Consider the following 60,948-nt stretch of genomic DNA (forward strand, 5'->3'; position numbering starts at 1 on the left):
GGTACCGGTCAATCGTGCCGTTTTTGCAGAAGAGACCCTCTGTTTTTCCAATATCAACCCGCAGTACATAGATGTTCAAAAATAATTGCGAATCAGCCCTTTATTTTATGTTTTAGTCCCCTGTTTCTTCAGCCTAGGCCCTTTTCTTTTTAAATCTTTCGCGGATAAGCCCCTAAAACCCTGTTGTAGCCATAACTTTCTCGTTTTAACTTCATTTTCATCGATTCTTGCGCTCACGCGATCCTTGCAGTATGAGCAGTAGTTTTATCACCTTGTTGTCCTTTATGAGCACAAATTTCCGTATTTTGCAAACTTTTTTCCGCTAGCTTTTAACTCTTTGGTTAATAGCGGCTAGATCGTAGAATCACCGTTTAGCTCATAGAATCGTCGTTTTAGATTTGTTTTTCTTTGTGTCTTGCAAAAGTTATAGAAACCCCCTAGGTCTATTAGATCCTTTCAAACCAGCCCAACCCTGATCTTTTTCAGATCCAACCCTAACCTTTTGCTGATCTAACCCTAGCTTTTGGCTGTTTCGCGAGCTCTGTTTTCTGTGCCTTGCGAAAATCAGCAGCTAGCCCCTGAAATCTATAGTTATTTGCGACTAGGTCCCTACAACCTTGTTTCTTCCGTAGTTTCCACGTTTTACCTCCGTTTTGACCTATTTTTGTTGCATTAGTCTTGTTTTAGCGTAAGCTATCGTTTAGTATCGTTGTTGTGTCATAATTCCGGTTTTTAAAATTAAATTTAATTTGATTAATGTTCTCTTATCTATTGTTTTCAATTAAAATCCATTTAGGCCTTTACTCCGGTTTTCATAATTAATGTTAACATGATTAATATCAAATCAAATGTGTTGGTGGTTTAATTTGTCCAGTTCAACATGAATCATATAAAGTTGCGCGGTTAGATGCTTTCATAATTTTTTGTTCTCTAATTAATTGCTTAATTAGTTTAATTTGTACATAGACAATTATAAATAAAATTTGAGTAAGTTCTACCTCGCTTTTATAAATGCTTTATATATGTTTTCTAATGAAAATAAATGAAGCTTATAGTTCTTTTGTTTTGTTTTATAATTCAAATCTTCCGATAGCTGGTTCTTTTTAACGTTAGATCCATTCTTAGCATTTCTTGCGTTCCCGTAATCCATAGAATCGAGCCTTATCCGTTAGTGCGCTATTTTAAAGCCTTTCTTTTGTTTTGATGTATTTGTTCTTAGTTGTGCTTGTTGTTTGCTTTGTATGTTTGCCCGATGATTGCTTCGAGTAGAAGGATCGCTGTTCGAAGTTTGATGATCAAGTTTTCCAAGCGAGAAAGAGCTGAAGATCAGTAAGAGTAGCTTTTCGTTGGAACAAAGCCAAGTGACCCTAACCATCCTTCTATCTGTGCTTATTTATAAGAATACTATGAATTAATTGGAACAAGGAGAACCACCCAAGAAAATAGTGCAACCACAATACCATAATGGGCTCTGGTCTTGGCTAAGTAACTGGATGAACTATATGTTATGTTGGGGTGTGTCACACCCGGTTTTAAGGACAAAACCGAATGCATATCTATATGTATGCCAGGATCAAGTTTCATATATATAGAGACATTATAAGTGAATTAATCAGTACAGTATCACGAAAGGCGAAAAACAACAACTAAAAGACTATCAGAGTTTACAGCTTATCCTGGAAACGATGGCTTCAAACTTCACAGGCAACCGACTGGGGGTTGTGCACGCCTAGAACTCAGCATCATCTTCAAAATACTTCTCAGCAATTTTCCCTTCTGAGCAGCAGTAAGCAAGGGTGAGTACACTTATGGTTGGTACTCAGCAAGGCCACAAGAAATAACCAGAATGTGATTTATATCCATCTTTAAGTTTATTAATCATGTGAGGGTCCAAGCCGCTCTTGACCGTGAGCATGGCTGATATATCAGTTTTACACTCTGCAGAGGTTGTACACTTTCACCACAATTCGCGTAAAAGTTCCGAAGAACTTTGAACCCAACCACGCAATGTGCTAGCTAGGCACAATACCACACTTCCGAGGTGTGATTGCATAGGGACACTACGAGGCCTTTATAAAGATTCCCTAATCTATGACAATCCGCTAAGGTTTCAAGTCAAAGCGGACATAACACTGTCCTAATGAGGTGGTACCTTGCCAAAGGACCATTAAACAATACCAATTGCCCCAAGAGGACCGAGCTATACCCCGTCGATGCATCCCCTCTTGCCCTTACCAATCCGCTAAGAACAATACACCAAAACAAAAGAAAGGCTTTAAAAGAGCATACTAAAGGATAGAGCTCACTGCTACGGTTACGAGAGCGCAAGAAATACGGAAAACGGAGCTAGGACGTGGAAACTATGGGATAAACAATGAGTAAGGATTTAGTCGCGATTAACCAAAGGGTTGAGGACTAATGGAAAAAAAATATTTGTGAGACACAACAAAGTGTGCTCACAGAGGATAAAAAGGTTATAAATCTATTGTACATGTCACAAGGATCATGTGAGTGCAAGAATCGATGAAAACGGAGCTAAAACGAAGAAGTTATAGCTAAAACAAGGTTCTAAGGACTTATTTGTAAGAGAACAGAGCTTCTAGGGGCTAGATCTGAAGAAATCAAGGACTAAAACAAGATTAAACCTAAACTACAGGGGTTAGCATGCAAAACTCTATCTCCTGGACGGCGGGTTCTATTTCAAAAAAGTCCAAGGGCCTAAACATAAAACCAAGGGCTATTTTGTAATTATTTTTGAAATGGAGGGGATCGCGGGTTGATTTCCTATAAACTGTGGGGCTTCTTTGCAAAACTGACTATGGTTGACCAGTATTGACTTGGGTTAGATCTGATTTGATCCATCGGATCACGATCCGACGGCGTATAGGCAGGCGGGCGGCTTAGCTCGTCTCGCACGCCTTGCAGCTGGCGGCTCGGGTCGGCTCAAGCGGTGCGGGCGGCGCTGGGAGTCGCCGGCGGCGAACAGAGCGGCAGCGTGGGCGCCAGCGGCGAGAAGACCCTGGTGGGGGGCTCGCCGGCGTTTCGCGATAACGCGATTCCGTCTCGGTTCAACGCGGGTTTTGCACGGGGAGGTAGCGCGCGACGCCAGGAACATGATTGCGGCCTCTACACGGCGGATTGGCGGCGGTGAGGCGGCTCTGTGGTGAGCGGCGGCAGAGAAGAGCCGGTGGGCGCGGGCGCGCGCAGGAGCGAGAAGGGGAGGGAAAAAAAGGTCGGAGAGCTCCCTTGCTACCTTGCGAAACTCTGGGGTGGTGAACTTGTCCAGGAGAAGGCACGGGGTCGACGGCGAAATGGCGATGACTCGCGAGAAGGAAGACACCACAACGAAGAGGACGACGAGCTAAGCACTAGGGTGGTGTCGGATTTCACCGGAGATGCACGGATGCGGAGGCTGGTGGGATTCTGGGGAAAAGATTATTTTAGGGATTCCCAAACAAGGAGCCTCCCTATGGGTAGTCTATATTTTTGTGTGGAGTTGCTATGAGAGGTTGGTTTAATATATAGGAAGAAAAGTCTCACCATCCCACATCAACTAGCAATGTGGTACTAAACCTCCCTCCTATGCTAATGGGCTTTACGTGCCTTTAGCCCATTAGGGAACACATGAATGGGCCCTTGAGGGGCATTACGATTTATGTACTTTTTATATACTTAGCCCATTTAAAATTCGGAATTAATTATTTTCGAAATTAAAATAATTCTAGAAAAATATAGAATTCATATTTAAAGTCCGAAAAATATTCCAAATGGCCCACAAATTCTAGGAAAAATCCTAGAAATATATTGGGACCTAACGAACTCAAATAAAATATTTGGAGCTCAAGAGAAGATTTGGAAGAGCCTCTAAAAATTAGAGTTTGCTCTAGGGAAAATGGGAAAAGAATCCAGAAAAAATCCAGAAAATTCCCAGGAAGAATTTTTGATGATAGAACACGTTTTGAAAGGTTTTCACACTCAACAACACTATGCATGTGCCATGAATGCATCACCAGAAGAACAACATCATTTAATTTGAAAAACAACCAATATTTATTTTCTTTTACACTAAAATCTCCGTGAAGAAAAATAAATGTTGAGAAAATTTTAAAATTGTGAGAAAATTGTTGTTTTATTTTTAATTTTAATCACATCCTGAAATTCAAAAATTTCAGGGTGTGATAGGGTGCTAGTTTGGTGGTTATGAGTTTGTGTCTGGAGGAGCGGGTGAAGAAAGCTGCGTCCTCTGAGGGACCGCAGAAAATAGGGACCAACACATACATAAAGGAATTTCTTGGAAAGGCCTTGTAGCGTTCCTATGCAATCACACCTCGGAAGTGTGGTATTGTGCCTGATCAGCACAGCGTGGTTGGGTTCAAAGTTCTTTTGGAACTTTTATGCGAATTGTGGGTAAAGTGTAAACTGATATATCAGCCGTGCTCATGGTCATGAGCGGGTTGGACCCTCACATGATTAATTGAATTTAAAGATGGACTTAAATCACATTCTGGTTATTTCTTGCGGCCTTACTGAGTATCAACCATAAGTGCACTCACCCTTTCTTACTGCTGCTCAGAAGAGAAAGTCAAAGTGAAGTATTTTGAAGATGATGCTGAGTACTAGGCGTGCGCAACCCCAGTTGATTGGCTGTGAAGATTGAAGCCTTCGTTTTCAGGATAAGCTATATAACTCTGATAGTCTTATAGTTGTTTTAATTCTCTTTTCATGATACTATTACTGATTATTCACTTATAATGTCTCTATATGTATGAAACTTGATCCTGGCATACATATAGTTATGCATTCGGTTTTGTCCCTAAAACCGGGTGTGACAGAAGTGGTATCAGAGCTGTATCGACTGTAGGACGCAGAGCCTAGATAGCAATGGTCGTCTCCTAAGGTTTCTTTTGATATAAAAATATATTCCTGGTTATTCCTCGACCCCCCCTCTATTGAATATTCTTCCTACTTGACCATCTTCTTTTCTAAGCCTTTCTTGATAAGTTATTTTTTTCTCCTACTTGATCCCTTCTCATTTGCACTTTATTGTTTCGCAAATGTTAGACCCTCAATTCGGGTATATTTATTTCCCTCTCCAGGATCACTTCTTGATTTTGATTCTTCTTGATGTATGATTTCCCAAATTCATCCTTAAATTTCTTTTAACTTACCCTTCTTGGACCTATCTTTCCTTTGATTTGTTTACAATGTGCTCAGTTTCCCCATTGTGCCTCTCCTTTCTTTCCAAATTAATGTCACTTTGGAATCATCCTTTGATTTCTGATTCTAAAGTATCTCTCTTGATTCAAAAATATTTAGACGATCTATGCCATGTATCCTAATGTCTGTCCAAGTCGTCTGAAGAATGGAGCTTCTAGTTCACCAGGAGGCGTCAACGCTGAACAAGATGGAGGAGTTACATGCTATCCATGCTGAAGCAGGAAGAGATAACCATGCTTAGGATGACCCCTTCTAACTCTATTAACAACGTGTAGCATCGCTCTCTGGCTGTGTGTTGACTAGTGGAATTCTGTGTTTGCGTGATGATGCTTGTCTTTATAACCTTGTCTGTTTCGCTTCTTTGTAATGATTGTTGGTGTATCGTGGGTCTTCTACCTGCAATAACATCAGTTGCCTAGCTGGGTTCTTCTTTTATATCTCCCACACCCTTGTTCTTTTTCCTTTCTTTCTCCCTAAGTCACTAGAGGACGTCAAGAAGGAAGCTAAAGGTAACACCAACGCCAAAAAGAAGAAACTGTTGTCACCACCATCGTTTGGATTAAAACAAGTCAAAGAAAAAGAAGACCCTACTCTTATTTCTTTACCATCTTGCCCTTTGCTATTCTTCAGTCTACCTTGATCTGATGATGATCTCAACAACCAAGAAAGAAGTTTAAGGCAACACCAACAGCAACAGTAGAGGCCTACAAGCATCCGCAATGGTCGTTTTCTAAGTTCCATTTGGCCTGGAAGCTATTTTTTACCATATCCTTGACTTTCTTGATGTTTATTCTGATTCCTTCTTCATTTAACAAATCCTTGATGTTTTTTTGCTAATCTCTTTATCCTGACCTATTTCTCCCCTCCTTTTGATTACCTTTACCCTCATTTTCCTTGTTCACTTGTGGCCTATTGGACATTGATCATCTTACATCCATTGGTCCCAATTCATCTCCTCTTTTATTTCAAATACGGTCACTTTAAAAATTCCTTTGTGTTTTATTCCAAAGTGCTTTTCCTCCCTCTTCTTGTTACAAATGTTAGACTGTCCGACCTTGTGCCCCACACGAAGAATGGAAGTAATGCTCTACTATGAGCACTCAAGCCTGCGCAACAGAAGACCATATCAGACTCAAAGTCATTACAGCCAAGAAATTGATACGGTGCAAGACTGAAAGACGAGCTGAGAGACATCACATTAGAAAAGCTGAAGACAAGAGCACTCAAATTCTCCTTTGTTACCTCCATGCCATTTTCCCCTCCACCTTGATATATTTAAACAATCACGACCACCGAGAGTTGGTGAAGAGGACATCATAGGCCTTACCTTGTTATTCAATCTTTCTTTATCATTTGTTCTCTCTACTGACCTTATCCCTACCAAAAAACCAGATGGCGAGTCCCCACAGAAATCGTGAAGATAGAGTCAACAAAGGAGACCTCAACGTTCTAGCGCAAACTCAGGAACTACAAACAATGGCTCCAATCATGGTCAATACCCAACAGCATATTACAGAGCAAGCCTCACTCACTAGGGACCACAACCCTGATAACAGTGATAACCATCAGATCTCAACAAGTTCACCACCATTTGATAGAGAGAAGCTATTACCTACGCAAGCTCAAATCATATAAGGAAGGATGCAGCCTAATACAGTAGCACCTCATAGCATGAAGTTGACCAAAGGCCCAGTGAAGAGGCTAGTCGCGGAAACATGGAACCATCAAAAGAATGAGAGGAATCGTGGAATGCCAAAGCTGAAGATGGAGAGACAATATAAGGATATTAAGAGACCAGGAATGTGTCGATGCTGCGAGCATTATGGTCTTCTGTGTCTCCAGGGAGATAGCTTACTAACAGCGGAAGCAAGAGAATGTTACCATTCAGATATCAATGGGAAGTTATCTATGCAAGTTCTAAACATAGCAGGAGATACTAAAGCTAAAGATAGCAGTCAGACTATAAACCATGAGGATTGGACTATCACTTTCAAGAGAAGGTGGAGTTACCACAACCATTGGCAGATAGCAGTACTCAACCCTGTTCCAACCCATCACAAGCTAAAGTTGCTCAACATCCAGATAACAACTTGATTAAGAGGAATCCGGGTGCATAAGTCATTCCACCAAGATCTATGGTGAAGCATAAAGGAAGCCGGAATGGATCTGTTAAAATAGTGTGCTTTAAATGTGGCGAAGAAGGCCACTATGTCAATAGATGCCCAGCAAGACGAAAGAGGACTAGGTCCCGTGACCTTGGATTATATTGCCTCAAGTGCGGAGAAGATGGACATCTTGCCCGTTGGTGTGAAAAAGAGTAATCGACCCAATGACCGAAGTTCCAATAGCCCTGCATTCGGTCAGATGTCATCAGTTGGCCTCATTGTCAGGATAGATGATCAGGACACCTCAGCCAGATAAGAATGCCATCAATCTACAATGCCTAGTTCTCCTACCACATCAAGTCACCAAAGTACTGAAACAAGGAAAACATGTTTCTACAATACAGCAGATGCCTAGGAATGTTTGGGGAAGATCGAAAATTTTATAGTGGGCTTATGTTTGTCACTTGACTTGAAGCTTAAGGAATGTGTATGAGGACTCGAGAGGTGATACAAGATACTCAAGCCAGAGAAAAGTAGTCTAGCTCTATTCAAATCACTTTACCAAGGTACCGAGGAAGTTATTCAGATGGGCCAAAGAAGCTAAAAAAATTGATAGTTAAAGGTGGAGATAGACTGAGTACCCATGGAGTGTGTTATGTGTGTTACCGAGAATCAAGAAGTATGTTTGAGGAGATTTTTGTAAGAAGGAATGATCGGGAAGAAAGTTAAGTTGTGTTGGGTGTTCCCTACCTAAACCTTTATCTCTTGCTAGCCTTGTGAATCTCGGGGCGAGATTCCTTTTAAGGGGGTAGTTCTGTCACACCCTGAAATTTTTAAATTTCAGGATGTGATTAAAAGTAAAAAATAAAACAATAATTTTTCTCATAATTTTAAAATTTTCGCAATGTTTATTTCCTTCACAGGGAATTTAGTAAAAATAAATAATAATTGGTTGCTTTTCTAAAATTAAATGGGGTTGTTTTGTTTGTTGTGCATTCACGCTGCCTTTGCATCATTTCTTTGTTCGTGGTTCAATTTGAATTTGAATTCTTGAATTTGAGTTCAAATTGAATTTGTTTGAATCATTTTGCAAAAGAGAAGGAAAAAAAAAGAACGAAACCCAGCAGCAGCCCAACCCCTTTCTCCTTTCCAGCCCAGCCCGTTTTTCTTTTCTTTCTTCCCCGCACGGCCCAGCAACGCGCTCCCGGCCCATCCTCCAAGCGTCGGCCCGCTCAACCCCCTCCCTCTCCTTTCTTTCTCTGTCAAGTGGGCCCCGCCCGTCGGAACCTCCTTCCTCCCCGAGACGGACTCTGTTCCAGAGTCCGACCCGGCACCACTCCTCCGTGCCGGTTCTCTTGGCGCGCACACTAAAGCCACTCCGCGCTCCTATAAAAAGCGCCGCCTGTGCCCATTGAACCCAAATCTGCAACGCCATCGCCTCTCGCGCTAACCCTAACCCTAATCGAGTCGCCGCCATCGCTCACCTCTAGAGTTTCGGTCCGCCACCGCAGCGCCACCGCTCCGCCGCCGCCGCCCCCTATAAAAGGAGCCCCGCGACCCCCTAGATCCAAGCCACAGTCGCCCTCACCCTCACAAACCCTAGTGCCCACGCTGCCATCGGAGCCACCCGCTCGGAGTCGCTCGTGGCACCGCCATTCCGCCGCTTCCCCGCTCAGAACAGCTGCCCAGGGAGCTTCGCGTCATGGTAAGGACCGTCATCGGCCTGTTTTCCCCTTGTTTCCACCTCTGAGCCGCGAGAAATCGCTCGCCGGAGCGAGCTTTGACCATCGCGTCACCTTTCACCATCACGCGTCCCTGCTCGGCCCCCAACTCGCCTAACAAAGCCCGTAGTCGAGTTTGTCGTCGCGCGTTCTTGCTTTTCGTCCAGACCCGAGATAAAATGGAGCTCAGATGGCCATTTTCGGCAACGCCGGCGAGTCCGCCGCCGCCCTTCCTCACCGCCGTCCCTTCAGCGCCGCCGCCGTCCTGCCCAGCCAACCGTAGCCATTCGATCTCAAACCGACGACCCAGATCCAATCCAGCCGGAGTCAAATAGATCGGATACCGGTCAACCGTGCCATTTTTGCAGAAGAGACCCTCTGTTTTTCCAATATCAACCCGCAGTACATAGATGTTCAAAAATAATTGCGAATCGGCCCTTTATTTTATGTTTTAGTCCCCGGTTTCTTCAGCCTAGGCCCTTTCCTTTTTAAATCTTTCACGGATAAGCCCCTAAAACCCTGTTTTAGCCATAACTTTCTCGTTTTAACTCCGTTTTCATCGATTTTTCGCTCACACGATCCTTGCAGTATGAGCAGTAGTTTTATCACCTTGTTATCCTCTTTGAGCACAAATTTCCGTATTTTGCAAACCTTTTTCTGCTAGCTTTTAACTCTTTGGTTAATAGCGGCTAGATTGTAGAATCACCGTTTAGCTTATAGAATCATCGTTTTTTATCTGTTTTTCATTGTGTCTTGCAAAAGTTATAGAAACCCCCTAGGTCTATTATATCCTTTCAAACCAGCCTAACCCTGATCTTTTTCAGATCCAACCCTAACCTTTTGCAGATCTAACCCTTGCTTTTGGCTGTTTCGCAAGCACTGTTTTCTGTGCCTTGCGAAAATCAGCAGCTAGCCCCTGAAGTGTATAGTTATTTGCGACTAGGTCCCTACAACCTTGTTTCTTCCGTAGTTTCCACGTTTTACCTCCGTTTTGACCCTTTTTGTTGCATTAGTCTTGTTTTAGCGTAAGCTATCATTTAGTAGCGTTGTTGTGTCATAATTCCTGTTTTTAAAATTAAATTTAATTTGATTAATGTTCTCTTATCTAGTGTTTTCAATTAAAATCCATTTAGGCCATTACTCCAGTTTTCATAATTAATGTTAACTTGATTAATATCAAATCAAATGTGTTGGTGATTTAATTTGTCCAGTTCAACATGAATCATATAAAGTTGCGCGTTTAGATGCTCTCACAATTTTTTGTTCTCTAATTAATTATTTAATTAGTTTAATTTGTACATAGAAAATTATAAATAAAATTTGAGTAACTTCTACCTCGCTTTTATAAATGCTTTATATATGTTTTCTAATGAAAATAAATGAAGCTTATAGTTCTTTTGTTTTGTTTTATAATTCAAATCTTCTGATAGCTAGTTCTTTTTAACGTTAGATCCGTTCTTAGCATTTCTTGCGTTCCCGTAATCCATAGAATCGAGCCTTATCCATTAGTACGCTCTTTTAAAGCCTTTCTTTTGTTTTGATGTATTGTTCTTAGTTGTGCTTGTTGTTTGCTTTGTATGTTTGCCCGATGATTGCTTCGAGTAGAAGGATCACTGTTCGAAGTTTGAAGATCAAGTTTTCCAAGCGAGAAAGAGCTGAAGAGTAGTAAGAGTATCTATGCTTATTTATAAGAATACTATGAATTAATCAGAACATGGAAAATCACCCAAGAAAACAGTGCAACCACAATACCATAATGGGCTCTGGTCTTGGCTAAGTAACTGGATGAACTATATGTTGTGTTGGGGTGCTAGTTTGGTGGTTAGGACTTATGAGTTTGTGTCTGGAGGAGCAGGTGAAGGAAGCTGTGTCCTCTGAGGGACCGCAGAAAACAGGGACCAACACATACATATAGGAATTTCTTGGAAAGGCATCATAGCGTCCCTATGCAATAACACCTCGAAAGTGTGGTATTGTGCCTGATCAGCACATCGTGGTTGGGTTCAAAGTTCTTTTCGAACTTTTACGCGAATTGTGGGTAATGTGTACAACCTCTGCAGAGTGTAAACTGATATATTAGCCATGCTCATGGCCACGAGCGGCTTGGACCCTCACAAGATTAATTGAATTTAAAGATGGACTTAAATCACATTCTGGTTATTTCTGGCGGCCTTGCTGAGTACCAATCATAAATGTACTCACCCTTGCTTACTGCTGCTCAGAAGAGAAAGTCGAAGTGAAGTATTTTGAAGATGATGCTGAGTACTAGGCGTCCGCAACCCTAGCCGATTGCCCTGTGAAGATTGAAGCCTTCGTTTTCAGGAGTTTTCTGAAGATTTTGAGGAGTTCTAGGCGTATGTCTCCCAATCAACTGCCTGTGAAGTTGAAGATCCGCTGCTACTCTATAAATGTTTATTTATTTGCTTAAGATTAAGACTGTCGGTCATGTAATAAAATTCTTAATACTCTTTTTCGTTATTGCAATGTTGTGATACTCACTTTATAAGTCTATCATATGTGTGGAACTTGATCCTAGCACACATATGAGATGTATTCGGTTATCCTTCTTAAACCGGATGGGACACACCATCAATTTGTTGGTTCTGTCCCCCCCCCCCTCCGTACGTCCTCCATCCTATGGTCAATATGAATATACCTAGTTGTAGTAATGATGAAAGGAAATGTAGTAACAAATAGAAAAAAGGACAAGACATAGAATATATACAAAAGGAAACAGTAGTGGAAGATTTCTTTGAAAGAAAAAGGATAGAAGAAAAAAATCAGCTCATGGACAAAAGCCCGTCCTAGCCACTTTCGGCATGCTAGAATGTTAGGTAGAATGAGCAACATATGTAAACTAATGGAACCAACTAAACGAGGGTGTGAACAGTGAACTTTGCAAAACCAGCTGCTGCATGGACAACTAAATTATAGTTTTGGTAAACTAGATTACGCGGGACTTATAGTTGATCCTGACCCCTTTTTCTTACAAATAATATGCTAGTGTGCTCCATAAAGGGAAACATGTACTATGATGACGACTCTTTTTGGTTGGGATGGGCCTTAATTTTGTTAACTCAAAGAACATGACCTAATCGGCCACTATGTTTTTATTTGTGTTCAATGGTCGTCACGAAGTACCCTGCTAGCTGCAATGTCTTCCTCCTTGGTCACACCCTTCACATGCATGTGAATAGAGAGGTCGACAAGGAACTCTGGCGGTCAATGGCGAGACTAGAGAGAATGAAGCTTATGGAGTTTTCTCTTATTAATTGGTCTCTATACTGAGTATGGGCTTAGACAGACAGACGATATGGTCGTCGATGGCGGATCCGGCCGCCACGATGGCCGGAGGAGGATTGAGGGGTAAGTGTTGCAGCACTGATGCTGGATATCTGAGATGGACGGCTTAGAGGTCGGCATTGGAAAATAATGAAATCTAATTTTCAAAAAAAAATAATGAAATCTCAGGCGTCTGAGACATAGCATTTCCCTAGCGAATTTGTTTTCATCCCGGCCGTAAGGAATAACTGCACGCTCCATGCCCAGCCAATGCAATAAACCGCGGGGATGCATATCAAGCAGATCGCCGAGTTGGTGAACATCCGATTTCTTTTTCTTGAAGGAAGTGAACATCGATTTTGTTTAGTCAGAGTGTGCTTCTCGTGACCAGCTGCAGATCAAACTACTTTCAAGTAGTAGTTAAGCGCAGCTGGTGGGTAGTGGCATGCATGCGCGTGGTTGGTGAGATCTGTCGTTCTCGGAACGCCCGTTGGTTGGCCGGGAACGCGGTGCTTGCCAGTGAACCCATCCATATATCTATGCCATCCATGTGCTCAGCTCGCACTCAGTTCACCAACTGTAGCACAATGGCAGGCAGCAGCTAGCTAGCCGGAGTCCGGAGAGCGCAGCTCATCAGGTGTGCTGTCCTGCTGCAGTTGCTAAGTCCACACACTTTGTAGCCAACAATGTCGCAAACCTCAGCAGCATCTGTGCCATTACCGGCGGCGGCGGCGGCGGCGGCACTGATGGTGGTGATGGCGGCGTTGCAGCTCCCGGCGGCCGCATCAGCAGCCCTGACGCCGCCACCGCAGACACCGGTGATGGGGAAGCCCAACTGCAGCACCACCTGCGGGAACGTGAGCGTACCGTACCCCTTCGGCTTCGGGCCCTCAGCAATGACGGCACCCTCCGGGTCACCGACATCTCCCTCCGCAACAGAACCGTGCGCGTCGTGCGTGCCGGCTTCATCCTAAACGCAACCGGCGACCTCATTTCCGACGCCTGGAACGTCCCGTTCGGCCGCGGCTTCACGGAGGGCGCGGCCTCGCCCTCCTCCCCTCATCCTCGCAGCGCCGATGGGAGGTGTAGGCGCGGATGGCGTCGCAGATCCGGAGGAGAATGGAATGGGATTGGTCACCTTCCAAATTGAATTGATTGATCGGCTGATTTTACGGAGGGATGGGAGGCGGTGTCAGGCGGGTACCTAAGCGGGTACGTGCGAGGATGACGTGAGAAAAGACAGCGATGTTTGGCGGAATCATTTTCTTTCTCCTGGTTTTTTCAGTCCATCTTACTGCTGTCAAACTTTCAATCTGACATGTGGACCTTCTTGTGAGGGGTATAGGTAGGTTAATATTGGTGAGAAATACTCTCAATTCTTTCATCCTTTATAGTATAGAAGACAGAAGATGTGTTCACTAGTACCACTATCATAGAGTGGTTTGTTTCTGGAGTACCCAAACAGCAATTTGCAAAGGAGAAGTCTTTCAGTGGCTTTTTTGTGCACTATAAGTTAGCACTTGACGGAAATTATAGCTGAATAAAGTTACCATGCTCCCAAACAAGCCCTTAATCAGCATACTTAGTAAGGAATTATAACATTATGTCATCGTTACATATAAGATACAGACGGAGAACATCAATCAAGATTATAGTTTTCAATTTGGAGTCATAGGCTACTATGGAGTTCTAGCAATGAAGAATGTGGAAGAAAAATGAGCTTTCTTTAACTGTTGAGAAATGAGAGAGGCAGGTAGAGACATGAGGGATGAGATCATACAAGTCATGATTAACAAGACTAACTAGCTGGGTCGAGAAAGTAGTAAGAGCTCAGAGCGTCCAATATTTTTGCTCTCGGATTGAACTTTTTCAAGTAAGTATCTCATATATATAATCAAAAGTCTTGGCTCTTGTTCTGAAGTGGACCAAGTACAGTTGCAATATTTCTATCATGAAAATTATCTCCTATTTATATTTAGTATCTAATCTAGTACTTTTTCATTATATTTAGGCTTTGTGGTGGCAAAATACAAATTATTGTTAGTAAGAGGCATACTTGCTAGTTTAATTTGGTCCAAACGGTAATCGTGACAGTGTTAGCCCTAGCTAGCTACATACATGGCATACAGTAGTGGCAGGTGGCTGATAGATAATTGGTAAGATTGGTTAGCCCTAGCTAGCTACATACATGGCACACGTGTGCACGAATCCACAACGAGGTTTCCTCCCTCCATGCTTCTCGCTTCATCATCAGGTGGTTAGCAGACAGCACTAGAGCAGCAACAGCTCACGGCTCACCTCAACTCTTGCTGCTTGTTTGCGGCCGGCGGTTCCTAGCTAAAAGGGTACTCCCTCCATCCAGCAATGTAGGACGGTTTAGCGTTTTAGAATAGACTCGATCATTTATCAAATTGGATCAATAAAAACTCGGTATTTTTTTCAGCAGCCTCTACCGGCCCGACTCGACCGCCGGACCGGATTTTCTGGTTTGAGCCCAACCCGACACATGGTCGAGTTGGATTACGTTTGATTTTTGGATAAAAACTCGGCATTTTTTCAGCATCCTCTATCAGTTCTTTCTTTTTTTTTACAAATTTCAGATAGGGTTAAGTTATGTTTAAAGTACAAAAATTCGGTCCATGCTCGGTTTGATTTTTGTGGCGGGTTCAAAATTTTGGACTGAGCTCGGATCACATATTGGTCAGGCCGGTTTTCGGATTTTTTTTCGAACGGGTCAGGTTGGATTTATCGAGCCCGGCAGTATACGTATGCCTATAGATGAGCGTACGGGCGGCCCGACCCAACACGGCCCGGGCCCGGCATCGGCCCGGCACGACTGGGCACGACGGGCCGTCGTGCCGGGCCTAAGCAGGCTTCGTGCCCGGGGATCGGCCCAAGGCACGTCCCGTGGGCCGATTTTCGTACTCGGGCTGGCCCGTCAACCACGGGACTGGACGCCGTGCCGGGCGGCCCAAAAGCCCGACACCAAAAAACATCTCAACAGATTTCAAAAAAATTCCAGATCTCAAATCTAGACATGAATTATTCACATTTCACATGTATTCAAAGCACAAAGGCAAACACCCCCAAATCCAAAAGGTCAAAACCCCCAAAACCACCAAGACAAACAGAGATAAGTTCAAATTATTAATGGAAGAGCTGTTTGTGCAATGCTGCCTCATTAAAAACCTTTCTATGTAAAACTCACCTTTGTGAAAAACCCTAGAAAGAAAAAAAGAGTACAGCCAGCTCAAGTTCAAGTTCAAAAGCCACCATACCAAATAGTTTTAGTGTCTTACAACAGCCACCAGGCTAAATGTCACTCACATCTCACTCTAACTCTCATCCCCAGCAGCAGCACCAGCATTGTCCTCATCAAGCCATAGGTTCTTGAACTTCTCCTCCAGCTCCAAGTCCTCCACAGAATGTTGTGCTCTCCTCGCAGCCAGCTCCCAGTCCTTGATGATGATCAGCTGCTTCACAGTCTCCAGGTTCAACCTTCTGCGCCGATCCTCTAGAATCCTGCCAGACTAACTGAAACAAGACTCTGAAGAAGTAGTTGAGACAGGAACCGACATAATATCCTTAGCCATGATAGAGAGAACTGTATAGGTTAGTTTATGATCATGCCACCAATTAAGGATATCAAATGAATCATCATATGCCACAACATTGTCACTGTCAAGATAGGCAGTGAGCTCACATGTACCAGCAATAGGAATGTTACTAGAAGGACCAGATGTACCAGATCCTCCTGGCCCTCCAAAGATCTTACCCCAAGCCTGCTTCCTTTTACCTGTCAAACCTGATGGATGGGCTGGCCTTGCTGGCCTTGCTGCAGCAAACTTGTTTTCATACTTGTTTTCTTACCCCAAGCCTTGATGCCTAAGCAGATGACCAGTGCCAGCAGCAGATTTAGCAGACAATCTATGGCGACAAAACTTGCAAACAACAGCAATACGCACGCGCTTATCATCCAAGATTTCATCAAAATTATCCCAGACAGGAGATCGACGCTTAGATCCACAGGACTGAGACTCACTTACCAGCGGCACAGGGGCTGCGACAGCCTCAGTGACGTTGCCAAGCCCGAGGAAGGCAGCAGCATAAGCGCCACCCGCGTCGTCGACGTTGTCGGGCACGTGACCATAGTCAACCAGATCTTCGTTGATGGTTGCAGGGTACACGGCCTCGTCGATGTCGTCCATGGCCACCGCCCCCCGCGGCTCGTCAGATCCCTGCTCTCGGCCCCGTTCCTCACGGCGAATGCGGCATCAGCTCATTGCCGACTTACTGTGAAGAAGAGGTAGCTAGGGTTAGGGTTAGGGTTAAACAGCTAGGGTTAGAGAGAGGGGTTGAGGTCTTGAGGAGGATGTACTTGCCTGCAAAGCCGGAGCCCGGCGCCGGAGAGATGGAAGAAGACAAACTCGACGGAGGACGGTGGCGAGGATGACGACGACGCGGTGGACAGAGATGAGCAAATGGGCGAGGACGAGGTGAGAGAGAAGGATAGAGGGGGGGAGGACGAGGTGGTGACGCGGCGGTGAAGGACGAGGTGGCGAGGCGAAGTCCAACGCGGCGACGCCCGACGGGCGACCGCTGAGTCGCTGCGGCGGCGAAGGGGATGGCAGGCGGGGGCGAGGGCGGGTGGGGATGGGGATTACGGTTAGGGTTGCAATGGGAAGGGGCGCCGCGCGGGGTTATATAATAGCCTGGGGCAGCACCGCAGTAGGCCGACCGTTGGGAATGGCCGGGCCGGCACCGGGCCGAGGTCTTTTGGCTGGGCCGTGCCATGCCGCCCGGCAAGCCGAATTGGCGGCCCAAGCACGGCCTGGTGCACGGGCCGTGCCTGGCCCGGGCCTGGTGACTTCGAGCCCGTGCCGTGCTTGGGCCGTGCCGGGTCGTCCGTGCTCGGGCCGGGCTAACGGGCCTCGGACCGTACGCTCATCTATACGTATGCCCATTTGCCAAAACGTGTATCAGGACCAGGCGACCAGCCGTGCAGAATCTCGCCGGTCCCAGCTCCGATCCCCGCCGACCGGCCGCCGGCGGCCCCCGCCATGCCATGTGCCGGCCGGTGCGCGCGGCGTGTACCGCAGAACGGGCTGGCCGGCCTGGCCCCGGCGGTTGGCGGCTCGGCGGCGAGGTCTCCGGCGCGCGCGCAGCGTGGCCGGAGTTCTTGGACGTCTCCGCTCAGCCCAGTGCCTTTCAATCCGCTCCCTGTCCGGTTCACAGTAACACAATCACCTTCCTGTTCGCGAACCTGCATGATTCGTGGATCGGAGGCTGTACGGACCAAGAGGTCAGGCGTCCCCACCGCTTGCGTCCCCACCGCTTACCTCTGGTGCCGAGGTCGGTCAAGACCAAGAGGGTGCCTCCCATCCTTCGTCAGCAGCACCAACCCAGACTGCCGAAGCGCAGCGAGTGCTTAGCAAACCATCCGCTGGCCAATGTCATGCCGCTTCCTCCAAGCACGCGGAGGTGGTGTTGATGCGCCACTTCAATGACATCCCAGAGGAGGCCGCCTCAAACTCAGACTCTGAAAAGGCCTCCAACTAATGTTAGGCACAATGTCAAACTATGTTGCGAGCAAATTAAGTCAGCCATACTTGTGGGAAGTTTGACAAGAAAGGGACTTTTTTTTTCTTATTTAGATTAGAAAAAAGATTTTGCTTTATTGAAAATGACCCTATACGGCTAATAATTTTCTGCGAGCCACGTTTGCGATGTGAACTAACTGTATACCTAGCCGGCAGAGGACGGCGAAACCGCGGCGCCGTCCAGGCTCGATCGATCCCGCCTCCGAAACTGCGCTCGTCTCCGATTCGATCTCACAAACCCCCCGACGCTTTAAATTTCCTCGGTCACCACCTCCACGAAATCCTGCCGCATCGATCAAGAGTCCCGAAAACTCTCCCGCCGTCGCCGATCGATCGATCCTGTCGGCGAGACGGCGACGACCATCGGAGGGCCGGCGTAGGCGCCGCGCGCGCAGCCACATCCACACATGGCGCCGGAGGAGCCGCCCCGCCGTCGCTCCAGACGGGACGCGCCGCCGCCGGTGCTGCCCCCGGACCTGGTGCGCGAGATCCTGCTGCGCCTCCCGGCGGCCGACGCGTGCCGCCTCCGCGCCGTCTGCCGGCCGTGGCGCGCGCTCCTCTCCGACCCGCTCTTCGCCGCCGCCCACGCGGCCCGGCACCACCCGGGCCCGCTCGTCGCCGTCGGCTACGACGCGTCGCTCGGCGCCGGCCGCGTCCTCCGCGACGTCGTCGACTGCCTCTCCGGCCGCGTCGCCAAGCGCGTCCGCTCCGGCACCGGCCGCGAGCGCGTCATGTGCGCGCACCGCGACCACCTCTGCGTCGCCAGGGGATCCAGCATGAGCTGCCACCTGCTCGACCTGACCACCGGCGCCGTGCGCGCCCTGCCCGACGGACTGGCCGCGGAGCACGCCAGGCACCGGCAGGCCTTCTCGGATTGCTGGGCGTCGACGGCGTTCGGGCTGGTCCCCTCGAACGGGCACTACAAGGTGCTCCGCGCGCTCCATTCCTTTCGCTACCACCCCATGGAGAAGCTGTACGAGGTCGTCACCATTGACGGCAGCAGCAGCAGCCAAGCTCGGTGGAGGGGGCAGCGGGCGCCTCCGTACCCTGTCGAGCTCGGCGACTGGTACAGCGTGGTGGTCAAGCACATTGTCTATTTCTTCCTGTCGGATCTGTTCTTGGCGATAAACAAGGCCTCGTAGCCTCGTTTGATCTCGAGACCGAAAAATGGGGCGCAAGCATTCCAGGACCCTTGAACACTCTTGCGGATGACGACGACGATGACGACGATTATTATTACGGTTTTCTCGCCAACCGTGTGAGTCGCTTTGACTTCAAGATCGCGGCTCTTGGTGAAAGCTTGGCCCTTGGCTGCCGCCGGCCTTCTTCCCCCGGGGCTTCTTCTCCCTCCATGGACCTGTGGCTTCTGAGCGACACTGGAAAGGGTTTCTGCTGGGTCAAGCAACACACCATACAAATCAGTGTGTTGCATTTTCCACATCTAGCGCAACCCTTGCTGGCGTTAAATGATGATGATGGGAGGATAGGAAATCACGTTGGGAATTGGGCGTTTCTGAAGGACTACAAGCAGGAGATCAAGGCTTCTCCAGACGTCCTAGAGGTGAAGCTTTGCGTTGCTGTTGGTTTGTATGAAGGGAACCTACTGAGCCTGCCAAACGGGACCAAATATAGCTAGTTAACGCGGACTGGATTAGAGTGTTGCACTTTCGTAGTATACCTCCATTCCAAATTGTAGTTTATTTAGCTTTTTTGACCCTAAGTTTGACCACTCATCTTATTCAAATAAATTGAGCAAACATTGTCAATTTTAAATCATTATTGAAGATCTTGTATTGATAAAGCAATCCACAACAAAAAAAAGTGATATTTTGCACAAAGTTCTTGAGTAGCTTCTGTAAACATTCTTAAGCTTGTTTCTTTTTCATATATTATAATCACTAGGGGGGCAACCCCCCTTGTTTCATCACAAAAAAGAAAAACTCTCCGGAGGATGTCGTTCGGAGTGGAGTCGATGTGGTCGAAGATCACCGCGTTATGTGCCTTCCAGATAAGTCAAAGGAGAAGCAGGACGACAGATCGACGCGCGCCTGTTCTGGAAAGTCCCCGTCAAGCCAAATTAGCCAAGGCTCGCGAACAGTGGCCGGGTCTGGAGCAAAGGCCGAGCGTACTCCAAATGCAGTGTGCCAGCCAAAGAAGAGATGAACGTCTGATTCAATGACACCGGGACAAGCGCTTACTATGGATTTTCTTTATGGTAGCGGGACATTAATTTTACCCGTTGCTACAAAAGTTGAATTTTTACGCAAAAAAAAACTAAGTATGATACCTATCAGTACATTGAGCTACATATCTATCCAATTAAAAAAAATAGGCTTTGCCTAATTAACGGTACCCCCATGAGGTCAATGTTTTTTCTTTGGCAAAATAGTCAACTTCATCCCTGAACTATGTGGTTTGGCTCAATTTGGTCCCTCAACTATAAAAACATCTAATTTAGTCCCTGAACTATCTTAATTGGACCAACTTCATCCTTGAATGTAACGTGGCATGCCACGTAGACTACTCCAGTCACCGTTCAGATAGTTTGGGGGTATAAAATGTCTTTTTTACCCTCCATCTATAGAGCAGGCTTAACACAGACAGCTTTCGATCTGCATCGAGCCGACCGATCCCTCCTTAGCAAGGTCGTCGCCCCTTCTAGGCAGCATAGGTCGTCAATGGTGGGAGGAGGGAGCGGCTCGATGCAGACTGAAAGCTGTCTATGTTAAGCTTGCTCTATAGATGGAGGGTAAAAAGGATATTTCGTACCATTGCGTTGCTGCACAGTGCACGCTTGAATGCTTTCATTTCGCAATTTCTATTTCCGAAAGATAATTTCCGTCGACCAGGCCCAAAGCTAATTCTTTCTGATCGCTCAAGCGGAACCTATGCTATGGGCCGGCCCGATTAAACTGCTGGCTAGTATAGCTAACCGGCCCATCCCTATACATCTTCTGGTAGATTTTACCTTCCAAATTTTTCGGTATTTGAGATTCGTGCAAACAATCGTAACTCTTAAATCTATCCCAAATCTTAGCTTTCTCTCTCTCGCCAACCTTCTCTCCTCCTCCTGGCTCATGCCGTCGATGCCCACCCCACTTTGCCCGCGCCCTGTGCCACCGCCACCCGCTCCGCCGCCCCACCGCTGCTGCCTGCACCGCCGCCACATCCCTACTTCCGCCGTGCCGTCACGCGCGTCTGCGCCATGCCTGCTGCGCCGCCGCCGCCTACTCCGCCTCCCGCAACCCTGTCTGCGCCGAGCCGGCGCATGCGCCTCGCGCCGTCATCGTCCGCGCCCCGCACCACCACCTCGCCGGTGAAGAAGTTGTCTGGTCATCGTTCAACATTTCAAATTCAACAATTTAATATTTCATGCTTCCAATTTCTACATTTCGTACAATTTCAACATTTTGATCGTCAAATGTTGAACTCATTTAATAAAAATGTTGAACATGCTTGCAGAAGGTTAGACAGAATAGTTATATTAAATGGGTTGTAAATATAGATGACTTATCTATTTTTTACCATATAGATATAGATAGGGAGCCCCCACCACCCACCCCACCACCCGCGTTCAGACAACGGCATGGTCATGAGCGCAACAGGCTGTAGCCGACAGGAACTAAGAAACATTCTGTTGGTACGTGGGGCATGTGTTTTTTTTCCGGACACAAAACATGATTGGCTGGCTACCAAAATGTGGAGATGCTATCCTATGGGTAAGCATATCAATTTTGGCACTCATTTGGTTGGATTCCGAAAAATCGCAGAACTAAGTGTTATTCTCGCATTACTAAGATTTTAGTAAACAAGATTAGCATGCTCACATTTTGGCATATCCATATTTTGACATGTCTATATTTTGGTAGCCAACCAAGCAGATCCATAGTGCTAATTTTATCTCGCAACTTGAAAACCTTGTGCAGTTGAGCTAGAATTTAGAAAAATCAAAATAACCAGTATTTTAGAATAGATGGAGTATTAGTTTAGTATAAGTCATGTTCATTTTTTTTTTTGCAGTGGCTTCCGGAAAGAACTTAGGTGAGGATCCTCTATTTATCCTACTGCGAAGCAGAACAACTTCCTACTCTGTTTCCCCCGAAACAGAGCCGGCGGCGCCAGCACATCTCGTGTTTTGAGCCACAAGCCCGTCGGGATGGTGGGCTTCGCCTCACATTTTTTGCCACTGTTGGCCCAAATTTGGCATGCTCGCCAATGGGCCTCACGTTTTCACGAGCCTGTAGCACTTAGGCCCAAATGGATCTGATGAGTTTTCACCTCAAGCCAACAATAATAGGCTATTGGAATAAGTCCATTTTATCCCCCTAAACTTGTCACTCAGTCTGAAAGAGACCCCCAACTCAAAAACCGGATGAAGTACCCTTTAACTCTCAAAAACCGGACAAACTACCTCCTAGATCATCTCAGGGTGGTTTTCCATGGTGGGACCCACATGTCATCCTCATCTCTCTCCTTTCTCTCTCTCTCCTGCGTGACTTTCCTCCGGCCGTCCTTGTGCCCACGCCGGCGATGGAGCATGCCCCTGCCTCGGTGATGAACGGGCAGCCGGAGTAGCAACCCCTGATTCGCCGCCGCCGCCATGCCTCGACCCATCGAGGCCACTTTAGAGCTCGGGCGGCGACCGGGACCTCGCCAGCGGCAGCAGGATAGGGGCGTGCTTCGGCGGGGAGGAGCCGGCGGCGGCGGGCCAGGGGCGTGTAGTGACGGGTAGGAACCAACGGCGGCGGTGGAGAGCACGGGCGGCTGGGAGGAATCAGCAGCGGCGAGGAGCTCGAGCGACGGGGAGAAATCTGTGGTGCCTACGGAGAGCTTGGGCGGTGCCGGAAGGAACTACGGTGGCGGCGTGTCGGGGAGGAACCAGCAGCAGAGGCGAGCTCGGGCGGTGGGGAGGAATCGGCGGCGGCGGCGGCGAGCTTGGCGGCGTGGTGGAACCGGAGGGCTGCGGCGGCGGAAACCGAGAGATGGAGAGAGAAAGAAAGAAAAAAAGAAAGGAGAGGTGAGGATGACATGTGGGTCCCACCATGGAAAACCACCCTGAGATGGTCAAAGGGGGTAGTTTGTCCGGTTTTGAGAGTTAAATGAGGTATTTTATCCGGTTTTTGAGTTGGGGGTGTTTTTCAGACTGGGTGACAAATTAGGGGGGTAAAATGGATTTATTCCTAAGCTATTTTTGCAGAATTTCTATCTCTCTCCCTGTTGTTTTTGTGCTTTGATTTGATTTCACTCGTTTTTGTACTCAAAGCAGAGCATGCGTTGGCGCATGAGTGTCAAGCGACATCGGGGGCATTCTTCTATCCGTGCAGTTGTGCCAATTCTCATAGATTGATCCCATCATCGGTTCCCAATAAATCTTAGGCTCATCGCTATCTATTAACAATATGTCACGCTGCCCATGATTAGGTGCGTAAACTTCGCAGTTGCACAATATGCTCTTGTGGTTGTCTGTGACGACAAGGATAAGTGCCTACAGCCAACATGACAACCTTACTGTAATGAGATCTATTCGGACTGAATGATAGTACTAGTACTAACGTAGCATTGAGCAGCTGAGGACTTGAGGTATTGCATTTGTCAGCTGATTTAGCATTACAAGTACATTATCTAAAATTTGTTCTTGAAGTACTGACTCTTGGTGCTCACTCAGATTCTTAAAAATCCAAACCCTATTGCCTTGAAGATGATGCAGCAAGATGAATGAGGTGATGAGTCAATGTGAGTAGTACTCTGAAACTATTGAGTATTGACAGGTTCTGAAATTCTGAACCATGTTTAATTTATTTGCCAACGTGATTGTTGTAATATACTAATACTTAAAACAATATCATATGGCTACACGGTCCACGTAGCACATTTGATCACAACACCATGAAAAAAATTGAATGATGCAACTAGCTTTTGAAATAGTGAAGTGAAACTGTGCATTGACAGGAGTTGTTTCGTGTCCCTAGCTTCACGTCTTGAAAACAGGGACACGAAACTTTTGATTGAGACTGACCAAATATCACTTAATTATTAATTAAAGGAGAAGATACGACTCACATCCATGCCTACACACACGTATGTATTATTAAATAGAGTACACCATCACTGGTATATACTAAAGAGAAACTTAGAAATAAAGGGTAATACACAACTGAAGTTCTTGAAGCACACTGGTATGTGAAATGAAGTGCATGAACAGCTAGACAGAGGGCGGCGGCAGTTTTGCGAGAATCTCGTTTGCTAGTTTGGTGATCACCTTGTGATCAGCACCTCCGCCGCCGTAATGTCGGATAATCCCCTCCAAGATGGGTTTCAGTCCCACTTCCTTGCAGAGCTGGATGCGGATCGCCTCAGAAGCGTTGTCCATGAGCAGGCCTGCCACTTCCAGCGATTCTTTGACCACGCCGCCGTCTACGCCGCGGCCGTGGTCTTTGCCCAGCGGCGATACGACCCTAACGAGAAGGTCTTTCGCGTGGAATTCGTCGTCGGAGTAGTACTTGTCCTTGGCGAACACCTTGAGGTACCCAAGGGCTTCCAGCATCTTTCTTGGGTCATTCTTTGCGTTCTCGTGCTTGTTTAGAGCCGCGCGGAATGATACCGGGACTTGATTTGCCTCAGCCGGTTTCACCCTGAACGGGTCTATGGAAGAAAACAATCGCCGCCCTTGTGCACGAGCAGAGTTGTGCAGCATCAGCATGTCCTTTCTTGCAGACGATGGGTGCTGCTGCCTGTGGCAACCAGCAGCTGTTGTGGCGGGCACCGGAAAGTATCGCGTCTGCGCTGAGACTGAACTTACCGAATTAGCCGCTGACGCCAAAAACCGGGAGCAACCCTGCCGTCCAGCCAGTAGTAAAGACATCAAAGGATTAGAGAAAACCAACTTTAATCACCACACACACACACACACACACACACACACACACACACACACACACACACACACACACACACACACAGAGTTTATCAAATGGCAAGTACTGAAAAATAAAGATTTCTTGAAACATATTAACACCCGGACGGCTCTGGAAAATTAAGACTGAACTGTATATCATCACAAGATCTCGAGAGGGGGGATAACCCCGGCCCGAAACTAATTCAGAAATTTGGCATTCAACTTCATTGAAAGTTGTGTGTAGACTTCACAGGAGGTAGGTAGACTAACCAAGTTATCCTGACGACGGCAATCACCGTGAGACGCCAGCAGTCCTCCTCTAGTATTGTGGCGGATCCACAGAGGTAGCTGATGAGGGGCTGGACGAGGATACACGCGGGATGAAAGCTCCATGAATCTGCTTGGGAGACCCATTTCGACGAGCTAGTCTTCTTCTCAATTGCGATCCATTTGTGGAGGTGGAAAGGGGGGCATTTTATAGGGGTCACCCAGCATCCCGCGTGGGCCCATGAATCTGCTTGGGGTTTGGCCCCTTGTAGGCTTCTTCGTGGCTTTTTCCATGAGGGCAGACAGCCGGTGAGGGTGAGGGCTAGCAGGCGGCCGGTGTTCGGAGGCAGGGTGTGGGCGACGTCGGGCGGACGAGTTTTTTCTTGCTTTCACAAGTGTCTAGTGCACTCATATTCCTTACGTGCATGCTGACCAGCATGGAGAGTGATTTCAGGGCCGGTCATGAGTTCTTGAAGACCCGGGGTGGTAACAAAATTTAGAGCCCATTATATTACATGAACCAAAATGAACTCAAATGAAAATACTTTTAGCTACAGAGTTTTAAACCTTGTCCAGCACTCCATCCGAGTTTGCTTGAAAAATTCAAAAGAATCTCAAAATATGTGAATTTAAAATAAATATTTGAGACTCTAAAAAACTTCAAATAAAAATTTATCGCCAGCAAATAGGTAGAGTATGGCGGACACTAAAAATTTGGTATTAACTATGTAAACATTACAGGTTGTTTAGAAAATTCTAAATTTTGAATTTCAAAATCTATAAACTTAGAACACATATTTGGGACTCTAAACAACTTCAAACAAAAAAACTTTTCAACTACAAACTTGTAGACTGTATTGAAAACTATAACTTTCATATAAACTGTGCTAACATCTGAAATTGTTTGATAATTTTAAATTGTAAGTTTTAAAATTTGTGAACTTACAAGAATAATTTTGAACCATAAACAGTTTTAATTCAAACTCTTGTTAACTAAAAACTTTTAGATCATGTAAAGAGCTACAATTTTCATGTAAAGTTTGTCTACATTCGAGTTCATCTAAAGAAGTTATAAATTTTTTTCTGACATAATTATTAATGGAGGCGGACATCTCTAAAAACAGATTTTACGAGATGGATACTTAGAATGACCATCTCTGAAAATCATCAATTAATAGTTGCGGTTGTATTAAGATGCCTACATCCAAAAATCTATTTACGGAGGTAGCCGTCTGCCGCCTCCGTTAATCCATGATTTTCGGAGGCAGGCATTTTCATGGTGCTCCGCTGACCATTAACGGAGGCGGTCACGAGATGTACCCGCCTTGTCTCTGTCTCGCAAAATCATTTTTGTAGTAGTGCAATTTCTAGAATTATCTGAAGTATAATTTCTTGTGAAAATTAATTAATGTCTAGTGTCTTGACACGTATATGTAGGAAAATAGTGGTGTGCTTTTAACGATTTAGTATTGCATGATGCAACTAATGAGCTAACACTACTACGAAAAGAGTTTGTAGGGGTGGGTAAAACCCCATCTCTAGGCTCACCCACTCTAAAAAAAGACTCATTTTTAGGGGCGGGTGAGGGGGTGACCCGCCCCTAAAAATGTAGGGAAGTTTTTTAGGGGCGGATCGCTTGGTACAGTAACCCCACTCCATTTTTAGTAATGGGTTTGACCCACCCTTGAAAAAAATTGGAACGTTCCTACAAGTTATTTTTGTAGTAGTGTAATTTCTTGATTTAAAACTGTTGGGTTGATTCAACTACTCTGATTCAGGAAATATTGTGTTTTATAGTTATCGATAGAGTTGTAGAGAGTCAGTCCAATATTGTTATTATGGAGACTTGCAATGGAGTAGTATAAAAATATATGTATGTATAGGAGTGCACTTCACTAAACCTTGCTAATTAATATAGATCGGGTGTGATGAGCGTTCATCAAGCAGACTTCACGTGCTGTAATTATATATTGTGCATGATTGATCTGAGTTGAGAGACCATCCAGTGCAAGTGTACATATATAAAGCTGATGATGCCGCCCCTTTGCTAGATATATATAGTTAGTCTAAGATTATTATTGTTAATGACGAGACTTTGCATTGGAGATCATATAAATACATAGGACTTCACTGCACTGCATTATTGCACTTGACTAATAACCTAACTAGCTAATTTGGGTGGTGATGAGCGTCCATCATGCAGAATTCACGCGTACATATGTCCCTACTTTATAACTGTTGTACAGCCGGCCGTATTTTTATCCGTCTCTATGCAAGCATGCCAGCACGGGTGGACGGGGCCGCGGACCGCCAACACGAGGACACACTTCCATTCACCACATGGTGGGGCCTACTTTGTTTTCCCCTTCGTCTTCTTGCTCCTCCAATTCATCCCCAATGCCTGCATCCGTTTCTTCCCTCTCCCATCCATGAGCTCTCTGTCGATGTTTTACTAGCAAGTCTACCTAGAGATACCCTAAGGTAGTAGATTATAGAAAATCACCGAGATCAGAAACACGATGGTGCAAGGAATAGATAGTTTAGATAGATTAAGGCCGCATGTTGCGTAATACCCTACGTTGATGGTGATTTGTATTGCCTAAGGGTTGTAGATTGTTTGGAGGGGTCCCTGTCTGCCCTTATATAGCATGAGGGGACAGAGTTATATGAAACTCTAGATCAGTATTAGCCTAAAAGTTGTTCACTAGTACTACTTGTGTAGTTTCCTTCTATACCGATTAGTCTTACTCGTATACGAGTATATTACATGATGTCAGATTATGGGATATGTCCCATCCCTTATTCCGTACAGATCTATGCAATGTCGGGTATCTTGTGGCCCCGGGCCTACCAAGTTCCTGTGCTCTTCGTAGCCAAGTAGTGCGGGCTCCGAGTACTTCTGAAGCCGTCTTCGAGTCCCTTGAACTTCGCCTAGAACATATCTTCCGAGTATTTCCTTGGTTGTACCGAGACTTCGTGGTGCTCCTGCACGAGTGGGTTTCCAGTCTTCAAAAATAATCTTCATATATGGGATACGATGAATTCTATATGAAGTAGCCCCCGAGTCTTAGGTTGAATTGATGAATCAGGCTGAGGGTCCATCTTGAATTTAAATCTTTATCTTCCAAATAAATTTGAAAAACAAACTACGTAGCCCCCGAGTCTTGAATCCAAATCCCGAATTTGGAGAAAAGTGTCCAAAATGTCGTGGCATACATCTAACTACTGTCATCAGTTTGTTTTGATGGTTAACTTGGGTTATTTGATTAGGAATTTGAAAGCCCCTTTTCTCGAGATAAAATCCCTAAAAAATGGTTAAACAAATAGCTTCTCGAAATAAAATCTGCAATTACCACTCAAAAACAAATCTTATCCCATAGAAAATGTTTCGACTTCCAGAAAATTGCCAAATTGCCCTCCTGGTGGTTATAATTAACCATGCAGTGACCTAGGGTAAATCCTATTTTCAGTATACAGTTGGTAAATCCTCCTCTGCTCTAGTGCCACCACATCAGCAAGTGCTAATCTGCATTGCTTTCGAACCCCAATCTCTCACCTTGCTCCTTCATCTATCTCCTCAACCTTCCCCAAAGCACCGAGCCTATGCGTTCAAAGCCGCTTGTGACATTCAGGATGTGCAAGACAAAGGCCATCGATCATGGCGAGAAGCGTAAGCGGGAGGATAAAGAGCCTGCAGAAAAATCTTCCTCTTGGACGTAAAGTAATTGCTCGGAATCTGATCTACAACATCTAGTTGATGAGGGCTTTCTGCAAAGGAGAGAAGTAGTCCACTGGCATCCAGCTAGAACGGAATTCGTCCCAAACGAGATGACCTTTGAAATTGTCTTTTTTTCGGGTCTTTCATCAAACACGGCTTGGCATGCCGGCCTGCAATTTTCTTCGGGGTCTGCTATATTATTAGGGAGTCCAAATCCAACACTTGGATCCCAATTCTGTTCTTCAAATATTTGTCTTTGTCTACTTTTGTGAAGCTTTTCTTGGCTTTGAACCCCACTTTGATCTGTTTCGACATCTGTTCCACTTGGTACCCTATGCGAGCAAAGTAGAGATTGATGTAGTTAGGGGTGCCAATATTCAGTTGAGATGAGGCAGGGAAGAAAGCTATAAAGAGTGCCTTTTCCCGAGTAGTTTGCCTAATTAGAAAGACCACTTGTTTTATATTAGAAACCAAGAGCCAGCACTGTGACACTGTCTGGGACACTTGATCAAGCTCCAGAGGCTGTACTCAAGTGGTATGAAGAGCCATCAGCTAGGCGGATCAAGTACTCGAGCTAGTCCAACTGATCCATTGTTTTAAGAACCTAAAGGTTATTGTTGCATCAGTAGTGCTCAATGGATGCAACGGAGGATCTAGCTGCTGCAGAGGAGAGAGATGTTTGGTTTCAAGTACTTAGGCACTGAAGATTCTTCCCGGTTGTCAGCAGAGCCGCTAGAATGATCAAAGCACTGAAGAGGACTCAATGGCTATTTCCAGATTTGTGCCCACCCAATACCGTGCTACCTCTCTAGGCTCGAACAGAGATGTGAGTGAGCGATAGTATATATGTGGAGAGGAACATGACAAAGAAATCAACATTACTACTTGGAATGTTTTCAGTGAAGGGCCTTTTAGGTCAATGGAGGCGGGCCAGGCGCCTGCCTAAGTCTAGCCGCTTGCGTTAATGGCCCTTATGGATGTGAGCGCCTTAACATGTCTGCCTCCATCGATGGTCTCCAAAAAAAGCCCAAAACCAAAAAATTTGCCACTTCAGGGAATCAAATCCACGACCCCAATATTTAGCACTGTCTCCTCTCTAACACTAAACTGCACACTCATTTATGTCTATATACAATATGCTATCATTTTCAACATTTCATAATTATATTGAATACTTTGGCTACTCAAATGAAAATACTTTTAGCTATAGAGTTTTAAATCTTGTCAAGATTGTTTGAAAAATTCAAAAATTTGAATATCAAAATATGTGAATTTAAAATAAATATTTGAGACTCTAAAAAACTTCAAATAAAAATTTATCTCTAGCAAACATGTAGATCATGGCGCACACTACAACTTTGGTATTAATTATGTAAACATTCCAGGTCGTTTATAAATTGTAAATTTTGAATTTCAAAATCTATAAACTTAGAACACATAATTAGGACTCTAAACGACTTCAAACAAAAAAAAACTTTTCAACTACAAACTTGTAGACTGTATCGAATGCTATAACTTTCATATAGACTATACTAACATCTGAAATTGTTTGATAATTTAAATTATAATTAAGTTTTAAAATTTGTGAATTTACAACAATATTTTGGAACAAAAAAGTTTTAATTCGAAATCTTGTTAACTATAAAGTTTTATATCATGTAGAGAGCTACAATTTTCAAATAAAGTTTGTTTACATCCGAGTTCACATAAAAAAGTTACACTTTTTTTCTGATATATCAATTTATAGAGACGTACATCTTAAGGTACCCATCTCTAGAAATAAATATTAGGAGACAGATACTTAGAACGACCGTCTTTGAAAATCATCAACTAAAAGAGACAGTCGTATTAAGATGCCTGCCTCCAAAATCGAGTTATGGAGGCAACTAACTGTCCGCCATCTCCGTTAATTGATGATTTTCGGAGGTGGGATTTTTCATGGTGCTCCGCTGACCATTAATGGAGGTGGTCACGAGATGTACCCACCTCTGTTGATGTTTGTCTCAGTCTCACAAAATTATTTTTTGTAGTAGTGCAATTTCTAGAATTATCTTGAGGCTATACTTGTGAAAATTAATTAATGTCTAGTGTCTTGATGTTCTACGTATCCGCAGGAAAATAGTTTGGTGTGGATTTAATGATGTAGCCATGAGTGGCGCAATCGATGAGCTAATTTCTTGATTTAAAACTGTTGGGTTGATTCAACTACTCTGATTCATGAAATATTGTGTTTTGTAGTTATAGATATAGTTGTAGAGAGTCAGTCCAAGATTGTTATTACGGAGACTTGCTAGTCGTATAAATAAAAATATATATTTGTATAGGACTTCACTAGACCTTGATAATTAATATCGATCGGATGTGGTTGATGAGCGTTCATCAAGCAGGCTTCACGTGGTGTAATTATATATTATGCACTATTGATCAGAGTTCAGAGAGAATCAATGCAAGTGGACATACATAAAGCTGATGATGCCGGCCCTTTGCTAGCTAAAGGTTTCAGAGTAGCGTAATTTTTGTAATAGTCTAATTTCTTGATTTAAAACTGTTGGGTTGAGTCAACTACTCTGATTCTGGAAATGTTGTGTTTTATAGTTATTGATAGAGTTGTAGAGTCACTCCAAGATTTTTATTATGGAGACTTGCAATGGAGTCATATAAAATTATATATATGTATAGGAGTGCGCTTCACTAAACCTTGCTAACTAATATCGATCGGGTGTGGTTGATGAGCGTTCATCAAGCATACTTCACGTGCTGTAATTTTATATTGTGCATGATTGATAAGAGTTGAGAGACCATCCAGTGCAAGTGGACATATATAAAGCTGATGATGCCGCCCCTTTGCTAGCTAGAAGGTTTCAGAGTAGCGATGACTCGGTCATAAGTGATTGAATCAGTATATGTATATTATAGATAGAGTTATCAAGTTAGTCTAAGATTATTGTTAACGACGAGACTATGCATTGGAGGTCATATAAACATATTGGAGGTTGATGAGCGTCCATCAAGCAGACTTCACGTGCACTAGCATGCATGCATGTCTGACCTGGTATAGTTGGTGTAGCAAGTTGAAAATGACTTCAAAGTGTGAACTCAAGAGACTAAGCCATGATTGCGGGATCCAAGGCTATGATACTAAACTATACTCATGTGCTGATGTACTAGCCCGATAAGAGGCTATTCACTCTGGTGCATAGCAAGATAATATGACACTACCAGAAAACAACCCATCAACACCGGTTGAAAATGGGCTTAGGCACCGGTTTTCAAACTAGAACTACGAGACCGGGTAAATGACCTAGTGTTGAAGTGTACCTTTGGTACTAGCTCCATCAGAGGCTGTTCACTTTGGTGCGTAGCAAGATAATGATGATACTACCATAAAACAGCCCATCAACACCGGTTGAAAATGGGCTTAGGTACCTGTTTGAAAACCAGTACTACGAGACCGGATAAATGACCCGGTGCTGGTTGAAATGGCCAACAGGTACCAAAGAGGCTGCCATGCTAATGGAAGCTGGAAGCACCTTTGATGCCGGTTGGCCTTTCCAACCGGTATCAAAGTGCTTTCCTCCTTTTTTTCAAATCCTATTTTTAATTGTTTGTTACTATATAATCTTTCATAATTGCTACGCATATCCAAGTTATATACTACTATACGTTCATTAGTGGCATTGGAGTTAGAATAATTTATGAAAATAACTAAAAGTAACTGGCAATCATGTAATTAAGTTATTTAGACATAATAGTATTTACAGATATAGAAATGCCACAATCACAAGTACTAGAAATGTAATGAGCAATCTTTTTTTTCTGTCGCGATTACAATGCAAGTACTAGGCCCCTCACGACGTCGATGCGGAAGGCCATCATGGTAGATTCAACTACTCTGATTTAAAACTGAAATACTGTTGGGTAGATTCAACTACTCTGATTTAAATACAAATTTCTTGAGTTAAAACTGTTGGGTTGATTCAACTACTCTCTGATTCCTGAAATACTGTGTTTTATAGTTACAGATAGAGTCGTAGAGAGTCAGTCCAATGGAGACTTGCAATGGAGTCGTATAGATTTATATATATGTATAGAAGTGCACTTCACTAAACCTTGCTAATTAATATCGATCGGATCACGTGCTGTAATTATATATTGTGCATGATTCATTAGAGTTCAGAGACCATCCAATGCAAGTGGACATATATAAAGCTTATTATGATGCCGCCCCTTTGCTAGCTAAAAGGTTTCAGAGTAACGACCCAGTCATAAGTGATTGAATGAGTTTAGGGTCCACTGGGGTGGATCGGGCGTGGCACAAACTTTTACATTAATTGTAGTAGTTTGACCCATTTTGAATCGAGTTTATATGTATATAGTAGATAGAGTTATAGAGTTAGTCTAAAATTATTGTTAACGATGAGACTTTGCATTGGAGGTCATATAAACATATAGGACTTCACTGCAATGCATTGTTGTACTTGATTGATAACCTAGCTAATTAATTTGGGTGGTTGATGAGCGTCCATCAAGCGGACTTCACGTTTACTGGCATGCATTTCTGACCTGGTGTAGCATGTTGAAAATGACTTCGAAGTGACCAAGCCATGTTCGTGGGATCCAAGGCTACAATGCTAAACTAATCATGTGTGAACTCAAGAGACCAAGGTCTTTTGCATAATCGTCGGATCTCGTATGATTTTCGCTGCTACAAGAGGCTAAAGACCTGTCAGAAGTAGTAAGCGACCTCACTAGCCAAGACATCTTATACGAAGACAAAGGAGTTTGGATAGGTAATTTCCAGCCCAACGGCAGAGACTATCTGTCTCACAATTAAGATCAACCTATAGGATAGATGGTTTCCAGTCCAATGACAGGGAAAGTCCACAATTAAGATCAACATTTTTCCTCTATCGAGTGTATATATATATATATATATATATATATATATATATATATATATATATATATATATATATATATATATATATATAGTGTTATGGTAAGTTGCAACTGCTTTGACCATTCTAGTTGCAACTGGGTTGTGTCCAATTGCAACCGGTTCGCGTCCACTTGCAATCGGGTCAGTCCGAGTTGCAACCAGTTTACGTCAGTTGCAACCGGATCTGTCTGAGTTGCAACCAGTTTGTATCCAGTTGCAATCGGCATCAGTCTGAGTTGCAATTGGTTCGTGTCCAGTTGCAACCAGGTCGGTCTGAGTTGCAACCGGCTCGTGGCTAGTTGCAATGTGTTCGCATCCAGTTGCAATTAGTTCCAGTTGCAATTGATGTAGTCTCTCAGTTGCAACTGCAGGGTATAAGTGCATTTTGTACACAGAATGCACCTTGATATATATATATAGTAGCTCTATTTTACTCTCTGGGTATAGAATAAACATTCTGTACCCGAGCCGCACAGTCGCCCTCCGCGGCTCCGTCATCCGGGCGCGCGCCAGGCTCCGGTTTTCTAACGTCGTGCCCCACATCCAGTCGCATGCTGCGGCGCTTTAGGTGACGCACCGGCCGGTGCCGTATGCTGTGACGACGATGGTATGGAATCGTGCTCGGCTCGACATGTTTGACTGGTTTGCTATCTTCTACGATCAACAATAATGATTGTTTATTAGTAACAAAAAGTTATGATTACTGATATTACTATTATTTTCCTTGGTATACTAACCCTCAAATGAAAAACATGTGAATCGTAAATTCCATCTAGTAGCATTGCTTATTAGTAGACTTGAATATAATTTCAGTGATGTGTATACACGGAGATGGGTATCATAAGATGCTACTAGCGAGCGGGCAAATAATGTTCTTACTTAATCTAGCATGCTGCTGACTGCTTTTAGAGACGCAAACATTTATCCTCGTGGCTCCGCGGAAGCGAGGGATCGTCGTACTCCAGCGAGGGACTCAATGCCTGTTTTTACAATCGATTCAGACCAAGAAACAAGGAGAAGAGGACGTGTGCTTGCATCAGGCTTCATCCAGACAGGGCAACAGATGGATTTTACCATACCTCTTGTCGAGCTAAAGATGAGGACGCAGGTTCCGGCCACGGGGCGCTCGGATGGCAGAACCGTCGACGCGAGGTACTTGATGAACGACGGCAGCCAGCGTCGTGCTCTCCGCCTGGCGCTGGCGGGCAAAGGCCGGGAGAGGTCAGGATTGCTTGGTCTCCACCACATCTGGCTGATTGCCTGGAATGCAGGGGCACCAGCGCTCGCGTGAAGTGCCGGGGAGGGAGTTTCTGGCAGCGACGCCGGCGATTGCCAGATCCTGTCCGGCCTCTGCGAACACCAGCGAGCGGTTCCGAGCTTTGATCTTGGGGAAGGAAAACCGCGACGTGGGGAGGAAAAACCAACGAGCGGATCCGTGGAAAACCGGACGGAACCCGCGTGCCTCGGCTCCACGCCTCCACGGGACGGTGGGGTGGGTTGCTTCGGGTACAGAATAAGCTATTCTATACCCTGGGTATCGAATAGCGGTGTCATATATATATATATATATATATATAGCATTGTTGTTGTTGCAATTCAGAGTGCATATAGTTGCAATTACATATTATTTGAAAAACTGTTGAAATATAACGTTCATGGATCTCATTTTGTTCGGTATATTTTTTTCAACAACGTGCTTCAAACGGATCTGAAATCACATCTACGGTTCATGAGATATCACATTTTTTAGATTCAAATCAAGAAAAGATTCCTCCACATGCAAGCTTCTACCAACTGACCATTTGGTCTACTGGACTTGCCTCTACTCCCTCCGTCCCAGAATACACGATACACACGTAATTTAAGATTCAAACTTTAAAAATTTTGACCTACGATTAATCTTGTATAATAAAACTTTGTCTTATAATAATCATATCATTGTATTTATATTTTAAAATAGTTTCATATAACTATAATTTTGTTGCTACAAACATTATGTTATAGGCGACATTAAGAATCAAATATTATTACTGAAGACTGTGCCAAATTTGACCATGCCTTATAACTTGGGATGGAGGGAGTATCTTTTTGACCAATCTGGCTACTACCCCCGTTCTGGAATGTAAGACATTGGAGGATTTAAATTTGTACCCAAATGTAAGGCATGATAAGATCATTTGGACAAAAAGACATGCTAGTCTCCTTTGTTTTAATGCTAGTTTTGTAAAGAAATCAATTACGGCAGGATGGGGGAGTAAAAAAGGCATGCTAATCTTCTTAATTTTGGTGCGGGCACCTGAAAACTAAGCAATTGATAACTGAACAATGCATTGGTGAGGGATACATGCACTTTTTTCTATCTCCATAATCTGTCTGCAAAATCTCAGAACGCTCTACATTCCAGGATGAGCCTATCCTGTACGTGTAACCTTTCGCTCAAATACTCCAATCTACAATTGAAGCATCTGAGGCCACATCAATCGAGGATACATGACGGAAGAAATCGTTAGTTCACCTCACCTTCCCCAAGCGTGGTTTTCGTTTACAAATTTTCTTCTGTCTATGCGAACCCCCCTATCTTTCTCGTAAGAATGAGATGTAGGTAGGGCTAAAAAAAAGAAAAAGAAAAGAGTCAAATCGCACAATCTCTATAATAAGTAAATGCTCTTTTTTTCCGGAGGTTGTCGGAATTATTTGCAATAAAATATTGGCTACAATCGAGGAGGTTAGATGTGGTCACAATGAGTACGTCATATCGGCTGATGACAACAAAGGCTAAAGGATCTTTAATTTGGTAATTTGGAACGGAGTACTTGAACCGCAAATTCTGAGAAAACAACTATATATACAGCTAGCAAGGGGCAGCAGCTTTATGTCCACTTGGATCATCTCCCGACACTAGCGGTGAGAAGCTAGCTGCTAGCAGTGCGGTTTCAAAGCCAATCGGATCCGGTTCAGGGAGCAGATGAATCAATCAACAGAGAAGGTTTAACTTTGGGTCCGATTATTTCAATCATCCATTACTGAGCTGTGGTAACTCTTACTTTAATTTCTGCATATTCCTCATCCTAATTCATGATTACATGCTGCCTCTGCCTGCTTGCCATCAGGCCGTAGCTATTTCGATGGACAAGGAGCTGGTGGAAGCAGCGAAGATGTTCCAGGTTCAGGCGCGCGAGGCATCGAACAAGTTCAATGAAGAGTACAATTCCAGCAAGATGGACACGATGATCCACAGGTTCCCTCCAGGGCTTCGCGAGATCATCAGCAGAGGATACAAGTTCATGGTCGTCCCGACATTCGTCGCCATCGGCCCGTACCACCACGGCAAGGAGCACCTTGAGAAGATGGAGGCGGTGAAGAAGGCCGCTGCCCGCTACTTGTGGGAGCGCAGCCAGAAACTCGAGCAGGCGGTGAAGAACGCCGCTGCCTACTACTACTTGTGCCAGAGCAAGGGCAGTGGTGAAAACCTCGCGCTGGATGGCCTCGACGATGCCACCAAGGCGGTCGTGCTCGCCGTGAACGACGCCCGCGGCAGCTACTTCGCTGACGAAACCGGAGAAGGTATGAGCGTGACCAAGGACAGCGCCCGATTTGCAGAGATGATCATCTGCGATGCTTGCTTCCTGCTGCTGTACATGGAGGCTTATGTCAGATCCTACGGCGGAGAAGAAGCTGCTGACGACGAGGTGAACGAGTCCATGCGACGCTTCCTCTTCGGCAACCGGCACCGCATCAACAACGACGTCATGCTGCTGGAGAACCAGGTGCCGTGGCGGGTGATCCGTGTCCTCATGGATCTTGGGAGTGACCTGTGGCTCAAGGGGTCTGTGCAGCATTTCGTCGCGGCCATGGCGAGCTCATTCAAGATCCGCGAGTCTTCCGAGCTCGAGCTTTATGAGTGGGATGATGAAAAGAACCCGCCGCCACATCTGCTTGCGCTCCTACGGTTGCACAAAATCGAAGAGCCTAACAAGAGCATCCACCGAGCAGCAGAACCGGGAGGAGGTACGGCTAGTGTTGATGATGGTGGTGATGTTGAAAATGCTCTGCAGGATCCACTCATCAACCGAGATGGCACACAACCACCATCCACCTCATCAACAGCAACCCAACAAGCAGGGAATCGCCAAGTGGTCGTCTCGGCGATTTCTCCCAGGGAGCTTCAAGAGATCGGCATCAAGCTGACGGCCAACAAGACGGAGGCGATCTCGGACATGGGCTTGGAGGAAGGATGGCTCTTCTTCAGCCGAATCACCCTGGCGCCGCTGTCCCTGAGCGACGCAACAGCGTCTTGGCTCGTCAACATGGCGGCGTTCGAGGTTTGCTCAGCCTCAAGGTTCGGTGACCCACCCGGTAACACCGCCGTCTGCTCCTACCTCGCGCTCCTCGCCTTCTTCATGGTTCGAAGCGAGGACGTGCGCAAACTCCGGTCGATGGGCCTCCTGCACGGGGCCGACAGCGACGATGACACGCTTGCCTTCTTCAACACCCTTAAGAAGCACCTCCCCGACTACGGAAGACGTTTCGCCGAAGTTATGGCAGGCATCGAGGAGTACAAACACAAGAGGCGCGTCATCACCACACCATACAGATGGGTTTACAACAACTGGAAGACCGTCGGCGCGGTGGTGTCTATTATGATCGCGACGGCGACTACCATTGCTGCGCTGATTAATTTGTACAAGGCGCTCCTCTCACTCATCCACAACAACTGATGCAGATCGATGCAGTACTGCAGTGGCCAAGTTGTTTAACTAGTTAGTACGTACTACTCATTTTGATTTGAATAAAAGCTCTGTAAGCTGCATTGATTGGAGCAGCACAAACACACTGTCCGAGTTTCTTCATCTATGTCCTCTCGATCTTCACTTTAAATCTATTATATTAACTAGTGTGCTCATGGGCTATTAGTTTAAGGGGTCTTCACTTTAAATATCGAATTGGATATGTTCAGCACAAAACAAGGCACCGGTTAAACCAACACATGAAAATTAAGAGTGTCGGTGCATTAGTCAATGCAACTGGAGGCAAAGTGAAGAAGACCCGGTGCGACCGGTTAAACCGACACTTGAAATAAGATGTGTTGGTACATGAAAGTGATCGGATGCTCGTAGCCTAAGAGAGGGAATGGGTGAATTGAGCAACTTAAAATCTTAACCTATGGCTCCAACTAGTTCGCACATAAACTTATGTATTACTTCTCGGCCATCAAGTCTCTTCTGTTTTCTAAGCAGAAGGCCGTAGGTTCGACCCCTAGCTGGCCAACTGTCGGTGTTTAGCCGCCAAACTCTCCGAGGTATACCCCGAGGAGATAGATTATAGACAGGGACTCATCGGGATCAGAACGCGATGGTGCAAGGAACACAAAAATTTAGACAGGTTCAGGCCGCCGGAGCGTAATACCCTATGTCCTGTGTGATGGCTTGTATTGCCTTAGATGTTGTTCGACATGTATTGTCTGTTTTGAGGGGTTCCTGCCCGCCATTATATAGTCTGGGGGGATATGGTTACATGGAGAGTTCTAACCGAGTACTACTAGAGTCACACTTCAACAAGGTCGAATAGTTTCTTTGTGCATCAACTATTCCTACTGTTGTTCAAGTAGTTACAGTAGTGGTAAGGTATATTCCATGTATTATCTCTTATTCTAGAATATTCTACATCTGTGAGCAGTCCCGCTGCCCCGGATCTGACAGACACCTTGACTTACCACAAAGTCAATGCCACCAAGGCTTACGCAATTTTTCGGTCAACTTGGTCCCGCTTTCCACTAAGGAGCTTCTTCACGAAGAATGGGGTCTCCACGTCACCCACACAAAGCCGTCGACACCGCTCCACATAAAGCCAGAGGGTCGAAGACATGCCGGCGAGCCACCAAGACTCCAAGGAAGCAAGCACACAAGATACAGTTGTGGTTCACTTTATAACCAGTTCACAAGGCACAACACCTTGCTCTTGGACTTACTCAACAGCTAACCTAGCACTAATACTCTTAAAAATATGCTAAGGACTAAAGATTTAATCACTAAGCATTTGCCAAGCGGTCTACATACTGCATATATATCTTTTAGTTGTATCCTCTCAGCTGTGAGAGGTTAAGGCTGAATAGTCCTTAATCTAAAAAAATATAGTTTTATGTATTATGGAGGGAGTGGAGGCTACCGGTGAGATGACATCAGCCATGATCATCTCAGAAATCACTATGAGGCTTTGTTGCGATGGAGATCGGCTGCAGTCGCTACTGGCGACTACACGCGATCTGAGCCATCCATTCCCCCAATGAACGGACCAGATGGATTGCTACAGTGATACTACAGTGGTAAGCAGTACCGATGACCAGTACTGCTACAGTGCTCCACAGTAGTGAACATTGATCCCCTTTGCTCCGTCGACCGCTTAGGCTGCAGTCCGCTTTGTTGGGTTGCAAGAGGATTGAAAGGGATTTGAGAGGGTCGGGTGGGATTAAATCCACAAGTCAAAAAAAAATTCCTGTCTAGTTGTCAGGGTGCACGGATAAGTTCTACTGCTCATCGGGTAACCGAAAGGCGAAAGGCGAAAGGCGAGGCTGCTCTGTATCTGCCTGCTACTCTGCTTCCCCAAAACAAAAACAGAGCAGGAGGCTCCGGCATGCTACTCTGCTTTCCCAAAACAGAGCAAGTTCCAGCGGGTAGCCTCGTGCTGGCGCTCGTCTCCCTCTTGGAAGTTGCGCGCTCCTTCCTCGTCCTGCATCAGGCCGGCAGATCTCGTGTCGGACTTGGTTCCAGCACACTGGCGATCGAGACGATTAGCGTCTACTTCCGGCCCGTCGCTTTCGATCTCCTTCATCATTCACTTCACACGGTGAGGATTCTGATGTTGCAGGGTTCACCAATGGAGGTTTCATCGCCTGGACTGTCGCAAGTAGCCGGAGGACGCAAGCACCGGCACCGCCTCACTCTTGCTCCGGCCATCATGGAGGTTTGTACTGATCCTGCAGGTTCGGCGGAGGCCGGCGCTGTTGCCGAGGTCGGCGAGGCGGCTCTTTCCGAAGGTTCTAGTGATCAAGCTGTGCTCAACCTTGCGGATGATGAGGCCTACAGTGATTGTATCATGGCGGGATACTCATCCGAAGAGGCACGAGAATACATTTTCGATAAGAAAAAGTCCTCACGTTTCAAAGAAGAGAGTCTTGTTGAAAATTTTTGGTCGGAAGTGGGTTTCCCAAAAGGAACACGATGGTGGGAAAATGAATGCCCGTCGGTGGGAAGGCAGCCGGAACACAGACAATGTGCTTCGTCGGAACCTTCTTCACCACAAAGTTCAAAGCATTTTTCACCACCGTCTAAGAGAAGGGTTACATCGAATCCTGATATTCGAAAGAAAGGCTTCGTGACGCGCCCTTGGAAAGGCCCAATTCCTAAACGTAGACCACCGGTGCTAACGTTGGAGGCGTTATTTCCAGAGAGCTCAAGGAAGCGCCTTCCGAATCAGGTTCGGCCGCTGTGCGAGGGAGAAATTTCGATATTTGACACTCAATCTGCGCGCCTCACGCAATTTGACACTCAGTTCGCAGACCTTTCGAAATATAAACCTCCGCACGCGAATTCTTTCGATTCAAGGGTTTTCGTTCTTTTTTCTCAATTTCACTCATTATTTTTCTCATTTTCAATTTACACACCCCCTGAAAAGACCAGATTGCCCCTAACCTTATCCCTTCACCTTCACCGTGAGGAATCGGCCTGGCGTTCGTTCTTTCTCCCTCCTCTTGTCTGTCTGTCGGCGGAGCGTGGCGCTGCTCAGCTCCATCCCGCCCGTGCGGCCGACGGAGTTCGCCTCCGCAGCTGCCGCCAAAGCTCGCCTCGCCTCTGCCGCCCGCGCTGCTGACGAGAACATTTGGGCTGTGCTCGCTCCCGCCCGCGGCCGGTGGAGCGCAGCTCGCTCCTGCCCACGGGCGGCGGAGCCCGCCCCGCAGCTACCACCTGCGGCCGGCGAAGCGCGGCACCCACCTGCCAGCGGCCGGCGGAGCCCGTCCCGCGGCTTCTCAGCTCCCGCACACGGCCGGCAAAGCGCGGCTCCCACCGCGGCCAGCCTCCTCCCCGTGCCCGCGGCGCTGTGGGGCGGTCAGCTCACGGCCGCCTCAATCTGGACGCCACTGATTCCCATTCGCCACCTCAGCTTTCGCGTCCTCACCCGTGCCGCGGGGCCTCGCCGTACCGGGCGGCTTCCTCCTCCTCTCCCTCCCGCGAGCGCGGCTCTCGCGCTCCAACTGTGGTTCGCGATCATCTCTTTTGCCTCGCCATCTGCGTTGGGTCACAGCTGATTCGCGCGGTGGGGGAGAAGCAGAGCATAGGGATTGAATCTCTTCCTGACAGAGCGGGGAGGAAGAAAGAACGAAGGCACGGGAAGCATGGCCAGGCCGATTGGATCCTCACGGTGCAAACAGGGGCAATCTGGTCTTTTCAGGGGGATGTAAAATGAAAACGAGAAGAATAATAAATGGAATTGAGAAAAATGGATGAAAACCCTCGAATCGAAAGAATTCGCGTGCGGAGAATTACATTTCGAAAGATATGCGAATTGAGTGTCAAATCACGTGATTTCTCCCGTACGAGGACCTGATCGTGAATGCCCGGGGATTTGGCCGGTCCATCTGGGACCTGATTCCGAACGGGCCCAGGTGCCTTACGAGAGCCCCATCTACACAAAACGTCCTGCAGCCTGTGCGGGACTTTCCCGTGCCACCGTCACAAACCCTAGCGCGTACTACGCAGGCTCTGACCGCTGCAACGCCAGCGCCAGCTGCCAGGGGGGAGCAACGCGCCTCCTTCGCGGACGTCGTGCGGAAATCGTCGGCGCCGATGCCGCCGTACCCTCGACAGGTCGACCGTGGCAGGGGTCGGGGACCAAACATGGGCCGCCGCGACGGTCGTGGTCAAGGCGATTTTGGAGGCGGCGGCTTCCAATCTCACTCGAGGACCAACCAACAGCAAGCTGGATGCGGTCGTGACCATGGCTGCGAGGGAGGTCTGTTGCAGGCTGGGCATGGTGCTCCAGCCGGTCGCGGCTCACACCCTGGTCGCGGCGGGGGTGGGGAGGGGGGGGGGGGAGTTTTTGCATCAGCAAACTTCTCGGCCAGTGGGAAATCAACCCAATAGCAGTATGTGCCGATTCTTCCTTCTGGCAAGGCCGAGTCCAGTCAACAAGGGACTGAGCGTGATCAGCTGCAACTAGAGCAGGGTGCGCTAAAGAAGAAGATATCCTTCTGCTTCCGCTGCAAGAGTAGTGGACATGTTAATGAGAATTGCAAGGCAAATCTCGACTGTCTCATTTGCAACAAGAAGAATTCTCATTTGTCGGCCAAATGTCCAATTCTGAAGATGCCGAAACCAAATGCATCTTTCTTTGGGTCGGGGAAGAAGGAGTTTGCTTTCATCAGAATTACAGACGTGGATTACAAGCTCGAGACACCGGATCCGTCACCCACGGGATTGGTCACTATCACTGGGGGCACATCACAGCAGAGGTGGTTCAGTCTGAACTTACCTGTATCACCAGAACAGACTGCAAGTGGGAGGCTTTAGTGCATGATGAAAATTCCTTTTTGGTGGCTTTTCCTAGTGATGAATCGCTGCAGAGTATGGTTGACATTAGTTTTCAGCTGAAAAATCATGGTGTCACACTCACAGTGTCAGTCTGGCAAAATGATCAGGATATTGCGCCTACGTATGAGCTAGAGGAGGTCTGGGTTCATATTACCGGGGTGCCACATGCATATAGGCACAATGGCACTACTTAGTCTTCTGGGCTGTTGGGACCGTGATCGGAGCAACTCTGGAAGTGGATATGCTGACCTATAGGAAGAAGGGTGTGATCAGAGTCAAAGTTGGGATGCTTGATAAGCGCCAGCTCCCGCATACTACTGACTTGGTCTTTGGTACACAAGGGTACCATGTTACCTTTACACAAGAAGATGAACTATTCTTGCCAGCAACGCTTCCGCCAGAAAATGATGACCCCATGGATTTTGATAATTTCGGGGATGGTAATGGTAGCGCTGAGGATAAAGATAGGGATGCTTCAGCTAAGAAATTGAAGAGTGCCAGTCAGCCTGCAAGCAGTTTACATCAGACAAACATTGTAGGATCTGGTCCTGCCCCAATGCAGTGCATGATTGCAGTCACTCCTATGGGAAACCATCGTATGTGTCCCCCAAGGAAGCCGGTTGTGTTTGATGGTATTACAAAATTGTCCAAGATAGCGGTTACTGTACCAAAAGGTGGTTTCAGGCCGGGTCATGGGAATATTTTTGGTAAATATCATCCCTTTTTTTCATCAGATTCTAGTTGTGATATTTCTGATATATCGCAATGTCTTCTCTCTGATGCAGTTGAGCAGCCGGCTGAGGTGGTCAACACGCAGTGGCGGAGCTACGTGAGCTCATCGGGGTCCCGCGACCCCGACGAAATCTGTGAAACTCCACGTAAACTACTGTAGATCTCTGCATTCGACCCCGGCGTCCTAATGGAGCCGACCCCGGTGGCACAATTGTCTGGCTTCGCCCCTGTCAACACGCCAGTGGGCGTAGGAGTCTCTGACCAACGCGGGAGCTAATGTTGTAGGGCGAATGGGGGACTCCTGCCTGGCAATGGAGAGAGCAGCTGATCTGACACAGGGGCGGCGCCCCTAGTGGCTGACCCTGCGGGTTCACCACAGAGAGCTGCGGCACAAAAGAAGATGGCTACTGCCATGCTCTCTCAGTCTGGCCCCCTCGACAAGCTGGCAGCGACAAGAGAGATGGAGGAGAAGTCGACATCGGCCGATGCTCGGAAGAGCAAGCCACAGGTCTCCACCATCAGGGCATCTACTATACAAGGTGAGTGCTCCCCATCAATGCTGTCGTTTCAAAACCAAGATAGACTGAAATCACAAACCATATTGGATGCAGTTGGAACACCGCCTAATACAGCCGGACCAACTACACAAAGGAATATGTCGCTTGTTCGGATGGAGTTTGGTCAGTCACAAGAGGCGCCCACGACTGTGGTTTCGACTCCAACCAACAACATGGCAGGTAATGACCAGTCTAGTGATGAGATTGGTTCAGTTTTTATTGATGGGAAATGTCGGAGTGCGCGGACTAACAACTCGTATTCTGCAGATGGAATTTCTACCGCGGACGAGCTAGTGATGGATAAGGACACAAGAAGAGCTGCGGAAAGGAACTTAGACAGCTCGGTGGCAACTCCATAGAAAGGTCCCAACACGCCTAAAAATACAGGTAAGTCACCAATTGATACCTGTACTTCAAATTTAAATTCGATGGGAATTTTTATGGGTAGCACTCCAAAGACAATTAAAGTTTCCTACAATGCGTTGAAACATATTGAAATAGACAAAATCAAAGTTCAACAAAAGCCGGTATGGCTGGTAGTGGTGAAGTTAATCCCTTTTCTTTAAGCGATGGGGAGGACTCTGAAGATGACAGTTGTCTTCTTTCCCGCTTAGTGAAAGACATAACAGATGTTGATTTGGATGACTTGGACCTTGGTAAAATATGTGACCTTAAGGTATCTGGTCGTAAATCTAAATCATCATCGAAAAAGGAGAAGGCTCGAAAGAGAGCAAAAAAAACTAAAAAAAGGAATTTCCCCATGAAAGGCTTCTATTGGAATAGCAGAGGTCTATCAGACTTGGCTAAATACCGGTATATATCAGAAGCTATCAGTGTCGCCGTCATGGAGACCAGGAAACAAGATATGTCTAGAGCCAACCTTAACCGACTTTCGGGAGGTGCGGATTTCGTTTGGCATTGTCTACCGCCAAGAGGGCGTTCGGGTGGCATTCTTCTGGGGGTGAATTTTTCATAAAATTCCATCTCCACAACAAACAAGATGATTTCAAAGGGATTCCAATGGCAGTCTACGGCCAGGCACAGGAGGGTTTTAAATCAGCCTTTTTGTTCGAGCTTGTTCGCACCTGTCAACAGAATACATTGCCAACCTTAATCGGAGGAGATTTTAATATCATGAGACACAACAAAGAAAAAAACAAAGATAACTTTAATCCCCGATGGCCATTCCTATTCAATGTTGTCATAGATAGTTTTGATCTTCAGGAGATAGAGTTGACAGGTCGACAATTCACCTGGGCAAACTCTCTAACAGATCCTACCTATGAAAAACTCGACATGGTTTTGATGACAACTGAATGGGAACTCAAATATCCATTGGTAACGGTACACGCTTTAGATAGAGGGGTATCAGATCACACTCCGCTGTTTTTAGAGACTGGTGATCCAGCTTTTTCGGGACATCCTAAACAGTTCAAGATAGAACTCAGTTGGTTGTCTCATGAGGACTTTAAAGAAAAAGTCAAAGAAATCTGGATTCAACCGGTTGTGGGGCAAAATACGGTTCAACGTTGGAATAGAAAAATGGAGGCACTTAGAAAGCACCTGCGGGGATGGGCACGCCATCAACATGGGGTGTATAAAGCCCAAAAGGAAAACCTACAAAAGGTTGTGAGTTGTGACTAACCTAGACACTCAAGCTGAAATAAGAAATCTATCTCAAGGAGAGAGAGACCAGTTGGAGACTGCTCGTGATGACCTAATAAAACTTCTACGGGAAGAAGAGCTTAGGTTTTATCAACGAGCCAAAGCAACTGATGTTCTTCTGGGGGATAATAATACTAGATACTTCTAGATGATTGCTAATGGCAAACATCGAAAGAAGCGCATTTTCTCAATGGAACATGAGGGGGGAATAGAGGGTCAACAAAACCTCAAAGAGTATATCACCAAGTTCTATAAAGACCTATTTGGACCACCGGAGGACAACCACTTCAGCCTGAATAATAGGAGGGATGATATCCCTCAAGTCAGTCAACCAGAAAACGCCGGGAAGCGATTTTTAACATGGAACACAACAAAGCACTAGGCTCGGATGGCTTCCCTGCTGAGTTCTACCAGAATTTTTGGGAAGTCATCAAAGGTGACCTGATGAACATGTTCCATGATCTACACTCTGGTGACCTGCCTTTATTCAGTCTCAATTTTGGTGTCATAACCTTATTGCCTAAAACCCGAGAAGCAAATACAATCCAACAATACAGACCCATCTGCCTACTGAATGTCAGCTTTAAGACATTCACAAAAGTGGCCACATGCCATATTAATTCAGTGGCAGACCACCTTATCAGCCCTACACAAACAACTTTTATGCGTGGCCGGAACATTTTAGAGGGAGTCGTAGTTCTACACGAAACCATACATGAGTTACATCGAAAGAATCTGAGTGGGGTTATCTTCAAAATAGATTTCGAAAAGGCCTATGATAAAGTAAAATGGAACTTCTTATTGCAAACGCTTCGGTTGAAAGGCTTTTCACCCAAATGGATTGAGTAGATTAAGTCGTTCATCTCAGGCGGCAGCGTGGCGATTAACGTCAATGATGAGATTGGTCCTTACTTTCAAACGAAGAAAGGGCTGAGACAGGGAGATCCGCTTTCACCCATCCTATTTAATATAGTAGCAGATATGCTCACACTCCTCATCAATAGAGCCAAAGCCAATGATCAGGTACATGGAGTGGTGCCACACCTAATCGATGGTGGGCTTTCTATCCTATAGTACGCTGATGGAACAATACTATTCATGGATCACAATTTGGAACAAGCTCAAAACATGAAGAACATCCTTTGCGCTTTTGAGCAGTTATCTAGTCTTAAAATTAATTTTCACAAAAGTGAAATTTTCTGCTTTGGCTAAGCTAAGAACTACGAAAACCATTACATAGAACTATTTGATTGCCACTCAGGCAACTTCCCATTCAGATACTTAGGCATTCCGATCCACTATAGGAAGCTTTCTAATAATGATTGGGTTAGGATCCAAGAACGATTTGAGCAACGTCTCAGTAGTTGGAAAGAGAAAAATCTTTCAACTGGAGGCAGATTGACACTCATCAATTCGGCCCTTAGCAGTCTTCCCATGTACAAGATTCCTTCTTTGAAATCCCGAAAGGGGTTCATAAAAAGCTGGATTACTTTCGGTCTAGATTCTTCTGGCTAAGTGACGAGAACAAAAGAAAATACCGTTTGGCAAAGTGGAGTATTCTGTGCCAACCTAAGGATCAGGGTGGACTAGGAATACATAACCTAGAGCTTAAAAACATTGCTCTGCTCAGTAAGTGGCTATATCGTCTTCTAATGACAGACGGTACATGGCAGCAAATCCTACACAATAAGTACTTAGGGAATAAACCTTTAGTACAAGTCCAATGGAAGAGTGAGGATTCACATTTCTGGGCATGCCTAATGAAAGTCAAAGCAAACTTCTTAAAATTCGGCACCTTCATCATTAAAGATAGGTCTCAGATAAGATTTTGGGAAGATGCATGGTTAGCTAATAGATCCCTTCACGAACAATACCCACAACTTTATAACATAGTTCGCAAAAAACGGGATACGGTGGCTGAGGTACTGAGTTCAGGTACCCCCAATCTATCTTGGTGTAGAGATCTAATTGGTAGCAAATTAGTAATGTGGAATAATCTTGATGCACGCCTAGCTAATATTACACTTAACCACGAACGGGATGATTTCAAATGGAATCTAGATCAAGCAGGTGTTTTTCCAGTAAAATCACATTCCTCGGACTAATACATCATAATATCCCAAATACAAACAAAAAGCTTTGAAAACTTAAAATCCCACTCAAGATCAAGATCTTTCTATGGTACCTAAAATAGGGAGTCATACTTACAAAAGACAACCTGGCAAGACGTAATTGGCAAGGGAGCCAACAATGTTGCTTTTTTCATGAAGATGAGACAATACAACATCTGTTCTTTCATTGTCACGTTACACGGCTGGTATGGGCCTCGGTCTATGCGGCTTGGGGTTTGTCTAAACCAAGTAGTATATCTAATATATTTAGAAACTGGTTGAAAGGTATACCAAAAGATTACAAACCACTTGTCCTTGTAAGTGATGCAGCCCTTTGCTGGTCTGTTTGGCACAGCAGAAATGCAGTGGTATTTGATAACAAAAAACATTCTTTCTTGCAGGTTATCTTCGCGACTACATATTGGTTACGAACATGGGCTATCCTACAACGGCCCTCTTCGCAGGACACCCTTGTGGCGGCGTCGCATTTTTTGGCCCAAGTGGCCAAGGACTTTTTTGTCCGGGTGCATGAGTGACAGTCTAGTCTTAGGATTGACAGCTATTAATGTGCTTGGCTTCTATCAAAAACTTTTTTGTAGGGTTGTGTGTCGTTAGGACAGAGGACGGGAACATTTCAAGGCGATGTATCACCTCGATGTATCAAACTTTAAATTATTAAAGTTTTCCTTTTCTAAAAAAAATGGTATGTAAAACATACTCTGTTCCCTCCAGGGTCGCTGCTCAGAAGTAACACACCCATCCATTTACATGAAGTAACTTTGTTTTTGCCGCAAATGCACCCGGAATATGGGGCACATTGCATTGGTCAGAATTTTTTTTTCAGTTAAGCTTTGTTTGTGCCGCATCCTTGCAGACATTTACCTTTGGTTTCTCCCCATATGTAACCAAAAGATGCCGGTCTGATTTGTCGCGTCTAACATAGTCCTGTGCTTTCACAGTTTCACTTACACAGGCTGCCCATTTTGAAGCTGAAGGGACCTGGATTCAGTCTCCTCTGTGCAGCATCAACGACCCCCAGTCTGCAACGTGTGGTTGCTTTCTTCAACTCCAGTATCCTCCAGGTGACCCTCCACCGAATTAATGTCAGTATTTCAAACTTTGTTCAGTATTGTTCATTTCAGAGTTCGTATTGTTATTTGTTCAGCAAAAATCCAGTAGAAAAATTGCATTCGGTTTCTGAAATTGGTGTTTGGCAGCTACACTTAACTCCTAAGCTCTCGAGCAAAAGGAACAAATCCACCATGGCGGACGGCGTTGTCGGGGCTCTGATCGGCAAGCTCGGTGCGGCCTTAACGAACAAGGCAGTATCCTATGGCGTGTCCCAGCTTTCCAAGGAAGCTTCTGAACTCACAGGTCTCGTTGGTGAGATCTGCAAAGCCAAGGAGGAGTTGGAGAGCATCAACGCCTACCTACATGACTCGGAGAAGTTCAAGGAGACCAACGAGACAACCGGCATCTTTGTCAGCAAGATCCGGCACCTGGCTTTCCGGATCGAAGATGTTGTCGATGAGTTCACCTACAAGCTTGAGGATGACAAGCACTGTCGTCGAGCATTTTCAACCGAGGTGAGGAAGAGGATCAGGCTTGTGAGCATCTGGAGCCGTCTGTCTCTTGAGCTCCGCAGCATCAACAACGAGCTTGAAGACGCTATTAGGAGGAGGAACCGTTATGCTATGCCAGGGATGATGGAGAGAAACGTTGGAGGCTACGATTGTCATGTCAGATATACTAATCAAACTACGTGTTTTGCGAGGGAAGAAGACCTTGTGGGTATAGAGGATAATGTTGAGAAGCTGACACACTGGCTAGTTGGTGATCTGGACGAAAAGAGAAACAGAATCGTCACGGTTTGGGGAATGGGTGGAGCCGGCAAAACTACTCTGGTTCATCAGGTCTACAAGGCTGTGAAGGAGGATTTTGACAGTGCTGCATGGGTAACAGTGTCAAAGAGCTGCAAAGTTGCTGACTTGCTGGCAAACATTGCTAGAGAGTTCGGCATCTCAGGTGATGCCAGGAACATGGAACTGATAAGGCTAGTTGAGGTCATCTGCAGCTATCTTAAAGGTAAAAGGTACTTACTAGTCTTGGACGATGTTTGGGAAAAGGATTCATGGATTAATATCATGGATGTCTTTCCGACAAATTGCATGAGCAGGTTTGTTCTCACATCAAGAAAGTATGAAGTTGCATCATTAGCGACTAGTAACTGCACAATTAAGTTGGAACCACTAGAGGAAAATCTCTCTTGGAAGCTATTTTGCAATGTAGCTTTTCGGGATGATGTCGGCAAAAGGTGCCCATTGGAGTTACAGGATTTGCCTGCAAAGTTCTTGCAAAAGTGTGAAGGCTTGCCTCTTGCTATTGCTTGCATAGGCCGATTACTGTCTTGCAAACCTCCAACCTACGCAGCATGGAAGAATATGTACGAGGAGTTACAGTTGCAGTCAACGAAAAATGTGATTCCAGGTGTTGACATGATTCTAAAAGTGAGCTTGGAAGACCTTCCATATGAATTAAAGAATTGCTTCTTACATTGTGCAATGTTTCCAGAGGATTATCAAATTAAGAGGAGGAGGTTAATTAGGCACTGGATTACTGCCGGATTCATCAAGGAAAAAGAGAACAAAACACTGGAGCAAGTGGCAGAGGGGTACTTAAATGAACTTGTCAACCGAAGCCTACTACAAGTCGTGAAGACGAATGAGTTTGGGCGAGTGAAATGTTGCCGAATGCACGATGTTGTTCGCTCTATTGCCCTAGACAAGGCAGAGAAAGAATGTTTTTGTAAAATTTACGACGGCTCGGGAACATCTTGTATAGGCATCACGCGTCGACTGTCGATACAACGCACCGCCGATATTGCAATGCTGAGTCAATCTGGTGCAACCCATATCCGAGCAATCCATGCTTTCATGAGCTATATTGATATTGATTTGTTGAGGCCTATCCTTTCATCTTCATCTCTGCTATCAACACTGGATTTGCAAGGTACTACAATCAACATGCTGCCTGATGAGGTCTTCAGCTTGTTTAATCTACGGTTTTTGGGTCTTAGACATACAGGAGTTGAGATTATACCTGAGGCAGTAGGAAGGCTACAAAACTTAGAAGTACTAGATGCTTTTGGTACTGCTCTGCTCTCATTACCACAGGCTGTAACACAACTAAAGAAGCTCAGGTTCCTGTATGCAAATGCAAGGCTCGCAGAAGGAAATCTAGCACGTGTCGGTGGAGTTGAGGTGCCTAGGGGCATGATGAACTTGACTGAACTGCGTGCTCTGCAAAGTGTCAAAGCAAGCTTAGAGACTCTACATGATGTTGCAGCTTTGACGGAGCTAAGAACATTTACAATTACCGATGTGACCAGTGAGCACTCCTTGAGCTTGTGCAATGCTATCACGAACATGAGCCATCTTGTCAGCCTCTCAATTGTAGCATCAAATGAAAATGAAGTGTTACAGTTGGAAGAACTACAGTTACCTGAAACTCTTTCTAAACTTGAATTGATAGGGCAGCTGGAAAAGAAAAGGATGCTTCAGATCCTCTCGTCTTGGTCGCACCTCCACAACCTCACTCGGTTGTCTCTGCTATTCTCTAGACTTGATGATGAAGACTCATTTTCTAGCCTCGCGGTGTTACATGGTTTATGTTTTCTTGAACTTGGTAATGCTTATGATGGGAAGAAGCTGCACTTCTCTGCGCTGTCGTTTCCTGCACTTCAAAAGCTGGGAATCTGGGGTGCTCCGCAGCTCAGCCGAGTCGAGATCGAGGAGGGTGGACTGAAAAAACTTGTCAAGCTATGGTTCTTGGATTGCCCAGAACTGAAGCACCTCCCTCACGGCATTGAGTACCTTACATCCCTTGAGGATTTGTATGTGTACGACACTGCACAGGAGCTTATACAGAAGCTGAGGCAGGAAGCAAATGATTGCGATGAATTACATGTGAAGATTAGCCACATTAGAAGGGTTAGTGTTAAATCAACTAAGGACAACACGTGGGAAAGAATTCGCTGGCAAAGATGCCGCCATTCTCAGAGGTAAGTAAGACTGGTTTCTTATATTTTTATTTTGGTTGATGCTGTTGTTCACGTATCAGTATTTCAGTTTCTTCTAATTTTCCATTGTCAGTAGTTACTTCTTTCTCATAGCAGAGAATATGAGCAAGACTAGTTAACGGGGCCATTTGCACCTTTTATCTTTCTTCCAACTTGTGTTATGTTATCAAGTAGCAGATGAATTTATTTAAGTACAGTGATTAAAGACTTAAAGTAGGAGAGGTGTCTGCTCTTATTTTTATTTGTCATTAGACTAACTTTTGTGTAAAATAAATTTACAGATAATAGATGAAAAACAAAAGGAGCTACGCATGTGAAGATTATGCTGCTGGTAGAGGTTGGCGTCCATCGACGAGAAGGTAGCAATCAGGATGGCATCAAAACTGCACTGGAAACAAGGAAGGAGGAGAACAACTCTCTCTTTCTCATTATCTGGGAGTTGCCAACATACTCAGCATCTGAGGCCCCCTCAGGTCTAGCAATTCATGTTTAAAAAAAACCTTTTTTTGAATAATTTTTTTTAAAATATGGTAGGTAGTAGGTGTAATAGAAGTTGCGTAATTATTCAATTTTGGATTCGCTAAATCTGTAAGAGTATGCACATTAGGTGAGTGGAAGGAATGATCTTTGCTTGTTGTCCTCTATGTGTTTGGAGCATCTACAAGATCTGTAATAAACTTGCAGAGTCTTTAATTTTCATCCGGTCGAACCTGATACATATACTTTTGTTTCAATGAACATGGCATACTTTGTAGTTGGAGGTTACCTTTTATATTATCCTTCCAGTTTGATAAACTGGCATCATTTTGCCTGTGTTAGGCTCCGTCCTACATCAAAAGTTGATAGTGGGAGATATTAACAAATAAATAAGGTGGGGGCAACCCTCATCCATCAGTTAGTCTATTGGATTGAGTTATAGATCCGATACCGTAGTTGTTGTTGACTCCTATGCAGCTATGTTGGTGCCTTGACAATGCTTGGGATGCAGCATTTCCATATGCCCAAGCAGGTTTCTTTAGCCTCTTTTCTATTTCTATCGGCGAGTTAGTTATTTATTATGTTTGTAACTTTACCAAGATGAACCGAGTATTCTAGAAACAGAGTTCAGATACATATACATGTGTACATCAGGAATTTGGGTCATGGGCATTATGGGCCGGACTAACTATGTACAAGTATATATTTTAGTGTTGAACCCCCCCCCCCCCCACCCCCACCCCCTCTCAAACTCAAGGTGAATGTTGTTTAAGAATCAGACCCATTGAGTTCGAGAAGATAAAAATGATGATGTTCCTTTGTTTGAGGCTTGGTGAAGAAGTCTGCCACTTGAAGCTCAGATGAGATATATTCGAGATTAATTGTGGACTATTGGCAATGAGGTCTAATAATTGATGCATCAACACCAATATGTTTGGTTAGCTCATGCTTGATTGGATTTTTTGCTATTTGAATAGCACTCAGAGTAAGCATGCAGCTGAAGTGGACTTCACTTGGCATAAAATAGTCGTTGTGTTGTTGTCCCTCGAAAATACCTTAGAACACGAAGCAGATGTGCATAGTGAACTGATGTGGGGGCACCAACAAATTGACTAAGAATGTTTATAGCATGAGCAATGTTAGGTCTTGTTATAGTAAGATAGACAAGACTACCAACAATATGACAATATCCGGAAGGATCAGAAAGAGGTGTACCATCATTGGGCTATAGCTGAAGATTAAGCTCCATAGGTGTTGTGGCAGTTCAAGTATCAGAGAGGCCAGATCGAGCTATTAAGTTTTGAAGATATCTCTGTTGTGACAGATAATAGCTATGAGATGTCATTGTGACTTCTATGCCAAGAAAGTACCTCAAAGGACTGAGATCTGACATCATGATGAATTGTTTATGAAGGCATGTTTTTACAAAGGCAATATATTCATTATCATCACAGTAATCAGCATATCATTTACATAGAGTAAAAGTAGTCTGCGTCCACGCTCAGAAAGATGGACAAATAGTGCAAGATCATGATCACTAGGAGTAAAACCAGCAGCTTTAACAACTGAAGCAAATCATTCAAACCATGCATGAGGTGCTTGCTTTAAGCCATAAAGAGCACGATGAATGTGACAAACATAACCATTTGGTACCTTAACACCTGGGGGTGGTTGCATATAGACTTCTTTATGTAGATCACCATGAAGAAAAGCATTTTTAACATCTAGTTGGGAGATGTGCCATGAGCGAATGGCAGCCATAGCAATGAGAGCTTGAACAGTAGTCATATGAGCAACATGAGCAATGGTCTCCTCATAGTCACGTCCATAAGATTGCTAAAAACCTCGAGCAACTAGACGAGCTTTGTATCGTTCAATTGATCCATCAGCTTTGGTCTTAACTTTAAATACCCAGTTGCATGTGATGGGGACATCATGTGCAGGTTAAGGAACCACCTATGGAGCATCTATGTTGCGAAGCCTTGTCTCCTCAGCAAGCACAGCTGAAAGTGCTTTAGCCATGGTAGGAAGACTGGAGCACCCAGGAATTTGAGCACGAATAGGCTCAAACTCGGACCAAAGGCACATCATAAAGTAAAATATCTTATTTTGCTGCCCATACTTATCCCTAACACCACAATCCTTGCAAGCTGCGTTAGGCTTTGGCAACACTAAATCTAACTGACTAGATAGTTTCATAAAAGCAGCATGATATTCCTCAACCGACTATCGTGTTGCTGTAGATGATGAAGTTGTTTGAGAGTGGAACAGCAAAGTGTAGAACTGCTTTGTTGATACCGCTCCTTCAGAAAATCCCACATTTCTTTAGCAGTATTGAGATCCTCCAGGCAAGATCTTATAGTTGGATCAACACTCATGGCCAAAATAGCCATGACACTATCATCTTTGTCACTATCCTCCAAGCCTTTGCATCTTTGTCACTAGCAACAGGCGGGTAATCTGTAAGATGTGAAGCGAGTACAGCACCGGCAGAACGAAGAAGCATTCTGAAGGAATTAGCCCACTCTCTATAATTCTGACGAGTCAAATTGATATCAAGAGCAGGTGCAGCAAAGGTGATAGGTGCCATAGTGGAGCTAGATGCAGCTGATGAACCCATTTTCAATTCTAACAAATGAACACCCCAGACATAAAGAGAACTAAAGCACTTAGCACAACAGATGATCTCTCTGTGTCTCTTGAACTAAAACTCGATGCAGACCCAAATTGCATCAATAAATTTACAGATGAAGATAACCTGGCAGCTCCGGGGCAGGACGAAGGGATAAGAAGTGGCTTCTGCTGCAGCCAGGGACGAACAACCCCGCAACAAGCTGAAGTCGAGCGGCAGCCGCGCTGATGACTGGAGAGGGGCTCTGACTGCTGCAGATGGCTGAGGACGAGAGGGCCGCGGACAGCAGCCAAGAGGGCGACCTTCAACGGCAGCTGGAAAGGCGACGACGAAGGGGAGAATGCAGGTCGCGATTAACGGGTACTAGAACATTAGGCGCGCGACGCGTGCCCTACCGTTTAAACGGTCAAATAAAAGTAAATCGAAGATAATAAATTTGCAATAAAGAGCAACAAAAAAGTGAAGATATTCACTGGCAAAAACATAGCATATTAAATGAAGGTACTTAAAACATAGCATATTAAATGAAGGTACTTATCTATGCCAGAGTACAAACTTGTGTAATCACATGACTTGAAAACACTAAATTAACCAAGATATGTAAATATGCAAATAACTACAGTTCCAGACATGAATGATCTAGACAGCATGAAATTCAAAGCTAAGACGATCCAACATGTACTCTAAATACTATACACCATGGAGGCGGGGCGCTGGGAACCACCGGCTGCCCACGGAACGCCGCGTGTCCCAGCTGAGAGAGAGGCGCCCGACGCGGGCCGTGCGTTCGCTGTGCCCACCCGCCGTGGCTGCACCGCCTCGGACCTGGCCCGCCTCCTTTTCGCTTTATTTCCGCTACTGTGGAGCTGGTGTAGGGTTTAGGGAGGGCAAAATCGCACCGGCGGCGGGGGAGAACTTCGGCGGAGGAGTTCACCAGTGGCCCGTCCAGCGGCGGGGCCGGCCGACGCCGCCGCGTGTGGGCCTTGCACAGCTTGCGCTGCTCGCCCGCTCCTCTGGTAGTCTGGCACACTGGCTCGCCGTGCCGGCGCCGGTCGCCGCGATGCCATCCGCGGGCGCTGAGCAGGCGCCGTTTGCCCGCACGGCCGCGCCGCCTGGCCGCTGGCCGCCGCCGAGCCGAGCAGCCCGAGTTGAGTTGAGCGCCGCCACCGAGCCAAGTTGAGCGCTGTCGCCGAGCGCCGCCGAGCCAAGCTGAGCGCCGCCGCCGACCGCTGTGCGCCCGTGCCGAGTGCCGAGTGCCGCGCGCCGCCGAGCTGAGCCCGCCGCCGCCCTCCGCGCTTGCCCTGCTCGCCTAGGATTTGGGATTTGGGAATTGGGAGCTGGAGCTTGGAGTGGAGGCAGTGTGAGGGAGGTGGGGGGCGACGGGCCGGGTGGGGTGGGGGTTGGGCATGGCAGGGGCGGGGGGCGTGTCAAGGGCCGCGGGGGAGGGGCCAACGTGGGCCGGATGGGAGGAGAAGTTGGATTGATTTTTGAGCCTGATAAGCTATTATGTTGTTTCTTTTTTTATTTTTTTCTTCATATACATGATAAATACTATATATATAGATTTTTTTCTAAAAATAATGGGTATTCAGCTGAATACTCTTGATACATAGTGGGCCCGCCCCTGTCAAGGAGGACTTGGCGATACATTCAACAATCAGCTCATTCTACGCCCTCCAGCGTACTTCTCTTCTGCTCTATACACATACGTATCTATTAACGCATCAACCATTTTACTTCATATTTTCATGTGGGCATGGCATAGAGCGCAATTTACCTAGTTACAAACATTAATGATAGAAGTACTAAATTATAACAGTTTCATAGATTTGTTCTTAAATAGCAGCAAGAGGTAGCTTCATTGTCCATCAACAGAGCGAATCTTCACAAAGAGCCTTCACCTTCCGTTGTGACATTTTACCCTGCTTTAATATTAATCATCTAATAATCAAAGAGCAAGTTAGAGATGCATTTGATATGTTATTTAAACCAACAAATTTGTTTAGGGGTTAATTAAAGGTTACTTAAACTAATGAATTTGTTTCAATGGTTCATATTTTTTTCCATGAACATGCCTGATCACGGGTTCTTAATTTTAAAAAGAGTAGCAGTATTCTTATAATATTAATAAAATAATACACTTATATTTTTGTATCCAACAACCACATGTATCTTCAGTTTTGCTTGTTAAAACATGCTACTAAAGAAAGGTTGGTCCAGTAAGGCTGACTAAAGACACTATGTATATAAAATTTGAAGCAAAATTAAAAACCAAATCAACCATGCAGTTGCCCAGTGTTGTTTGTCACGATTTTGCAGGATTTGGAATGATTGAAATTGAATGGAAGTAGAAAGAAGTGCTTTCAAGTAGCCGTAAAATGAAGGAACAAAAAACTGTAAGACAAACCTGACTGAGTGTTAAAGCAGGCATGAATAGTCCATCCAAAAGTAGGAACCACTAGGTTGCCTGAAAAAGAAGCAGAAAGCATTTGTCAAAGCAAAATGGCATATGTTAGAAATAGTGAAGAAACTGCTATGAGAAAGCGCGCTACGGTGTTACTTATCACCTTCTATATTGTTAGGTGTGGCTATTGTTTGAAGAATGTACTTACTGAAAATAAAATGATCATTCTATTTTGCAGACAGAAAACGAAACCTCTCCAATAGCCAAAACAAATTGGCATTCTATACTGAAATTTGTTGAACTGGGCATCAACATTCTACTTGTGAAAAAGAAACATACACCACCAGCAATAACAAAAAGAAAGAAACTTGATGGTACCATCTAAAATAATTAAAGAACAAAAAGAAAAGGATACATGAATCTTCTTACGTGAACCTACTTCATTAACAAACGCACAAAATCAAATGCTGCTATCATCTTATGATAATATTTTTCAAAAAATGGAGCTCAAGCATTGGAGCACCACTCAGAAGGCCTGCACTAACTGTGTTGAATTGCTCATCACCTGGAAGAAGCATGGTAATTTTGGCTCTATACTATTTCTGTAGTTGTTCCGAATCAAGCAAATGCAAAAGTTCAAAGAAGAAAATATTGCATTTGGGCTGTGCCGTGAAGTTTCATTTCAGAACTCACAGAACAATTACAGTTAGAGAATATCAATATTCAGGAAAAAAGAATCCTCTACCATCTGAAAGAACTTTTGGAAGCAAATGAATCATCCCAACTTAATTTCCTCAGACTTCGGTTGCAGTTTGCAACTCTACTTTGCCACAATATTTAAGAACATTGTCATGTAACTTTCCTTGTAAAAACTCAGATTTAGTCAACCTTTACAACCTGAATTCAAAAACCACATGCATTGACTCTAATGAATTATTGGGAACAATATGAAATGAGACATGATGAAATGAAATAGTAACCGAAACCAAATAAAGGAAAATTTTTAGAGAAGCCTTGTTGATTCCCCACGGTACAATGTACAACCAGTAGGAGTTTGCCTGCACAATCAAAGAATTCACAGTTACATAATCAGAGGCAAAACCAACTTTTAGTCCTCCCTGCCTTTGATATTTGTAGGCATCTAGCAGTACACGTACATGAGCGGCAATAGGAACACCGTTTCTTTCATCTGCAGAAACATGTGAGAAGCATATTACTGACCGAATAAGCATCTAGTCACAGTTGACAGCAGCACAAGAAACTGGAAAGTGGTATACGTTCCAAGAATTTGGTGTTGTGTAGTGAGAACTTACAAACAAAACCAACATGCCCATCATCCTGGTAGCTGACTGGCATCAGGTTCCTTGTCCCAGGGTCCTTCATATAGTAAGAAGTGTAGTGGTTGATGCCAACGTAGTCTATGGAGCATTTCACCATCCTGGACTCTTCATCGCTGAACAATGGCAGCCTATCCTTGACAATCTCTTGCATCGAGTATGGGTACCGTCCATTTATAATGGGGTCAAGGAACCTGTAAGAAGATTTAATTAGTTTTCTCTTTAAAATGAGCTGTGTTAGCTTGCTTCCCTCCAAAAGAATGTAGCAACATTTTGTGGCTAGCTGCCAACACTGTAACAATGTCGCTGATACGATGAACTTCTAAGGTGAGCAATGATGTTTGATCCAGAATCGAGTACTTTTCAGATTTTTACCAGCCGCGGTGGGAGTTCCTGGCTCGCTGTGCTGCAGCTCGATCTGCACTGCCGCCGCCGCCGCCATGGATATTGGCCACACGCCACGGATCTTGGAGCCGGCTTCCAGTTCCCTTCAACCTTGCGACGCACCCCTTGGAGCTTCCCGCGCCGGACGCCGCAGCTCCTGCACGCCTGCCACCGCTCCCCCGCGCCAGCCGCCGCGACTCCCGCAAGCTAGGCACGGGTCGCCGCCTCGCTCCTCCCAGCACCGAGCATGGCAAGCCTCTTGAGGCGCGACAGGCGGATGTCTTCTATCATGAAATGGGAGTCGAGGATGCGCGGGTCCTCGAGCAGCGGCCACCAGGAGGCGGCGGCGGTGGCTACAGGGAACGGCGCAGGGACGGGAGGGACGGCCACTCACGGATCTGTGCGGAGCCGAGGGATAGCTCCCACAGGAAGGCGGCGCCTGGCCCGACGACGGCCAGCTAGGACTGTAGGTAGATCCAAGACATGAGCGGCTCCTCGACCTCCTCGACACCGCTGAAGCCGGCTTCGATGCGTGGGCAACGCTTGGGCGCGAGCACCGCGCGGAGGGACGCACGAACGCAGGGGCTGTAGAGGCGGATGTAGAGCACGGCGGTGGCCGCGGTGAGGGGCCGCGCGGCTGCCGGACTGCCAGGCTGTCGCGGATCTCGCCAAGACCACCTCCTCTCCCTCCGACTGGGAGCGGGCGACGGCGGCGGAGAGCAGGAGGAGCACCGCCGGGGAGGGGCAACGGAGGCGAGCGGAGAGGGAGAAGGGGAGGGGAGGCGGCGGCGGGGAGGGAGAGAGGGCGGCGGCTCGGAGCAGGAGCGCGAGGGAGAGGCTGCCGGGGAGACGGGGAGGAGAGTGAGTGGGCTAGGGTTCGGGATTGCGGGAGGGGGTAAACGAAAAAGTGTCTCGAGGGGTTTTTTGAAACACGATAATATTATCGATTTTTCTCTTCTTTGAATAGAAATAAATAATAGTTAGAGGGTTTGAGTGAAAAAATTACAAACGTGAAGTCTAGGCGGGCTGGGTTCAGCTGAGATTTTTAGTAAACCGAGGGATTTTTTTTGTAAAATGTTCGAAGCAACGGCTGAGCACCATGTGGCACCTTTTTCCCGTGGGATGCGGCGGTGAGAGTAGAGGGCAGTAACTTTTAACCATTCCGATCAGCAAACAATACAGATGTAATCGGTACTTGTTTGACCACAATACTACTTGTTATCTTTCTGTTCTACCTGTACAA

At 45.6% G+C, this 60,948-nt stretch overlaps 5 protein-coding genes across 10 annotated transcripts; 3 read left to right on the top strand and 2 right to left on the bottom strand.

Moving 5' to 3' along the window:
• Nucleotides 1-18,332: 18,332 nt before the first annotated feature.
• Nucleotides 18,333-19,067, top strand: LOC120645416 (F-box/LRR-repeat protein At2g43260-like). Its single transcript, XM_039922202.1, has one exon. The coding sequence runs from the start codon at nt 18,333-18,335 to the stop codon at nt 19,065-19,067; it is 735 nt and encodes a 244-aa protein (XP_039778136.1).
• Nucleotides 19,068-23,937: 4,870 nt separating this feature from the next.
• Nucleotides 23,938-25,284, bottom strand: LOC120643864. 2 transcript variants are annotated; one of them, XM_039920348.1, is made up of 2 exons: nt 25,091-25,284; nt 23,938-24,760 (listed from the first exon to the last, which is right to left on the bottom strand). In XM_039920348.1, exons 1-2 carry the CDS (start codon nt 25,232-25,234, stop codon nt 24,128-24,130), a joined length of 777 nt encoding a protein of 258 aa, XP_039776282.1. In that variant the 5' UTR covers nt 25,235-25,284; the 3' UTR covers nt 23,938-24,127. The 2 variants fall into 2 exon arrangements, with proteins under 2 accessions (XP_039776282.1, XP_039776283.1); XM_039920349.1 differs by lacking the exon at nt 25,091-25,284 and adding an exon at nt 24,887-25,084 and having other exon boundaries at nt 23,938-24,846.
• An 11,259-nt stretch (nt 25,285-36,543) lies between these two features.
• On the top strand, nt 36,544-38,575 carry LOC120643865 (UPF0481 protein At3g47200-like). 2 transcript variants are annotated; one of them, XM_039920350.1, is made up of 2 exons: nt 36,544-36,730; nt 36,855-38,575. In XM_039920350.1, exons 1-2 carry the CDS (start codon nt 36,710-36,712, stop codon nt 38,460-38,462), a joined length of 1,629 nt encoding a protein of 542 aa, XP_039776284.1. In that variant the 5' UTR covers nt 36,544-36,709; the 3' UTR covers nt 38,463-38,575. The 2 variants fall into 2 exon arrangements, with proteins under 2 accessions (XP_039776284.1, XP_039776285.1); XM_039920351.1 differs by having other exon boundaries at nt 36,615-36,777.
• Nucleotides 38,576-49,655: 11,080 nt separating this feature from the next.
• LOC120645417 (disease resistance protein RPM1-like) lies at nt 49,656-52,457 on the top strand. The gene has a single exon (XM_039922203.1). It carries the CDS (start codon nt 49,656-49,658, stop codon nt 52,455-52,457), a length of 2,802 nt encoding a protein of 933 aa, XP_039778137.1.
• Nucleotides 52,458-57,122: 4,665 nt separating this feature from the next.
• On the bottom strand, nt 57,123-60,497 carry LOC120643868 (beta-glucosidase 26-like). 4 transcript variants are annotated; one of them, XR_005663230.1, is made up of 6 exons: nt 59,697-60,497; nt 59,298-59,515; nt 59,142-59,173; nt 58,730-59,042; nt 57,988-58,047; nt 57,123-57,521 (listed from the first exon to the last, which is right to left on the bottom strand). XR_005663230.1 is itself a non-coding variant. In XM_039920356.1 (4 exons), the coding sequence occupies exons 2-4, from the start codon at nt 59,473-59,475 to the stop codon at nt 58,875-58,877; spliced, it is 378 nt and encodes a 125-aa protein (XP_039776290.1). In that variant the 5' UTR covers nt 59,476-59,515; nt 59,697-60,492; the 3' UTR covers nt 58,743-58,874. The 4 variants fall into 4 exon arrangements, 1 of the variants encoding a protein (XP_039776290.1); XR_005663229.1 differs by having other exon boundaries at nt 57,137-58,047; nt 59,697-60,496; XR_005663231.1 differs by lacking the exon at nt 59,142-59,173 and having other exon boundaries at nt 57,137-58,047.
• Between the last annotated feature and the right edge of the window lie 451 nt (nt 60,498-60,948).

The sequence above is a fragment of the Panicum virgatum genome, chromosome 8K, assembly GCF_016808335.1.
Source record: "Panicum virgatum strain AP13 chromosome 8K, P.virgatum_v5, whole genome shotgun sequence".
Classification (NCBI taxonomy): Eukaryota; Viridiplantae; Streptophyta; class Magnoliopsida; order Poales; family Poaceae; genus Panicum; species Panicum virgatum.

What these genes read in the sequence shown, in the direction of transcription:
- LOC120643865 (XM_039920350.1), top strand. Translation starts at nt 36,710, where the DNA reads ATGAATCAATCAACAGAGAAG. An exon ending in TGAATCAATCAACAGAGAAG is followed by an intron (nt 36,731 to 36,854) that starts GTTTAACTTTGG and finishes GCTTGCCATCAG; the next exon opens with GCCGTAGCTATTTCGATGGA.
- LOC120645417 (XM_039922203.1), top strand. Translation starts at nt 49,656, where the DNA reads ATGGCGGACGGCGTTGTCGGGGCTCTGATCGGCAAGCTCGGTGCGGCC.
- LOC120643864 (XM_039920348.1), bottom strand. Translation starts at nt 25,234, where the DNA reads ATGGGTCTCCCAAGCAGATTCATGGAGCTTTCATCCCGCGTGTATCCT. An exon ending in GCCGTCGTCAGGATAACTTG is followed by an intron (nt 24,761 to 25,090) that starts GTTAGTCTACCT and finishes GCTGGACGGCAG; the next exon opens with GGTTGCTCCCGGTTTTTGGC.
- LOC120645416 (XM_039922202.1), top strand. Translation starts at nt 18,333, where the DNA reads ATGGCGCCGGAGGAGCCGCCCCGCCGTCGCTCCAGACGGGACGCGCCG.
- LOC120643868 (XM_039920356.1), bottom strand. Translation starts at nt 59,475, where the DNA reads ATGCAAGAGATTGTCAAGGATAGGCTGCCATTGTTCAGCGATGAAGAG. An exon ending in TGGGCATGTTGGTTTTGTTT is followed by an intron (nt 59,174 to 59,297) that starts GTAAGTTCTCAC and finishes ATGTTTCTGCAG; the next exon opens with ATGAAAGAAACGGTGTTCCT. An exon ending in GTGTTCCTATTGCCGCTCAT is followed by an intron (nt 59,043 to 59,141) that starts GTACGTGTACTG and finishes TTGATTGTGCAG; the next exon opens with GCAAACTCCTACTGGTTGTA.